Genomic DNA, 72,089 nt, shown 5'->3' on the forward strand with positions numbered 1-72,089 from the left:
ATATAGATGGAGTGGAAAACTAATTTAGTGAGCTGGAAGACCAAGACTAAGAACCAGTCTAGAAGGATTCAGGGATGGATTAACAGAATACATGTGGGATATTATGAGTGTATGTTAGAGATATGAAAATAAAGCATCACTCTCTGCTTAATAATATGATGGGAAAATAAACAGAAGGAAGCAAATATCTGAAGAATTAATGACTGATAGTTTCCCAGAATCAAAGATGAAAAGACTTCAGGTTAAGAAGGCATACAGAGTGCCAAGGGCCAAACGGGAGAGACAAAAGGAGAAGAAAATCCAAAATCCAGATATCAGTGGAGGAAAACCAAAGGACTTCAAAGTCTATGGGAAAATTCTAAAAGCTTCTAGAAAGAAAGAGTAATTCAACTACAAAGAATAAAATTCAGATTATTCATTCTCTCAACAGCTACACTAGAGAAAATGGAAAAATACTTTTAAAGTATTTCAAGAAAAGAACATTAAACTTAATATTTTAAGTCCAGTAAGTCACATTTAAATAGAAGGCAGTAAGAATATCCTTTACATACAAAGCCTCAGATGGTTTTTTTTTTAATTTTTTTTAATGTTTATTTATTTCTGAGACAGAGAGAGACAGACAGAGTATGAGTGGGAGAGGGACAGAGAGAGAGACACACACACAGAATCAGAAGCGGGCTGCAGGCTCTGAGCTGTCAGCACAGAGCCGGACACGGGGCTCGAACTCACAAACCGTGAGATCATGACCTGAGCCAAAGTTAGTCGCTCAACCAACTGAGCCACCCAGGTGCCCCCCCTTTTTAAAATTTTTATTAATGTTTATTTCTGAGACAGAGAGAGATAGACAGAGCATGAGTGGGAGAGGGACAGAAAGAGAGGGAGGCAAAGCCTCAGAAGGTTTACCACACAAAGACCTGCTGTGAAAACATTCTTAGAAAGAATATTTTAACAGAAAGAAAAACTAAATAAAGCCAGATATAAAGGAAATCAGGGTGAGCAAATAACTTAATAAGGTTTATTTTGTCTAAAAAAGGAAGGGGGTATGTATATTATGTATATTAATACATAAAAATCCATAACTAAAACAGGATGATACTAAGTACCTTGCTTCAGAGAAGAGGGAAGTAGAGGTTGTAGTCAGAGAGAAGAAAGATTCCATTTTACAGATGAGGAAATGAGTCACAGAGAGGTTAAGAAACCTATACAAGGACACACAGCCAGTAAGAGGCAGTGCCAATCATTCAAAGTCAGGCCATCTGGGGTGCCTGGGTGGCTCAGTCAGTTGAGTGTCCGACTTCAACTCAGGTCATGATCTCACGACTCGTGAGTTTGAGCTCCATGTCAGGCTCTGTGCTGACAGCTCAGAGCCTGGATCCTGCTTCAGATTCTGTCTCCCTCCCTCTCTGCCTCTCCCCTGCTCATGCTCTGTCTCTCTTGCTCTCAAAAATAAATAAACGCAGGGGCTCCTGGGTGGCTCGGTTGGTTGGGCGACCGACTTCGGCTCAGGTCATGATCTCACGGTCCGTGAGTTCAAGCCCCGCGTCGGGCTCTGTGCTGACAGCTCGGAGCCTGGAGCCTGTTTCAGATTCTGTGTCTCCCTCTCTCTCTCTGCCCCTTCCCCGCTCATGTTCTGTCTCTATCAAAAAATGAATAAACATTAAAAAAAAAAAATAAATAAATAAATAAATAAATAAATAAATAAACGCTACAAAAGCATTTTTTTTTAAGAAGTCAGACCATCTGATTCAGAGTACAGTCTTCAAGGGGGAAGACATAAGTATTGACAAAATCAAGAACTATAAAAGAAAAGATAAACATAAGAGAGGTCTTAGTAAGGTTTAAGTAACCATCAGATAATTAAAAATATAAAATGTAACTGTCTTATGTCCAGGGTAAGAATATTTGATTTACTTATTGGAAGGAAGGAGAAGAGAAATAAATTAACCATATAAAAGTATGATAAAGAAATAATTTTAATTAGATGGCCTCAGTACCTCTGAATATGACCATAACTAAAATAAATGTAAATGGTTAAAACTAATCAAGAGAAATAGAGTGTCAGATTGGCATAAAAATAAACAAAAAGTAATATGCAAAAACAAGTCATCTACAGAGATAAACTTAATACAGACAAGTTGAAAATGAAAAGGAGGAAACAGATATAATAGGCAAGTACGACAAAAAGAAAGCCAGAGAAGAAATTTTCATGTCAGATAAAAGTAAATTCAAGGCCAAAAATGGCAGGGAAAAACATGAATATGATACATGGATTAAAAGATATAAGCCAGGGGCTCCTGGGTGACTCAGTCAGTTAATTTCTGCTCATGTCATGATCTCGTGGTTCGTGGGATAGAGCTCCACACTAGCGCTGATAGTGTGAAGCCTGCTTGGGATTCTCTCTCTCCTTCTCTGCCTCCCCGCCACTCATGCTCTCTCTCTTTCTTGATAGATATATACATACATACATACATACATACATACATACATACATACAAGCCAAAAATGTAAAATGATTATATCCCTTCATTTAGTGCTTATCATATTCCAAGCACTATTCTAAGACCTTTAGATGTATTAATTCAACTAATCCTTAACAACCCCACGGGATAAATATTATTATCATCCCCCATTTTGCAAAGAAGGGAGCTGAGGCACAGAGGGTTAAGACACAGAACATGCTAAGACTGTCTGATTCAGAGTTCACATTCTCAACCTCTATTTTCTGCTAATATTCTAGATTGTAAAGTAACAACTGACAGGTTTTAAAGGAGATATAAAAAGAATAAATGATAAATTTGGAAATTTTAACATACCCTATGGAAATTGATAGGTCAGGTAGATAACAAAGTAATAGAACATGGGTCAGCAAATCATGGCTTACAGGCTGGCCACCTATTTTTGCAAATAAAATTTTATGGGAACACAGCTATGCTATCTATTTGCATATCATATACGACTGTTTTTGCATTACAAAAGCAGAGTTGAGTAGTTATGACAGAAATTGTATAGCGTGCCAAGCCTTAAATACTTACTTTCTGTCCTTTAGGAAAGTTTGCTAGCACTTGCTATAGAAGATTTAAACAAAATTAACCCACTCAACCATTGATATAAAGAGCATTATACCCAAAGAAGAGACTCTGCACACCTTCCAAACAGTGCATTGGTTACCATAAAGTTCTAATTCTACCCTCCTTGCACAATAACACAGGTCTCCAAAATATAACCCTAATCACAATATTATAGAGTAAACAAACATGAAGGCCAAATAAATAAAATGAAAACCACTGCCTTAAGAAAAGGCATTTGAATGTGACAGTGAAATGCACAGATCTTTGGGGCTAATTTAAATGAGTGTAGAGGTATGGACTAGTAAAACATCTCAATGCAACTGTGACTATTAGTCAATGAATTTTTAATAAGCATTTACTATACAGTTACTTGAAGTATCTACTGCACATCTCTTGAAAGAGAAAGCCAGTAAGAGCCTGGCATTGAGGTCAAGCAGCAAGAATTTTCTTCTCAGTTCTGCCCCTTAGCAGTCAGTGTATCTATGGAGAAGTCACTTAACCACTCTGTGCCTCAATTTCCTAATCTATAAGATGAAGCTAATAATAACACCCACCTGATTACAGAGTTATTGGGAGTAATAACAAGATAATGTAAACGAAAGGGGACTAGTATAGTTCCCAACACACAGGAAGTTTTCTATGATACTATTGAATAATATCTACTGATAAATGGGATACCACTCAATTGATAATTGGGAAACCACCATGACTCCAGAAACAATGTGCTGTGAGATTACTTCCTTCTACTTTTTTTTAAATCTTTTTCTTGTTTTAGTCACTGAAGCAGCCATATTTTGAGAGACCAGTTTGCTGCTATCCACTATTTTCTCATTTAGTAAGAATATCCAAGCATAGAAGCAAAGAGGTTGTGGGAGAGGAGGCAGGGAAAGAGCCTGACATGTATAGTAAAGGGAGAATAGATTCAAAATGTAAGGAAATCCAAGTTTAAGAGGCTATCTTTTATTTAGTTCTGTGAATATCTCCTAATAATGACTGTCATAAATGATGGTCAAGGCAGAGATGTTTTTATGATCAATACCATAGAAAGCAAGATGTTTGTGGCAAGGTTCTCTCTGATAGGGAATCAATTTTAAGAACAGAAGTACAAAGAATATATTCTCTTAGCTCTAACCATGATGCTGTTGTTCAAAAAGCTCTAACTCATTCTGATCAGGGGTGAAGAGATATAGAAACAGGGTTATCAGACTTCACCACAATTTAGAGAATCCAATTCTTATTACACAGGCATCAAAAATAAAGGCAAAGCAAGAAAAACTGGCAAAGCTCACAACTCAAAGATCGGGTTTAAGAGCAGAACTTGGACCCAGAATAGGTCATTAAAGACGCTTGGGGGAAAGTTCAACTTTACATACCTCTTGAAAAACACTTTAATTTGTATACTCAAAAAATAACCATAACCTTTGTAATGAAGGAAGCCTAGGGAGGAAGATTAGAGTATGTCTATCATTTCAGATAAAACTTCTTCCAAGATTATGAATCTCTTTTGTAGGAAATTTCTAACTGCGAATATTATCCTTTATATAAATAGAACCAATGGATTCATGGCTGACATTGTGTATCATGGGTTTCATGTGATCTGAGACCCTTTATATAAAATGTGGGACCCTCATAAATGATCACTGGAAACCCTTAAGGCCTTCTTTTTTTCCAAAGCCATTTTTTTTCTCCTATGCCTGTAAGTCCTTGTAGGGCAGTATGCTGATTATCTCATCAAGGCTCAGCCATAAGGACCACAATTGGTCATTTTCATTGAGACTGTTTTTTAGAAATACCCAAAATAAACTCTGAAAAATCAATAGTTTGAGTTGTATCATTGTCATAAGGTTTCACTGGTAGAATTAAAATTTTTTATTTAAATAAATTATAGTATCAACTCCAAAGGAAAAATAACTAGAACAAGTTTATAGACACTCCATCTACTGATGTGCCTCTTCCTAGAGTATATTGAAAAAAGATTTTTTTTTTTGGTTTCTAAATATTTTTATTGAATGATGCCTAACCATACACAAAACATATAGCCTTGCTGATTTTCAAAGTCAAAGCAGCAACACTAAGCAACTTGGAATTTGATTCATTTTTCATTCTGACATTTATCTACTGAACTTGTTGAACAGTAAAAAAAAAAAAAAAAAAAAAGAGAGAGAGGGAGAATAATGTCACTTCATAAAATCTCATTTCTATAGGCAGTGCTAGTGTTAATGCAATCAAATAGCACAAACAGGAAAACACTTATAAAAAATTGTTTCCCGTGATGATTACTACTTTTTAAATTTGTTCCTCAGGTCATATCTTATCACACTTCTGTTTACACTTAATCCAGGATGCACATAGGATGATTTACCTCTGCCAGATATTGAAGCTTGGATAAAATAAACAGTTTTCATTTGGTGCCATAAAACTTGAGACCAGAAACAAAGCCATCACAATAACTCAGGGAGGCAAACAGAACAGCGCAGTCCAAACAGAACGTTGTTTTTCTCCTCTCACTTCATAAAACCGAACTGGGCTAAAACCATGCAGTCACAAGGCATCGGGCAGCCTAGACCACATCTCTTGAAGGCCCTGACCTCTAGAGACTTCTGTTTCTCCTGCAAAACTATTTTATGAGCAAAATTTTATGATTATCGGTTGCCCTAAAGAGAACATGAGGACTCCCATATAGTGCTACAGTTTGGCTAATGGTGAAGCTATCTCCCTTTTCATGGATATTTTTACAAAAAAAAAAAAAAAAAAAAAGGCGCTCTTCCTGGTTTTTAGTGTTTGCTCTATTCCTTATCCCCCAAGTACATTTAAATGAGTACTCTTCTGGGGCGCCTGAATAGCTCAGTTGGTTAAGCGTCTCACTCTTTTTTTTAATTTCTTTAATGTTTATTTATTTTTGAGACAGAATGAGAAAGAGAGAGCGTGAGCAGGGGAGGGGCACAGAGAGAGGGAGACAGAATCTGAAGCAGGCTCCAGGATCCCAGCTGTCAGCACAGAGCCTGATGCGGGGGTCGAACTCACAGACTGTGAAATCATGACCTGAGCCGAAGTTGGACGCTTAAACAACTGAGTCGCCCATGCGCCCCAAGCATCTCACTCTTGATTTCAGCTCAGGTCATATACTCATGGTTCGTGAGATGGGGCCTTAGATCAGGCTCTGTGCTGATAGCACAGAGGTTGCTTGGGATTCTCTCTCTCTTCTCTCTCTTTCTCTCTCTCTCTGTCAAAATAAATAAACATTAAACATTACTTTTCTTTTAAAAAATAAGCCAAGGTGTAGCTAGTGAAGAATTTTCCCCACTGTGATCCCTACAAGAACCTCTATGTTTATTTATTTATTTATTTATTTATTTATTTATTTATTTTTAGAGATGGAGAAGGAGGGAGGCGCAGAGAGAGAGAGAAAGAGAGATGCATGAAGTTTGACGCAGGGCTCAATCCCATGACCCTGGCATCACGACCTGAGCCTAAAGCAAGAGTCAGATGCTTAACGGAGTCACCCAGGCACCCCAGCCTCTTCTAGAACTTCCCACCTTCTGATACACTACATAGCTTCTTTATTATGATAATGGTTTCTTTGCTTGCCTCCCTCACCCCCTAACTAGAATGTAAGTGCCACAGAGGTATTTTTAAAGACAAAGACACTTGTTTTGTTCATTGGTGTTTCCTTCCCATGTGCTTAGCTAAAATCATGCCTGGCACAGGGCTGACTGATGCTCAGGAAGATTTTTTTTGTTCAATGAATGGATATTATTTTTTAAAAGTAGATATGCCATTCTACCACGCTTATGTTAATGACTAGAAATATAAAAACATAAATGTTAAACTGAGTAAGAATTATACCAGCCATGGTCTGTTTTTGATCATTTTATCCCAATATATTTTGTGGGAAATATCATGAGCTTTTGTGATAGCTGTTACACATTTAGACAAATTGTTTTAGAGTTTTAGCCAGGTTTTCTGAAAATCATTTCATCCTGGGGATTTATTTGCATGTAGTTTGAGTTTGGTCTAGGATACCCTTTGTTTCAGTTCAGGATGCTTTTGTAAGCAGATAATTAAGGAGAGAGCCACTGTTAGGGAGATTGAACCATAAAGGCATTTATTGTTTACTTAACAAGAAAAGTAGGTAGTCCAAGAGTTCAACAATGTTATTCCGGATCCAGATTCTTTCCAACGTTCTGCTTCCCCATGATTAACTTGTTGGGTTTTTGTTCTTAATACTTGCCTCGTGGTTGCAAGATGGCTACCAAAGCATGAGGCATCATATCTGCATTCAAGACAGAAAAGGGAAAGAGGCTACACCATTGAGTTCTCTGGTATCTGTTTCTTTTATCAGGAAGGCAACAAGTTTTCCAGAAGACCCAGCAGAATTCTACTGGCCAGAACTAGGTCACATGGCCATCCTCAGGGAATAAAAAGCTGGGAAAAGCAAATAGCTAGCAAAGAAGAACAGGATAGCCTTATAATGGTTCTCTATCCTAGGAGACTTTTAAACTCCTAGTGCCTCGGCCCCACTTCAAACCAATTAAATCAGGATCACCGAGCGGGGGGGAGCAGGAACCTGTATACGCAGGTAGGGATGAGAGCCACATACTGGATCATTCAAGGGTCTAGGATGAGGCAGCTAGTCATCACAAGGGAAATCTGGGTTTTGTCAAAAAGAGAAGAAATAAAGAGGATAGGTTAGGAAAGGAAATAACAGTGCCAGCCACAACCTTTTACTATTAGTCCCATAACTCTACTTGAAAAGACTCATTCTGATGTTCTTTCTGACCTTCATTAGCAGACATTTATTAAGCTCCTCCTAAGTGATGGCCCCTGGAAACAAAATATGAATAAGTTCCATAATTTAGAGACTAGTGAAGGGGGCAACCATGTAAGGAAAAAAATAATCTATCAAAACCCAACATGCCAGGGGCTGGGGGAAGAAGGAAATGGGAAGTTGTTCAGTTTTGCAAGATGAAAAAGTTCTAGAGATCTGTTGCACAACAATGTGACTACAGTCAACACGGCTGAACCACACAGTTAAAAATGGTAAATTTTATGCGAGGTGGTTTTTACCACAATTAAAAAAACAGAAACGTAGCAAAAAAAGCCATTCTGGTAAATAAATCCAAATAGAGGGATAAAGCTAAAGAGCTAATGGGAGAAGAATGACTTTTTTTCATTCATCAACATCTTTGCAAGTGGGTAATGATCCAGCTACCTTTTTCAGCAACTGTCTCTACCCTGTGATTTCAGGCTTTGTGATCTGATCTGACACCTACCTTGCTTAGAAAGGGATCAACAGAGATAAACGTCAGTCGCTGCCCTCTGGGACACCCAGAAACACCATAATGGGAAAGGAATCGGCAGGCCAGACAGCCAGAACATCAGACCATGGCATGTACGAGTTCCAAAAATCTTTAAAGGATTGAGCCTGCACCATTTTTCAGTCCTCTTTATAAATAGGCCAGTATCTCACTGATGATTCCATTCATATATTTGAAGATACTGAAGGCTTTTCTTAACCTTCCTTCATTTCAGCAAGCTAAACAATTTCAATTCCTTTTAACCTTTCATGTAAGATTTATTTTCCTTAGCTCCTTCTTTAATTTTTCTCCCTGAACTTCTCCACTTTCATATCCATGTCAAAACGAAATGATTATAATAGTCTGAAAACTACCATGCTAAATCATAGTTAACAAATATAAAATTTGTGGTTAGCTTATAGTCTACTTTAGCAGTTAGGCTTATAACAGCTAGATTTGGATTAAACTTGTGCCTACTCTTTCTCCATATTTTTTCCTTGAATTTGCTCCCATCAGATTTATCTTATTATAAAGACATTCTTTTCTCAAATATTTGAATATCACTGAGAGTACCTGGGTACAAGGCGAACCATAATTTTTGGGACACCTGGTTGGCTCAGTCAGTTAAGCATCCAACTCTTGATTTCAGTTGGGGTCATGATCTCATGGTCGTGAGATCGAGCCCTGCATTGGGCGTTGTGCTGAGCATGGAGCCTGCTTGGTCTTCCCTCTCTTCCTCGCCCCACCCCCCATTCTCTCTCTTTCCCTCTCGCTCTCAAAATAAACAAATAAACTTTTTTAAAAAGAGATTTCTTGGGGCACCTGGGTGGCTCAGTCAGTTAAGCATCTACTTCGCCTCAGGTCATGATCTCACAGTTCATGGGTTCAAGCCCCACATCCGGCTCTGTGCTGACAGAGGGTGGGGGGGGGAAGGCTAACCATAATTTAAAGAAGAGAGAAGAGCAAGAAATTTCTAAATCAAGTTATCACCTAATGCAGTTTTCAACAAAAGTTATGTGTAGGAATATTTTTAATTCTGTGTATGGCCAGTCTGAAAGAGCAAATGTGTATCACATTGCTCCGGAATTATTTGGATTAATGATGGTTTTGAATTATTTGTTATAAGTGCTCTACCTTCTGAGGAAATCAAACCCTTTAGAAATGTCACTGCTATTCTTAGTCCACAGACAAAGAGCCTCTAAGTTTGTAACAGCGTTTCCCCCCCTCCTCCAACACACACACTCTTTCACAACTTTAGAAACTCATCATTTAAAAGAAGCCAAACTCACTACCACAGCGAGGAGAATGCTGCCAACTTAGAGAGCATGTGTGTTCAGCCTAAAGTCTGGGAAATCCACACTAGCATCTAACATCCAATGCAGACAACCAATATAACATCCAGTACAAACTATGTACAAGGTCCGGATAACGGCTTTACACAAGTCTGATTAATGTGATTAATCTATGTGCTAGTGCAAAGCTAGTACTATTTGAAATTTTATAGAAAAACTAGCAGAGAGTGAAAATCCAAAAATATAAAATTGAGAATGTTAGGCTCAACCCCTGATCATAATCCCCCTTAGTTAACCTGCCCTGGGTTGCCCCAAGATTGCAATGTCTACCCATGCTTAAATATTAGACACTTGGGTTTATATCAAATTTATTGTTCCAGGTGAGGGACAAATTCAGCTGCACCCAGCTGTCAACGGCATTCTCATTATTTGCCATTGGCCTGCAGCACCCCTCTCTGCACATTCCTTGTTAATAGACCCACACACTTAGGTTTCTCTTGGCAGCTCTGCTCTGAGTTTCTGATTCTGCTGAATTTTCTGACCAAAGTCAACCAGGGTCCATGTAAAGGGTGCTGCCTCTTTTCCATATCACAACACCCTGACACTATGAATCCTAAAATACCTCAGGCAAAAAGCTATGTTTTGTCTATTTGTTTTACTGAAATTTGGGGTCACTGAAGACAGTTCATGGCAGCACCAGAAACAAATTTCAATTGAGTATTGAACATCCTTAGAAGTCCTTCAGGTACCATACTATAGGCCATCTCTCATTGGTTGTTTAACCCCACCAGCCTCAGTTTCCCACACTGTTGCCCCATATGTCCCCTTTCCTTATCAGGTCTTTCCCCCTCAGGACATTCCCTATCTTCTGTTGACTTTAATGCAGAACAGTTTGATAATTTCTATATTTCTCCGCTTGGTGACTTGAAGCCTTGCTGAATTCCATCAAGGATATTTCTTAAAGATGATTTGGTACCTAAGATGAATTCTGAGGCCAGCTTTTAATATTTTTCCCAACTTGGCTACATTTAGATCTTTTGAACTGTGTGAGGCAGATAATCTGTATCGTTTAAGTTGACCAAAGTGACATGGCAATAAAACAACACGTCTTGATTAAAGATGTGAGTATTACCTGCCTATAGTCTAGGCGCTCAGCTAGTACCAAATAATTTCCAGCATCATGCCCTACTCTGAAGGTATTTCATGGAGGAACCAAATGATAGCCTAACCCTATATTGCAGGTTGCATGCTTTTATATTGTATCTATACTGTTTTTCTGGTTAGCCAAGTAATTCATATTATAAAAAATTATAACATTAAATATTAATATATTCTTAATTATTAAATTTCAAACTTTTTTTTTTATTTTAGAGAAAGAGAGTGCACGAGAGGGGGAGAGGGGCAGAGGGAGAGAGAAGTAATCGTAAGCAGGCTCCACACTCAGCATGGAGCCCAACGTGGGGCCCGATACCACAACCCTGGGATCATGACCTGAGCCTGTATCAAAAGTCAGATAGATGCTCAACGGACTAAGCCACCCAGGCACCCCATAATCAAACATTTTGAGAGACAATTGTTGAAAGGCAAGCCTGATTATATTTTTCTGATATGTATCAGAAAAAAATTTTCAAGGGTGCTAAAATCTATTTTTCAAAATAGCACAAAATGTTCACGGGCAGTGAAAAATTATTGCCCCTCAACAACAACAACAACAAAAATACAGAGTTGAAAACATAATAAGCTTGCTTGCTCCACAGTCCATTCTCAACAATCATGCCAACAATAGAAGGAAAGTTGACTGAATTAGGCCAAAATTCTAATAAAATCTTCAGATTCTATTCTGCCAAATACCATTCACATTAAAACAAGGTACTCTGTCTGTATTTCTGAAGAAATAGAATCTGTACCTTGGTTGTTTTTGTTTATTTGTAGATCACATTTGCTTGAGTTTTAAGGTGATTCTGTTTAAATTGCACTGATAAAACAGGCAAAATAAATGACCATCTACTAGAAAGGAGGGAGTCTTACCAGAAAATGAGAGAAATTTCAAAATATGGGAATCCTAGCTGGTTTGGGATATTTGAGGGGCTTTCCTCATACTAAGAAATAGGATGATTGTTAATAACAAGCCTCTAATGGAAAAGAATCCATAGTAAATATACACATAAATGCAGTACAAGAAAAGGAATATTAAAACAACAGTCTGAGTGAGGTGAACATAACTGCAAGAAAATGGCTTTATTTTATTTAGGCAATATAGTTCATCCAAGTAAATTAAAGAAAATTGTATATTCAGTCATTTGTTCAGTCAGAAAATGTATCAAAGAAATAACTTCCATACCCCCTTCCAGATGGGATGTTATAAAGGTCTATCAGATGTGAATACAGTTTTATGAGCTCAAAATATATTTAAACAAATAAAATCACATCAAAACCCCTAGTGTTTTGAAATATGCGTTAAACGCATGTCGCATTTTTCCAAAAAAGCACTGGATACCTAGACTCTATTTGTACATCAAAATAATAATGAAATAATAAGTTCATGCACTGCATAACTAAAGCAAGATAATACATATAAAGGAATTTTCCCTCTAGATCACAACACGGAGATTACACTTTTTGAATTTTGATGTTACATTAAAACTACAGTGACGTAAAGCTAATGAATAAATAATGCTCCACAGGCAGTATTGATATACACAAGGCATTAATGTTCTGCTAAATTTTCTCTTTTCTGACTATGTATCTCAAGGAAGCACCACTCCAGGTGGTTACCGTGTACACGTAAGTGACTACTCTACGGCCCATAGCTTGTTCTCAAACTGCGTTTGCAGTTGCAGCCGTAAAAATATGTTGTTTCCTTCTTTCACAATCCGCACTGACTTGGTTGGAATGTGTGTGTCCAACAGACTTCTGTGCCTGTACCTGAGGTTTTGCCACAATGCCACAACTCCATTGACTTCTAAAAAAATTGTAAGATCCTAAAGTTACTACGCTGGGTTGTGTGAGCAAAATCCACTGTATCTCCACCGTATGCACAAACCTTGGGCCTCGGGAGCTTCAGAAGACAGAGAATGTCCTGATTTGGCAAAGATGCTCAGAGGGAGATGAGAAACCACAAACATAACAAATGTTCACTGGTCTTCAGGATAAGTTCACTTATTCAACTTCATTTACTTACTAAGTACCTACCATGTGCCAGGCTCAGCTGCTTTCTTTTCCTCACCATATATCACATTTTATTGTCATTCTTTGTATGTCTCTCTCAGCAATCCAGCACCATCACCATTACCACCCATTAAACCGAACATTTCTCACAGGCTGGAACCTTGTCGTATTAACAGACATACTAACATGGAATCAATAAATATTTATGAATGAATAAATAATAAAGGTATAAAATATTATGTAAATGGAAGCATGCTAGAAAGGCAGGAGAGAGCATTCTGGAAGAAGTGGCATTCTGCCTCAGCCTTAAAGAAAATAAATGGAAGAGAGAATTCTAGACAAAGGGAGCAGTGGAAGCAAAAGCCTGGGAGGAGGGAAAGAGTGGGTGTTTCAAAGAAGTTGGCAATCGAATCCATTTGGGATACAGCAATGGTTCCTGTTCTCCTTAGGAGAGGGGCCTGGCTCAACACCAACCCCACTCAACCGTACCAGAATACAGGGTGGGGGGCAAACATGACATCGAAAAGACCCCTAAGGTCATTCTGACAAGTATTCCTTGTTAAGTGATATTATTTATAAATTGTGTGGGGAGGGATAGAGAGAACGGGGTCCCTCTATTCCCTCAGTGCCCTCCATTGGCCTTCGTCCTCCACCCTTATCCTCATATTGCACGCACAAAGGCCCCTGCTGGTGTGGTGGTTATTGCAATCCCTGCCGGCTGAAGAGGACGTCTTTAGTGAGTGGGTTTCCAACTAGTTACATTCCATCCAATTCAGCACACATTGATGGAGAGCCTACCATAGGCAAGCCAGTGTGCTCTTTATGGATGCCTAGATCAATGAGATCATCCCATCCTCAAGGATCTCACAACCTAAAGCATTTGCATTTTAATACCTAAGTACACGCATCAAACGCTTTTAAGAATGAAAGGAAATGCCAATTGCACCAAAACATGGAGATCTTGAAGCAAATAATCAAGCCCTAAATTCCTTAAACACTCCCACTTAAAAGTATATCTGTTGTAAAATTGTTTCTGCCAACCACCAGCTTCCTACCCGTTGAATATGTGATATTGAAACTGCAAAGCTCAGCTGGATATGCAAAGCGTCTATAGGGATCAGTGGTTCTTTTCCAGTAGAGACATTTTTTTAATGAGAAGCAGAAATGATGGAGGAAAGAGTATTTGAGTCACACAGAGAGAATTCCAGGCAACTCTCCTCTCAGGGAACCAATTATTTTCTCCCTAAAGAGGCAAAACTCCACCTATTTCCTCTCATCTCCAATACTGTATGATGAAAGGCATTCCCAGAAGCGCTGTGCTATATAGCAAGGCCCAAAGATGAGCAAATGCACTTGACTCCCCGACCCCAACTGAAACAAGAGTAGCTCCAGACTGATAGTGCTGACCAAAGGTTCTGGGTGGCGGAAAGACCACAGAAGAAGAGAAAAGAGGATATAAGGGGAAGATTGGCTCTGCAGGACTGAGCCTCAGCTCAGCAGTGGTTTGGCAGGAGAGCATGTTGCTAGCCAGCCCTACACTGGAGAAGTCATTTCTTCATCCACCATGGGCAGTGTTACCATAACATTAGCCCTACCACCTGTATACCTTGATCTCCATCAACTTCCCAACTCATGTAATTATGCTCTAATAGCACCTAACTGCTGATGAGGCCTTCCTGTCTGCCCCACCCCGCCCCCCCCACACACACTCAAATAATCACTCACATTTGCATCTGAGTCTGGCAGAGAGTGGGTATCCAGTATTTGTTGAACTATATGTCTGGGTGCTTACTATCTTGGGTACAGAATGTAGGAAGTACTAAGGAGGTTTCCTGGGTGTCCCCAGACATACTAGAGTACCAGGAATCACAAAGCATAAAGCTAAGTCAACTGCCAAAAGAATGAAAACATAAATATGGAGGCAAAAAAAAAGAATGAAGGAAACTAAAGAATTTGCCAACATGAAAGGTTCTGAAAAGAAGTTTTAGGACTGAAACTTTGATACAGTCATGTTACATGATTCCATAAGAATTTTCATAATACTGTCCAAGTAGACCATGAGCTGGGGTGAGGTGGGGAGGAAGAGAGGTAGTATCTGCCATTCACCTAGGTATCCCATTGAACCACATGAGAGGCACTTGCCAGAAAGATAGCCAGCCATTCATTTAATAGTTTCTATATACTGTCTCTTCATATAACTACATGTCGACTTCTATACAACAACAGAGCTTATGTAATGCTGTCCACTTTGTCATATGGATTCTATTCCTCCCAAGTAATATTTTCATTGCCAATTCAAAATTCAAAATTGGGCACCTGGGTGGCTTAGTTGGTTAAGCATCCCAATCTTGACTTGGGCTCAGGTCATGATCTTGTGGTTTGTGAGACTGAGCCCCAAATAGGGCTCTTTGCTGCCAGGGCAGAATCTACTTTGGATTCTTTCTCCCTCTCTCTCTCTCTCTCTGCCCCTCCCCTGCTCTTTCTATCAAAATAAATAAACATTAAAAAGAAAGAAAGAAAATTCAAAATTAGAGTAGTCCCTTCAAATACTGTTAAGACAGCCAATTAAACCAGGTGGCCCAAACTAGACAGTGCATTCATCATTACCTTCATGGTGAATGAACTTAGAAGTGCAAGAAATGTGAACATAAAAGCATTCCACTGGAGAGTGAGAATTTCTGCTCTTGGTCCTGAGGATTCCCAACTTTGGCCCAATTCTTGGTGAAGACAGAATAGGGCTCCTTATGTCAGGAGAGTAATGGCGAGTGATAAAGAAGAGGGGAGGAGAAATTTGGGAGAAATAGAAGCTCGTTATACTGGCTATCAAGACCAACCTCAGCTCTATGCCACCTGTCCCTTGGCCTGTTTAGGGATCAGCTTCCTCAATCTCAAAAATAAGGCAAATGGATTAGATGATATATACCGTTTATATAGATTCCAATTACAGATCCCAACTGTATGCCTTCCATATGTGACTCCAAATAGTTCCAAATACCTAATCAGGGAAATTCCGAGCAGTTAACCAAGGAGCCCCACAGCCACCCCTCCGAGCTGACCCGCTCCCCCGCCCCCCCACCGGCCCCACCGGCTCCCACCGGCCCCCACCGTCACCCCGGGTCTCCCTGACAACCCTAGCCTCTGACTCCACCCTGCCCCGCGGCCCCAGTGCCCGCCTCCGGGAGAGCCGGGACTCGCCGCGCGCGCCCCAGGCCACGTGACCCCGAGCGGCGGGCCCGCGCCCGAGCCGCAATGGCGGCGGTTCCTACAGATTCCGGTTCGCTGCCTGCAGCGGGCGCCCGGTTTTTCTGCACCGCGGGCCGCGGCCTGGAGCCCTTCCTGATGCGGGAGGTGCGGGCGCGGCTGGCGGCCACGCAGGTGAGTCGGCCTCGCTGCGCGCCCGGGCGGGAAGGAGGGCGGCCCTGCCCCCGTCCGCGCCGGGTCTCCCTCCCCGCCAGGGTCCGTGTAGACTCTGGAAAGCAAGAGCCTCGAGCCCCCCAGCTCTCAAGCCCCAGACCTCGGAGTTCTGACACGTCCTTTAATTACTGCAGGAAAGAATCGCCAGTCGTTCTCCCTTCCACATTACCGCGTATCTCTCATGCCTGTATTTTTTTTTAAGGCGGGAAGGAGTTTGAGGCAAGGTATTTCCTAGATTCTTTACAAGAAGGTACTTGATAGTGCCAATAGTTAGACCCGTCACAGAAGCCTTTCTCCAGCCTTTAAATACAAGTACAGCCTTCAGGTTGTTACTGGACTTGTCTGTTTCCTGACAATGATGGTATTTACCCCATGGGATTGATACAAGGTGCGTAAAGTACACCTTAAACACTGAGTAAATAGTAGCTAAAAAAATAATAGTCTTGGAGGCTTCGCAGTCCAGCTTCTGGAGGGAAATAACAATTGCTGGTGTTAATTTCAATGACATGAACAAGGTTTTAAACTTGAGTTTAGGTTCTAGAACATGCTGAGCTGGCTTCTTGAAAGCAGAGGGAAAAGATGTAATAGAAACAGACTCCACTGACTTGATGGGCTGTATATGACAGTGTGAATCATGTGTTTTTGGAAAAGGAAAGCTTACTAAATGAAATTGACCAGTCAGTCTTGCAGCCCCTATAGTGTTAGAAGCCACAAAAGGATTTTCTGCAATGAGGGAGTTGGGGGCATGGGGGATAGAGGGGGTCACGAAAAATGACATCAGCTTTATTAGATTACCAGCCACTTGTGGTTTTGGTCGCAGAATTTAATAGAGCGCTGAATACGGCTAATCTAAAAAAGCAACAATGTAAGAATTGCCCACATTGATTAAGCATGTTCTTAGGTCCTCAATCTGTACTCACCTGCTTAATTTTCACAACACTGTGAGGTAGGCTCTACATGTAACAGAAAAGGAAAATGAAGCACAGGTTAAGTCCAAGAAATTATTCAAGTCATGTAAAACGGCAGACCTGGGATTCAAACCCAAGCTGTGAAATCAGGCATGAGTATATAATCATGTTTAACCCAGGCAGGCCAGTACCCAGGTCCAGTTCCTTCCATTACATCATGCTGCACTGTTTTTTTGTTTTTGTTTTTGTTTTTTAATATTAACTTAGAGCTCTTAGTATGAAAAATAGAAGCCTTCACCCAACTGCAATACGTCGAATTACCAAAATTATCTTCTCTGCTTGTCCTCCATCTTCTCTAAAGACAAAATGAGATGTGAGGGGAGGGGGTCTCCTCACAGCAAAAAAGTTCAATTAATTATAGGGACAAACTTCTTGGCAATGAGAGGAATCAACCATAAGATTTGGGGATTCCCATATTTTGATTGTGCCTGTTTTAAGGACAGATATGCTTGGAAATGGGATCTGAACAAATAACTTCTGAAATGTCATCTCTAGTTCGCTAACTCTCAAAGTTAAAGCAATCCCGAAAGAACAATGATAGCATCTAACATTTATAAAGCACTTAAAACGTGTCCGACACTTTTATGTACATGATATGATTTAATCCACAGAAGAAACCTATGGGAGACGTCATTTCCCCCCTCTGTTTTACGAAGAAATAAAGAGAAAACTGATGCTCTGTGGTGGAGCTGGGACTTGTATCTGGATCTTTATTGCTTTGAAGCCCAGGTGCTTTACTAGTACACTAAATTATAGTGGGAAACTTCCCCGAAGCTTGTAAGTTATTTCTGTGACAGCGTGGAAAAGAGTATATGTAGGGGCGCCTGGGTGGCTTGGTCGGCTAAGCGTCCGACTTCGGCTCAGGTCATGATCTCACGGTCCGTGAGTTCGAGCCCCGCGTCGGGCTCTGTGCTAACTGCTCAGAGCCTGGAGCCTGTTTCAGATTCTGTGTCTCCCTCTCTCTCTGCCCTTCCCCTGTTCACCCTCTCTCTCTGTCTCAAAAATAAATAAAAACGTTAAAAAAAAATAAAAAGTATATGTAGATCTCAGAGGCAAAAAAACATGTGTTCAAATTTTAATCTTCCTTTCATAGATTTTTGAATTTGGGGTAAATACTCAAATTTCTGAGCCTCACTTTCCTTGGATAGAAAATGGAGAAGATTATACCTACTTTAAAGGATTAGAGCAAACCTTGAGATAAAAATTGATAGCACGTGTAGCACAATGTCTTGCAATTAGTAGGTGATCAATGAATGTTCCCAAAGAATGAGTTGCACAGGAATACTTAAAACCATTCGTGCAGTAATAAGAGTGTTAGAAACTTTGATTTGCTTCAAGAAAAGTAATATTGTGAAGTCCGCGTTTATAAAATGAATTTAGAAGTGATTGTTTCCTTTTACAGATTAGTCACGCCTTTCTAATCGGTGTTTTAGTGGACCTAAGAATCACGCAGGGAGCTTGTTGAAAATGTGTGTCCCTAGTTGCCACCCCCCAAAACTTTTCTTTTGGTAGGAATGTACATAGCTCAATCATTTGCATTTTAACTTGCAAACTCTCCCTCCTTGGAGGACTGATGCAGGTGCTTCCTCCAACATGCAGCTTGCAAGAGAAAGTGTCCTGTGTATTCTGTTCAGCTTTTTATCACGGAGAATTTCAAACATACACGAAGTAGAATAGTGTGGTGAATCTCACGTGCTCACCGACCCGCTGCAACACCGATCCCACGGTGAATTCTGCTCCATTAATGCCCCTCCCGCTCCACCCATGTTATTTTGAGGCAAGGCCAAGATATCACTTCATCTGTAAATGTTTGCCTATATAGTAGTCGTCCTTATCCATGGGAGATACATATTCCAGGACCCCCAGTGGATGCCTGAGAGCATGGATAGTACCAACCCTATATATACTGTGTTTTGCTATATATACATACCCATAATAAAGTTTAATTTTTAAATTAAGCACAGTAAGAGGTTAACAATAACTGAATAGGACATTATAAAAATATACGGTCATAAAACTTACGTGAACAAACATGTTTTCTTGCTCACTCTCCCTCTGCCCCTCCCTCCCTCTCAAAATATCTTATTTGTACTGTACTCACCCTTCTTGTGATGATGTGAGATGACAAAATGATGAGACGAAGCGTGGCGCATGACGTTAGGCTACTATTGACTTTCTGACGATACTTGATACTTCGGAAGGAGAATTGTGCTTGACGTAGCCTTAGGCTGTTGATCTTACGTCAGAGTGGGGGGGGGGGGCGGGGTCATCTGCTTGGGAACCACGCAGTTAAATGCAGTGACTGGTTAAACGCAGTGACGGCAGGAGGCTATACTGTGGATAAGGGGACTACTGTATATCTATAATGAGAGGACGCACAGCATAATATATATAGTATAATATAGAAGACATCATACAATGGCTCTTTTTAAAAATATAGACCACAGGGGCGCCTGGGTGGCTCAGGCTCACAGCGCGCCGAGCCTGCTTCAGATCCTCTGTCTCCCTCTCTGTGCCTCTCTCCCGCGCTTGCGCGCGCGCGTGTGGATGCGTGTGCGCGCGCTTGCGCGCTCTCTCCCTCTCTCAAAAAAATTTAAATTAAAAAAAATATAAACCACAATATGATCACATCTAAAAATAATTCCTTATCAAATATCTAGTAAGTGTTTAAATCTCAACTTTCTCATAAATGTCACTTTTCTTTTTAAGTTTGTGTATTTGAATGAGGATTCAAATAAGGACCATGTATTGTGATTGATATTCTTTTAAATCTCGTTTGTTATAAAAAAAATTTTAAGTCTCTTTTAATCTGTAGATTTCCCCTCCATCTCTCCCCCGCCGCCCCACCACCACCACCAGCAATTTATTATTTGTTAAAGAAGCAGGGTTGTTTGTTTATCCCATAGTCTAGAGCAGGGGTTGGCCAATTTTTTCTCTAAAGATCCAGATTGGGGTGCCTAGGTGGCTCAGTCGGTTAAGCTTCCGACTCTTAATCTCGGCTCCACTCTTGATCTCAAGGTGTGAGTTTGAGTCCCATGTTGGGCTCTGCACTGTGCATGGAGTCTTCGTGTAAAATAAAGGCCAGATAATAAATATTTTATGCTTTGTAGTTCACATATGTGGATCACTTGTTGTTCTTCTTTATTGTTATTGTTTGTTTTTACATCCCTTTAAAAATGTAAAAACCATTCTTAGCTCACCAGGCCTCATTTTCTGAGCCCTAGTCTAGAGCTGTGGTGTCCAATAGGGTATGGTGGCTATTTTAATTAAAATATATGACAAAAAAATTCACTTTCTTAGGCACATTAGTCACATTTCAAGTGCTCAGAAGCCGTATGTGCTAGTGGTGACTGCATTGGACAGCACAGGTTATGGAATATTCTCATCATCACTGAAAGTTGTTGGACAGCACTGCTAGAAGTTCCCCTGATCTAAATATTGCTAATTGCATCTCCATGGTGTAGTTTAACATGTTTCTCTGTCCTCTCTATCTCCTATCAGTTGGAATCTTGTAAGTTGTATCTAGAGTTTGGTCAGAGTCAGATTAGATTTTTTTTCCACTTGGTGGTAGGGCAAACTTATTTATAGGTTCCTGGGTATTTTTAAATATTCAGTTTATATTGTATAATTACGTATTTTTATATGTATAAAATATTTTATATACATATGTTTATTTTACCTAGATTACTTTAAAATTAAGAAAAATTAAGCTATAACAATGTATAATGTATTAAATACTGCTATTATAAACAATAATAGCAAAAACAGTTATTTTTAAGATAAAATTCAGTATAATAGAGGTGTGCCTAATACCAGCTAGCCAGAAAGGCCCTGTCAATGGATTAATTGGTCTTTATAAACCCACATAGCAAAGACTTTTAACCCAGGACCTGAACTTGAATAAGCCAACCAATTTTTAATTTTTTAGTAGGGTCATGGTGATAGAAGGTAGTGGGGTAGAGCTAACCAGATAATTGGATTATTTCATAATTATTTTATTTAAAGGAGTAATTGTGTAGGTTGATATTTTTTAATATCCTATGCATTTCTTGCAGATTGAATGCTTTTTTAAAAATTAATTAAAATATATTTTGAATCCTTTCTTCTAAAATGAACCAAAAAACCTCATGTACCACCTCAGCTCTTCACTTAGCAATGTATAATTAATTCTAAAACTAAATGGCATTTGTAGAATTAGGAGAACTTTGGTATCTCCGTATCTTCCTATGCATTTTGCCAAGACTTAAACTTTTAATTTTTGGGTTAGACTTGAATGCCTGAATTTTAAAAGAAAGGCAAAAATGCTAACTGCTTAGATATTCTAGCTGATAACAGAAGTGTTTTTACTTTAATAAAGGCTGTTATTTCATCTTCGAAAGTGTTAGACATAAAACCAGCTGGTTTTAGACACTTCGTTAGATTTCATTCCAAATGGAAAAAACAGATTGTATATATAAATAAATTTTCAAGTAACAAATATTAGGGTGAAGTATTCTAAAATGCCACATTTCTCCCCTAAGTATTATAATTGAATATTATCAGGTACAAGCAACAAAGAAAAAGGTTAACACCAGCTTCAGCAGTTTTTGAAGTCATAAGCACCAAAATTCATTCTCCCCACTGCTTTAAGATATCATACTTCATCTTCACAAAGGGTACAACATTATAGTGCTTTCGTGTATATGATTATTTGATTCTCATAGTGACTGTTTAGCAATTTAGTAAACTACTTTTGATTACATGCTTATTACTTGTAAAAGGAATGTAGGCCTTACATTACTTTTTAAAGAAAGAAAATAATGTTGCTTTTGGTTTTGAGAATATATTTAGCATTTTAATGCTTCAAGACATTATTCTTATGATTTGATTCCCCCAATAAATTAAACCTTTTAGGCCCTCTCAATTAACTTGATTTTCAATCATGTTCTTTATTTGTTCTTCCCACCACCCCAAAACGATGATATTTTTAAAGGAAGTTTGCTGTGTAAATTGTTTCCCTTCATATTTCAAATAAGTAAGAAAAGATCTTTGTACAGTTAAATAACTATAAATTAATATCTAGATCACTGACTACTTAGACTAAAATCACTGGTCCAGATGTTTGCATCAGTTTGTTTATAGGACTTGAATCTTAAAACCATACATCTTCAGTAAAATACTTATTTCAATTACCCCATAATCTTGGCAACGTATTTCATGTCTGTTAACTTGTTTTGTGATGACTTTAATATCAGCTATATTTTTATGTCAGGTAACATAAAATCTAAATTTTTTAAAAGTTACTTTTTAAGGGGAGCCTGGGTGGCTCAGTTGGGTAAGTGGCCAGCTTCGGCCCAGGTCATGATCTTGCGGTTCACAAGTTCAAGCCCCATGTCAGGCTCTGTGCTGTCAGCTCAGAGCCTGGAGCCTGCTTCAAAATCTGTCTCCCTCTCTCTCTGCCTGCTCTCATTCTGTCTGTCTATCTGTCTGCCTGTCTCTCTCTCTCTCTCAGAGTAAACATTGAAAAAAAAATTTTTAATAAAAGTTACTTTTGAATATTTTGTTTTCAAGTTCTAAGCATTTTGAGGTATATACTTAGTTTTGACTTCATGGGAAAACATCACCTTTGTAATGAGAAAGAAGTAAATTCTAGAAGCCAAAAGTTCTTATTTTAGTTACTTCCTTATGACCTTAAATATTGATTCCTAAACATTCTTCTCATTCCCTGCTTTCTCCATCTATCTTGGTCAGATGCATTGCTGGGGTTTTTATTTTTATTTGTTTCTCTGGCGTTACTGAGATATAATTGACATATACCATTATGTAAGTTTAAGGTGTACAACATGTTGATTTCATACATTTATAAATTGCAAATGCTTACCACCAGAGCATTAACTAACACCCCTATCCAGTCACGTAATTACCATTTACTTTTTTGTGGTAAAAACATTTAAGATCTATTAGTAGCTTTCAATTATATAATATAGTATGAGCTATAATCACCATGCTGTACATTAGATCCCCAAAACTTGTTACTTATAATGAAGTATTTGGGCTTTAATTGGTGTCAACCTAGGGCTTCCTGTGCAGATTCTTCTTCATCAAGCTAGAATGGTAACCCCAGAAATTACCATCCCCAGAGCTTAATTAGACCATGTCAGATCAAAAGTACAAAAACACTTGGAGCTCAAGTTCCCATTGGACGGGAGCTGCCTAAACACATGGGAAACCCCAAATTCCCCATTACCTCAGTTCTAGGAGATAACTTAGAACCATATTAATCAGCTGATGGCCACTGCTAAAAGGAAAACTTTAAGGCATTCCACATCCATCCTGAGCTTGAGAGGGTTGGGTTGACTCCAAAAGTTTTAGGACTCCATTGGTATTGAGATCCATTTCCCATACCTCACTAGACTCTATAGTTAGTGCATTTTTCATTTTCTTTCTTCTCTGGCTTTTACCACATATCCATCTTGCCTCCAAAACCTCTTTCTGGTGATGCATATTTCTTGCTGTTATCCCTTTTCCAGTTCCACAGCCAAGTTTCATTATTTCTACCTTGGTAGTCTCCTTCTTCCTCTGACATCACATTCTACACTCAGTACTTTATGCCTCTTCCAAAGTAATTTTTTCTGCTAGCTAATTCAGTGCTGTCATAGCTTTCATCAAAAGTCTATAATGGTTGACCATTACCATCTGGGGTACTCAAATTTTCACGACCATTTATCAAGCTGGTCTGAGCTACACCATCCATCCACCTGACACTATCAATCAGTGTAAACAGCAAATTTTGCCATGCTGACTTACACTTTACTTCAGCCAGGCTGTCACTCCCACCTCTGCGTCTTGCCCTTTGTTCTTCTGTTAGAATCTCTCTTCTCAAATCTTGCAGAGTTCTTTCCCAAGACTTTTACTAATGATGGTTCCATATTCAGTGCTACTGATTGTACATACAGCTTATCAATGCATTTACATATTAACTTTTTTATTTGGGGTTTAATTCAAGTTATTTGCTTGTAAATATTATATTTTAATTTGTATGTCAATATGTACGTGTTACATTATTATTCATCTTTAGGATTTATGTTGCATGTTTCCTGGTAGACCACAAGGTAGGTGTTTAATAAATCCCTACTGATGATGTTAACCTTGGACTAGACGCCTGATTTGTCCTAGAAGTGTACTTTACAAATGGTAACATGGCACAGATTATGATCTTGGTCACTGTGTGACTTCATACCGGTTTTTTAACCTATCCAAGCCTCAGTTTCATAATCTGAGAAGTGGGGGTGATAAAATCTACCATAGAAGTTTGTTATAAGGATGAGGGGGAAAATGTATTCTGAGTGCCTAGGAGCATGTCTGACAAGTAGTACATCTTTCAGAAATGATTGTTTATTGTTAATCTAGATGCTATGTTTTAATTCGTTTAGAGGGGAAAAGGGAAATGATTCTTACTCTGACACAGGACTACATTAATCTTTTCTGTCTCTAGGTTGAATATATTGCAGGAAAAGTTTTCTTCACCACCTGTTCTGACTTAAATATGCTGAAAAAATTAAAATCTGCAGAAAGATTATTTTTGCTGATTAAAAAGCAGTTTCCACTTAATGTTTCTTCTGTAAGTAAAGGTACAGTATATGCCTATTGCTTTTACCCACATGATATATTGTACTCCAAAGTTTCCTGCTTGATAATTAATTTGTATCCATTTCATATTTTTAAGATTCATTCATAGCTGTGGAATCACCAATTATGTATTTTTCTGTATTTCCTGAATACTATCACCATATTAATCATATTATCACCTAATTGTGTCTCTTTGCAACCTGCTACCTATTTTCTGAGTCACATTTCTTCTGTTTTAATTATGATCAGACACCTTCTCTAAAGATACATGTGATCAGTTGCTTCTGTTTAGATTTAGAAGTGTATAATAACCCGGAATGCATGGTTTTAATAAGTTGATCAAAACTATCACTTTGTACTTTTTAACTGATGAATTATATAATTGGAAAAAATACTATGTTATAAAATTTCCTATTTGGGTGACCTTAAATTTAAAGTTTTGAATAAACTTACGCCCATTAATAAAGCATTACAGCTAAAGGGAGTTAAGAGATTCCCTCTTCGCTCTCTAATTTTACACACATGCTGCTAAAATAATTTAAGGATCTTAATAGAAGCACCAAAAATAGTCAGATACTGCTAGACTAAACATTGCCTTAAACTTCATTTTAATTGCTGATCGTGCACAAGAGATCATGTAATATTACAGTCTGCACTAAACTGTGTCAGTAAAGATATAAATGGCAAGAAATCAAGACAGGGCAGAAATGTGGTTTTAAAGCAAATCCTAAGGTGTTATACCATGGGGTCGATATAATTTCATCCCAACATTCTACATTCTCATCTTTAGAGAACACTGTAATTATTGTTGGGTCATCTCGATGACCCTTCTTCATCGAAAAAAGATTACATTGTGTTGCGCATGCTGACAGTCCCTAACTTATGAATGGGTTGTGTATCTGAAGTGTTGCTTTATGAAAACTCATTTTATGATGTATGCTAGTAGTGTATGGTTTAAGATAGTCTCAAGATTCATTTGCTCTTGTTTCAAAGCTTTGTTGTGCAATTTATTGTTTTTTAACTTAGTTTTTATAGGCAAGATCTGCATTATTTCAAAGATCAATACATACTCTAGGCCTATGCTTATATTGAAGATATAGATATATATTATCATAGGACAAATGATCTTGCTAAAATACATGATAATTCTATAGGATTTTAAAATAATTTGATATTAATTATGAAATATAAGAATGAACTTTAGTGCCGCCTGGGTGGCTTGGTCGGTTAAGCGTCCGACTCTTGGTTTCGGCTCAGGTCATGATCTCACAGTTTGTGATTTGGAGCCCCACGTCGGGCTCTGTGCTGCCAGTGCTGGGCTCTGTGCTGCTGGTGTGGAGTCTGCTTGTGATTCTCTCTCTCCCCCTCTCTCTCTGCCCCTCCCCCCTCACGCGCTGACTTGTTCTCTCTCAAAATAATAAACTTTGTTTAAAAATAAAGAATGAACTTTATCCTGCACAATATTTTTATGTTAAATTATATAAACTCCAGGTGAAGGTGAATTCACTATTCATGTAGCAGTTTAATAAAACTGATTTTAAAGAAATAAAGGTAATGGAATTTGGGGGTGATGGATGTAATAGACTGTCTTTAAAGCTTCAATAGAGGATTAACTGACATCTTACTTATTTAGGAAAAATATTAAGTGAGATACAGAGACTTATAAATGATGATCCAGAAAGTTGGTTGAATGCCATCTCAACTTGGAAAAATCTTCTTGAACTTGATGCAAAAAAGGACAAACTTTTTCAAAGAGCTGCTAACCCGCCAAAAAGAAAAGTGGAGGAAAATGACATCATCAGTGCTAAGAAATTAAAAACAGAACAATCACAAGAGTTACAAGAGAGTGGGGAATGCCTGCTGGAAAAGCAAACGGAAGAAGAAACACAGGAGCAAGGAGATTTTTTCACTGAAAGAGAAAAATCTCAAGAAGCATTTCAGAACGATGTAGTAAAAGCAGCTGATGCCAAAAACCAGAAGGACTTGACGTTCAGAGTTTCCTGTCGCTGCAGTGGAGCTATTGCAAAGACCTTTACTGCACAGGTACACTTACCTCCCAAGGTGGGGTTCCATTTTCTCAAAGAATTAACTACTCCTTAGCTTTAAAATGAGATGACAGCCTTTCACGGAACAGTTAAGTAGGCCGAGGCACATCACTAGGCCTAATGTCATATAATTAAATCTCTTTAAAAAATGCATTCTTTTTTTTTTAATTTTTAATGTTTATTTATTTATTTTGAGAGCGCGGGAAAGGGGCAGAGAGAGAGAGACAGGGAGAATGCTAAGCAGGCTCTACGCTGCCAACACAGAACCCGGTGCAGCGTTCAAGCTCACAGAAGGTGAAGTCGTGACCTGAGCCGAGATCACGAGTCAGACACTTAACTGACTGAGCCACCCAGGCGCCTCTAAAAATGCATTTGCCTTTTTAACTTCACCTCAGATGCTTTAAGAGTAATAGTATGCCGGGGCGCCTGGGTGGCGTAGTCGGTTAAGCGTCCGACTTCAGCCAGGTCACGATCTCGCACTCCGTGAGTTCGAGCCCCGCGTCAGGCTCTGGGCTGATGGCTCGGAGCCTGGAGCCTGTTTCCGATTCTGTGCCTCCCTCTCTCTTTGCCCCTCCCCGTTCATGCTCTGTCTCTCTCTGTCCCAAAAATAAATAAAAAACGTTGAAAAAAATTAAAAAAAAAAAAAAAAAAAAAAAGAGTAATAGTATGCCATTCCATGTAATCACCTCCGTTTTTTCCTTTCTCACTCAAAGTTTCCCTTAAACTCATAGGTATTCTTGACGTTTGGAAATCCCGTGTTATTGTCCTAACCTTTTGGGTTTTCTCTTCAGTTCAGTCCTGTGTTTATTAAATGGCTGCTCTGCGCTCTGCCTTGTGTGCATGATTGTCACCAGGACCCAGACTGCAAATACACAAATGCACAAGACACTCGAGGTCTCCGTGGGAGCGAATACCACGGTTTCCTTCAAAACGCTTTATTACTCGGCCCTTACAAAGTTCAGTGATGTCAGGGGGCAAAGGTCTGAGTCCTTTCACCAGCCTTAAAATCAGATAAACCCTAAAGTTTGAGTCTAATGCTACTGTTCTGGTAATTTGTAAACATATAGGATTGTAGTTGCTAAAATAGTTCATCTTTCACTTTGCATTTGTTTGCTAAAACCCACAATGACCATTTTTATCGATTCACGATCTGGTTATTTCAGCTCTCTCAAGTTACAAGAAGACAGATTACACATGAGGAAGCATCAGTGCCATAAGATATTTTGGGGGGTTGAAAAGGTCAAATGCAGCCTGTTTGCCTTGAACAGAAAATGCTTTAGTGTCATATTCTTATATTGCAGCCCTAAGTTACCATCAAATAGTCTGACCTGATTTTTCTGCATGCTCTCTTAGTTTTTGCTTACATTTAAACATAAAATTTTCAGTTTTAGTGCTCCTTTCTGTAACTTTCTGCTTTTCCAGGAGGTAGGAAGAATAACTGGAATTGCTCTTATGAAACAGTTTGGATGGAAAGCAGATTTGAGGAATCCAAATTTAGAGGTACTGAATGTTCATTTTATCCTCTGTGCCTATAACCTAATTGTTTAAAGACCACGTCAGCTATCCTTATTGTACTTTTCAGTTTTGCTTCAGAGTTTTTAAAAAGCATGTCTGCATGGATCCAGCAGTCTCTTTTCTCTTTAATAGTGGAATAGTGCAGATAATTTTCCTAGTATTTTTCACTGTAAAAATGTCTTATCCAAATAAGATGTTTGGGGGTGGAATTATTTTGCCACAGTTGAATTTTAGAGATGACCTCTACAATCACTAGAATATGTAACAAATCTCTAAAATAGAAAATTCTATAAATAAATAAATAAATAAATAAATAAATAAATAAATAAATCTAGCTAATGTTAAAAAAAAAGGAAAATGAATAGAAAACAAAAATGCCCACTCAAAATTCAATAGTATGTTAATATGGCTTTGTTAGGATTCTGGGATTATGTTTTTCTTTTTTTTCTCTATTTTCAAAATTAATTTAATTAGGTTTCACTGTTTTTCATTGGAACAAAGTAAAACACTTATATGGGCAAACCAATGCTAGCCATAGAAAATATTCTTCACTTTTTTGAAAGCCATCTGATAAATTTGACAGGTGGTTTAGTCCTTTTCATAATTCATTGATTCATAAATTTATTCTTATATAGCTTTAAATAGAATAATAGCTGGCCATATTAGAACATTTTGTGTTATTTCATTTTTTAATGTTTCTATTTGGTATTTTCACTTTTACAAAGTAATGCCTGGTGTATGTCCTTCATTACTGTCATGAAAAATATTTTGACCCCAAGAATGTTGTAACATGAGGGGGTCCTCCTCCCAGTTCCCCTCTCCAGTTCCCTTATCTTGTGCTTTGCCAGTTTCAGTCTCCCCATTTCCCCTTGGCCCCATCTCACTGTCTGAGAATTAGTTTCCTCATAGTTTTAGCTCCTAAATAAATATAGCTAATTTAATTCCTATCAGTATTTAATGTAATTAATAATAGCTATTATTGGTAGAAATAACACAGAGCAAAATTGACAACAGTAAAATCACACAGTAAAATTTGTGAACAAAATTAACAGAAGAATCAAATCTTAACAGATTTTATCTGATAAAATTAATAGAAAAATTATAGTGGGAGAAGCTATTCTCAATAATATTTGATATATAAAAATATTAGTGTATCTTATCTTTAGAATCAATTTTAAATAGAAAAGAATCCTAATAAATACCTTTGCTAAAATGAATAATGCAAAACATTGGAAAGTTTACTTTGCTGATCAAGGATTTAATGGACTAACTGGAGTCCATTCCAGATCATTCGGTATGTAATAAAAATTTGTCAATATTGGAGTAATTCTGATTAAACTATAGAGTAAAAATAACTTTAGGGTGAAAGTATCAGGGATCAAATGCTCTTGAGATCAAACAACGAAGTTAGAATATTCCATAAACTTCATCAAACTATACAAAAGTAAGATTCTAACTTTTAAAATTTAATTGGGCTACTAATTATAACTTGAGACATTTAAATCCTCTTTGTGGCCTAACAGAAGAAGGGTAATGGAGAGAAAGAAACTCACCCATGGATAACGGAGAGAGAAAACATTACCCTTGCTATAATATCTTTGGCCTGAAGAAAATTTTGTTACCCTGGAAATATGTGTAGCCTATGATGATCCTGTGTGACCTCAACTCTCAATTTGAAGTTAAAATTAAGGTGGGAAGAATTAAGGTTAGAAAGTCTTCTCTAACCCCAAATGCTGAAAAGTCTGACCCAGTCATAATTCAGAGAACCCCAGGGAGGAAAGAACCCAAGATGTCTTCAGAACATGATTCTCCATATATAATACCTCGTATAATGAACTATCCTCAGAATCTTCCTATGGAATGTACTGAAAATTTACTTTGCCTCTGCCCAAGAAAAAATATTATAGTGGGGCACCTGGGTGGCTCAGTTGGTTAAGGATCTGACTTCGGCTCAGGTCACGATCTCACAGTTTGTGAGTTTGAGCCCCGCATCAGTCTCTGCATTGGCAATGCGGAGCCTGCTTGGAATTCTCTCTCCCTCTTTCTCTCTGCCCGTCCCCGACTTGTGCTCTCTCTCTTAGAATGAATGAAAAAATTAAAAAATTAAAAAATAAAATAAAATAAAATAAAATAAAATAAAATAAAATAAAATAAAATAAATATATATATATTTGGACATTTTTTATTTATTTTATTTATTTTTTATTTATTTATTTTTTACATTTATTTGTTTATTACATTTTATTTATTTACATATGGACATTTTTCCATATATTTAAACAAGGCCTTAGAATTTTTTTAATATAGATTATTTAAAAAATTAAAAGTAAAATAAAAGATAAAATTTAGATTATATACAGCTTCAGAATAGAAGTTTTCAAATTGTCAGTGCATTAGGTAATGCATTTCCTGTTCTGTTCTAACTTCTCTATTTGTTCTTTCAGATCTTCATACATCTAAATGACATTTACTCTGTGGTGGGAATCCCTGTGTTCAGGTAGATACTGTTCTGTAAGCTTCTGGTTTGTCCCTTAGAGTTTGTGAAAGTAAGAATTTTATGCTCTTATTTATAGTATAAGACATCGATGTAACAGAGCGAGGCTAAGGACAAAGCATCGGAGTTCTCTACTTGAGCCAGTGAAGTGTTTTTTTAGTACATAACACATATGATTTAATCTGGCCAGTTAGAGCTCTAAAAGATTACATGATTCGTACTGAAAAATTATATCTAATTATTTCTATTATTAAATGATTTTCACAGGCCCTTAGTCTGTTGGCATCTGGAATTTTTATTAAAATAGGAAATACAGCACATTTCTTAAAATTCACGTTTACACATTCTACAAATTTTATTGCCATTATTCTTTTATCATGGGAGAGTATTTCCAACTTTTATTTTTATTTTTTAATTATTTTTTTAATGTTTATTTTTGAGAGAGAGAGAGAGAGAGACAGTGTGAGCGGGGGAGGGGCAGAGAGAGAGGGAGACACAGAATCTGAAGCAGGCTCCAGGCTCCGAGCTGTCAGCACAGAGCCCGATGTGGGGCTCGAACTCATGAACTGTCAGATCGTGACCTGAGCAAAGTCAGATGCTTAACCAGCTGAGCCACCCAGGCACCCCTATTTCCAGTTTTTAAAATCTACTTCAGGTATCTCTCTAATCTTGCAGGGTACTATATAATAATAAATGCAAATGATTCATTTCCTTATTTCAAAATATCTGTTGAACACTTACATAACAGGTATTTTTCTAGATGCTTTAGGAAGAGAGAGCTAGTTGGATGAAAACAGTGATTTCCAGTTCCTTGGAAGCATGTAGGTATTGTTGGCATCTTAATGAAAAACATTTTGTATGCACATCCCTGTTTACGTAGTATAATGTGATTTAGATACCCTTTTTCTAGATTCTAGGCATGGAATATTTTCAAAGATTATAAAAATTCTATAGGAATACCCCATTTTCCCTAAGCTCACATTTATGCATCTGTAAGCCCAAAGCAGGGTGTAAAAAAAGAATGCTTAAGGTTATTGTAATAGCTTTTATCAAGCTTGCTTTTTCATTACATTGGAAAGATAGAAATAATATTTTGAAAACCTCCATCAAATCTGGAAACATTGATAGTAGCAGTAATGAAGCAAAGGATAAAGTATGCGGTGGTTCATAATGGAGGCCAGTGAACTCATCTGGGAGATGTCTGCTTCAGCCCTTCATTCCATAAATTATTTTAGACAATGCAATGTCATGCTTCATTTCATCTTTTGAGAAAAGATGCAAATGAGCAAAAAGCAAACTTACAAAAGGGATTTTTTTCTAGAAAACAGATTTCAAGGGTTAGCATCCATTCAGCCCTACTTGCCATACCGCATCTCTATCACAGTATGTTCCTCTTGATGACTCCAGCAAGAAAAGGTCTATTCCACATGGGAAGACAGGGAAGTATATTAACACTTGAGAAATACTTCCCTCATATGTGATTAGATTTTTCTAAGTTAAATACCTAAGAGTTTAAATTTCAGTTGTCTTACAAATGTACCTTTCTGAAATACCACACTGGCTGGTCAGACGAGGTGCCAATGAAAAAAGGGATTTTTGTCATAAGGTTAAAATATTCTGTAACTTAGGGGAACTTAGTGTATGTTAGATGAATATATAAAGAGGAGGTCACAGATACGACAGGTTAATCAGTTTGTTTATATCACACTTTTCTTTAACATACAGTAATGTTGGGTACGTCATCAGGTTCTTTTCTTTGTAGGATTCCTTTGGCCAGCCGAGCTTACATCAAGACAGCAGGCCTGAGGTCTACCATAGCATGGGCACTGGCCTCTCTGGCTGAAATTCAGGTGAGGAAGTGTTTTCATCTTACGATAGCAAGGTCCTTTCCGTAATCAACTGATTGATGGGCATCTTGGTTGCTTGTTTGTTTTTCCCTTCTTTTCATTTCTCTTTTTCTTCTACCCTTCTCTTTCTCTTGCCATTACACTTCTGAACTGCTACAGCGATATTTTTATATATCGTTGAACTTCTGAGAGTGTTCTGGCTATGAAAATGCTGAGTCCAAAGATAGCTGCGTTTTTATGATTTCTAATCTTTCATGGCACAATCATGTGATCTGTAAATCCTCCACTTCTTAAAATTTAAGTTTTTCTCTGTGACCAAGATCTTGATAATTTTTGTGAATGTTCTGTGGACATAAGAAAGTAATTTTATTTTTTAGTCAACAAATGTCTGCTATATTAATGTTTTACTATCTGCACAATTCTGAAAGAGGTATTTCAAAATCTCATCATGTTACCGTATTTGCATTTTTGCTAGTCGTCAGCTGTGGTCTAGTTTGGTATATGCACATTTATGACTTACTGCTTCATCAGGAATGGTGCCTTTTCATTGTCACATAAAGTTCTCTTTATCTTGATTAGTGAGTTTAAACTTAAATTTCATTGTGTCTTATTAGTGGTTTTTTAGTCCTTTCTTTTTCTTTGCATTTGCTGCATTTCTTTGCCGTTGCTTTATTTTCAGCTTTGCTGTCAGTATGTTTTTTTATTTGTTTGTTTGTTTTTTGTTTTGTTTTTTATACGAATACCCAGCTCTGTTTTTATCCCATTCGATGGTCCTTGTCCTCCAGGGAGGGAATTCAGTGTTTATGACACACACTTGATTGTGTTCCTCCTATTTTACTCTGTTTACAACTTCTGACACTGTTTGTTTTTACTGGTTTGATCAAGTTACTTGATAATCACTTCATTGCTCTCCTTGAGGTTGGAAATTATACTTTATTGTTCTGTTCCACTAATGGTTCAGGTTGCCAGCTCTCTTAATTAGACACGTGGGACTCTGCTGTTGCTTTAAAACAAGATATCAACTCTTTCCTGTGTCAGGACACTGTTTTTACCACCCAAATACTCTAAGCTTACCCTCTTCCCTAGCACAGTATGAGGCCTCTCGAGTACTTTTCTTCTCTTCTCCTGACCCCCCTTTACTCCTCCCTACAATGAGACCTTTGAAACGTTTTTGCACCCTTCCACTATCAGCCCCCAACTACTAGATTGTAGTAAATTATTTATCACATGTAAGAATTTCCCTTGCAATACACCCCTTGTGTTTCAAAAGTTCTTATTTAGCACTTACATTACACAGCCTGTCCTTAGTCATTAAGGTATCACTGTGCACACACACACACACACACACACTTTTTCGTATAAGCAAAGACGTGTTCCAAGGTGTATCATTCTTCCCCACTGTTCTTCCCTGTTTGAGGTCTCTGCTCTGGTTTATTTGTCACTTGGTCAAAGTCTTTTCTTAGGCAATTTCTTCAAGTGTGGTGTCCAAGTAATACATAGTCAGAAATTCCTATACAGCCTCAAATTTGTTTTTCATCCTGGGGTACAGACCCATCTTGGCTGGCTTTAAGAGTTGTGTCAGTCCCCTGCCCTCAGAGGTCTGTAGACGCTGTCCCCTTGTCATTTAGTTTCCTGTGTTCCAGGTGAGTGGTATGTGCCAGTAGGATTTCCTTTTCCTTTAGAGCTGCTTAGGGGCTTGTAAGACTTTTCTCTTTAATCCTCCAAAGTTTGGGAATATTAGCAGGATATACTTAACATATGTGTGTTTTCTATTCAGCCCAAGCTGAGTTCTAATTCTGGTTACACCACTTCCTAGAAAACTTTGGGCAAGATATTTATATTTAACATCTGCGTGCCTCAGTTTCTCATTTGCGAGATGAAAATAACAACCTCCTAGGATCATGTGAGGATTAAGTGAATTAGCATGGATTAAATGGTTAGAACAGTGTGTGACATATAGGAGGTGTTTAAGTATTCGCTGCTGCTATGCCAGTAGTAACTGTAATAATTACAAAAGTTATTGTTACTATTTCTCTGGCTCAGGCACTCTTTCTTTCATTATTTAATTATTATTGTCCCGGCTGTTTTGCTTTAGTGGCTTTTACCTTAAACTACTTTCTTTTCCTGCTTCCGAGATTATAAACACGTTAAGCCTCCTGGAGCTAGTCTCCCAAGTTGCCTATCCTCTCTCCAGAACATGGTTTCCGTCTTTCCGTAGTTTGAGTCTACGTTTTGACTTATTCTTGAATGTTATCTTCCAGGCTATAACAGGAGTCATAGAATCATGTTCTCCTTTATTCATTGGAATGTTTTAGCTTAGAAATCATTGTTTTTTAGCTTTGAAAAGTTGTGTGTGTACTACATCTGAATATCTCCAGAAGCCCTTACCTCTTTTCTTCAGATACTTCCTGTCTCCTCCAGGAGTTCTGTTTCATTAGATGTATGTTCAGATTGTTCTGCCCGTTTACTCTCTCACTACTGGTGGACCCCTACCCTTTAGATTTACCTTTTTTTTTTTTTTTTTTTTTTGGCTCACTGGGAGTCAATTGTGGTTACTAAAATATTTGAAATGGCTAAAATCCTAAAAGTGCTACAAGGCAAGTGGATCTGTGGCACTACCGGGCTTGGCAGTGGAAGGAGAATCTGTCAGCCGTGCTGAAAACTTTTTCTAGGTGAACACTTTTCTGTTCACTGGTCTCCCGGCACATCTGTAGATCTCTGAAGACCGGATTCTCCCCGGTTGCAGTGACTTCCCCGTCTGGGCTCCAGTGCTCGTCTCTAATCCCCCATCCAGCCTTGGCAAAGAGGCCCCATGGAGTTCCTTCTTCCAGGACCCAAACCAAGCCCAGGGCTTCTCTTGGCATTAGTTGCCTCCAGGTCTGAGCATCACTTGGGCTCAGGGGAAGTAAAGAGCTTGGAGGTGAGAGAAAAGAAGAAAGCTGCTTTAAGATTATCATGTTCCCAGAATCCATGATTTTCTTTGTTATTTGATTTTAATCTTTAGTCCAAATCTCTTTTAGTCTAAGGAGAGAGTTACCAAAACGCCAGTGATCTCACCACAGTTTATATAACAACATGTATATATGTGTGTGTGTGTGTATTATATAAATGTAAATTTATATAACCACGTACAAATTTGAAATGTTACCTTTATCTTGATATAAACATCCATTTGTCCGAAAAGTAGAAAAGTAAATTAAATATATCCAAAGATGATGCTTGTTAAAATTTTCCCTTACTGTCAGTTTGCCTTGCCAGAACCGAGAGTAAGGAATGTTTCTCTAAATGTGACCACCAGCATCGGAATGTTAAAGCATGTAAGAAGTAGCACAGCACAGTTGTTTTGGAGGAGTTTAGTAAAGACCCACAGTGTGAACGATCCCAGTACTCAGCCTTGATCCAGTCCCCTCTAGGGAGCATGGTACCCAGAGCAGTGCGTAGACAGTTCAACCTTGGGTAAGCCAATGCTATTAGCACTGACATCTAAACATGAGCATGTTAGATATTTTTCATGTTTACCACACACTGTTCTCCTTCCTACATATCCTCAAAAGGAAGGGGCCCCTGGGTGGCTCAGTCAATTAAGCGTCCAACTCTTGATTTCAGCTCAGGTCATGATCTCGTGGTTTGTGGGTTTAAGCCCCACATCAGGCTCTGAGCTGGCAGTGTAGAGCCTGCTTGGGATTCCCTCTCTCTCGCTGCCCCTTCCCCACTTGTGCTTTCTCTCTCTAAATAAATAAATAAAACAAAAAAAAAATCCTAATAAGGGAAACCAAGTTCTGTAAGTTTTAGTTATTAATATAAGCATACAGAAATACTTGTCTGTTTCTGCCTGTGTACCCAAATGTCACAGCAAGACAAGGTCCTATGATAACGTAAAGACATTTATAGATACTAAGGTCAGGTTACCTCATTCAGCGAGGACCATGTTGGAGAGAGGAAGAGCACAGTGTTTGACACATATCAAGATCTTCATAAAAATTAGTTCTCATACCATTGTTATTTTTGACTAAATTTTAACTAAATTCTTTCTACTTGCCGCCCCTTCGTGGGGGCATCCGTAGGATACTCTCCTTAGAATTTCCTGCTGGAGCTTTCCCTCTCCTGAAGGACATTGTGTTTCTTTCCATTAGGTGTCCTCTGGCTCTGACCGAAACCTGGCTGTCCATTGAGGGCTCTGCTTCCTCTATAGACCTATCAAGGGACCAAGGGCCTGGAGGTGGTAGGTGTCAGCTTGAGCCTCTCTGCTCTTCTGCCCAGAACCTCTCTGTGCCTTTGAAGCACGTGCCGGGAAGTTATCCCAGTCGTAGGCAAACCTCTCTTCTATCATTTCTAACAGAGTATAGGCCACTATGCCTGTCATAGTTCTTTATGATGTCAGAATCCGCTCTGTAACCTGACCCTTTAGTGTCTTGGCTTCCCTACCTCTGACGATCTGCCCTGCTCAGATCCTGTACCTCATCGTGCCCAGAGGCTGAATCTCAATTTCAAGAACCCTGCTCTTAGCCCCTTCCTCCTTCCCGTTCAGCTCCTCTGGCGTCCTGCCACACAGTTCCTTAGCCCCCGCAGGGGGTTAGTCATTTGCCCTCACCACCCTCCATCGCTCCTCACCCGTCCTCATCGCTGCTTCACGGCTTGGATTCTACGTTCTACCATGACAGTCATTTCCTTGCCCACGCTTTTCACTCTCCTGCTCCTTATTTGACTTAAATACTGGAATCAGCAGAGAACGTCAGCGGGTTCTCCTCACCGAATCTACCAGCATGCTGGAACCTGCACCCACATGCTTTGCCTCATCGCCATCACAACAAGGGAGCTGTCCTTGTTTCACTCCAGTGCTTGGGGACCGGACTCCATCGCCTCGTGCCCACTCGAGGACTTTCTCTCTGCTGCCCATGCCCATCAGCACATATACTTGATTTAGTATCTTGTAATTTAAGAAAATAGCCCTTTCCTGAACCCACATGCTCCTTCTCTGCTTCCCCTTACAGAAAAACTCTTAAAAATAGTTGTCCATATTTGGTGTCGCCACTTCCTCCCGTCCCCTGTCTCCTGTGCCCGCTTCCGTCAGGCTGTCATCACCAACACGCCACTGACACTGCTCATCGCACTTACCTGTTAGCACTTTGATACTGTCATCACTCTCCTTGTTGAAACATGTTTCTCCACTTTTTTTGGAACACTGCTCTGGTTCTCCTCCTACATCAGTATGTGCTGCTGTCAGTATGCAAGGCTGAATCTTCATCTACCAACATCTATACTTAGGAGATCACCAGGGTCCAACCCATAGACTTTTCTTTTTTAACTTCTCTCACTTCTCGATGACTCATGCAGTTCTGATGCTTTAAATATCGTTTATGACTAACACTGAGTGTTCCCAACTTCATGTCTGTAGCCTGAACCTCTCCCCTGAACTCCAGACCCATATGTTCAACAAATCACTTGACATCCATACTTGCTCTAAGAGGCGTCTCAAAATTTAACCTGTCCAGAACCGTACTCCCGTCTCCTTCAAAGCTTCTCCTCCCCATCTCTTCCCATCTCAGTAACAGGGAAGTCCATTCTTCCCGTTGCTCAGGTCAAAACCTTTAGTCATTTCCAACTATTGTCATTCTTTAACATTCCACATCCAGTCCATCCCATTGGCTCCACCTTTAAAATATATCTAGAATGTAACCACTTCTCATCACTTATACCAATACCACTCTTAATTCAAGTCACCATCATCTCTTGCCGGTGTCCCCTAACTAGCCTCCCTTTTAACACTCTTACCCTTCTCTGGTCCATTCTCAGCAGAGCAGCCAGAGTGAGACCTTTGAAGTGTAATGTCCTGTTACTCCTCTGCTCAGATCCTTCCAGTCGTTTCCCATTCTTCAGAAGGCAACCAGAATCCTTACTGTACCTACAAGATGTGATGTAATGAGACATCCCTCCCCCATAACGGGAAAAATTAGTTTTTTCTCCAAATTTCCTGTTTTCCCAGGCACAAGTAGGATTACACTTTCTTTGCCCCTTCAAACTGCGTGTGTCATGTGACTGACATGCTTTAGCCAGTTAAATGTTGGTGGAAGTAATGTGTCTCATTTCTAGATGGCACCTTTAGGAAAGTATACGATTTGTCATGCTTCTTTTTCCCCTCTGATGGCAGGGCTCTGGATGGTGACCACTTCATGAGTTTGGCTTCCAGAAGCCCCAGATGTCCTTCTGTGGAGATGTAGCATTAGCTATGTGTTGTTTTCAACCTCTGAGATTTGGGGATTGTTACTACATGCAGCATAACCCAGTCCATCTTTTTTTTATATATATATTTATTTATTTATTTTTGAGAGAGAGAGAGACAGAATGTGAGTGGGGCAGGGGCAGAGAGAGAGACACACACAGAATCCGAATCAGGCTCCAGTCTCTGAGCCTTCTGCACAGAGCCTGACACAGGGCTCAAACCTACAGACCGCAAGATCATGACCTGAGCTGAAGTCGGAACGCTTAAACGACTGAGCCACCCGGGCGCCCCATAACCCAGTGCATCTTGACGGAATAGCCTATCTCTAATGTGAACACCACATTTTCCATCTCAGTCACTGTGCTTTGGCCACACCAGTGACCTTCCTAATCTTCATACATGTGGAGCATACACTTATCTTGTGGCTTTGACCACCTGAAATTCCTAATAAAGTGTAAAAAGGAATCTCTGCTCTTGAAATGTTGATTCCTCAAGTTTTAGGTTTCTTTTATAATATATATTATGATAGACTGAATAATAACAAATCAGTATTTCTGTCTGCAGGCTGGTGCATTTGTTTTAGATCCAATGTGTGGACTCGGAACAATACTTTTGGAAGCTGCTAAAGAATGGCCCGTAAGTACTCACGTTTGGTAAATCAAGCAGTATGTTTAATCATTATATGTATTTTCACTGACCAGTTATTTAGAAGTAGATTGTCTATTCAGGAGTATTAGTTTTGACTACATGAGTTGCTATGTACTGTTGTCAAAATGGATTATGAAGGGTTAATTAAATCACTGTTTCATTTCTTAAACAACTATTTAGGAAATTGTATTTTAGGGAATTTAGGAAAATGTGAGCAATTTCAATAACTAGTCATGGCAGATTATGATAATCCCCAAATTCTTTAGGCATTTGTTACTGGAAAATATACTAATAGTTTCTAAAAATTAACAAAAACTTCTAATTTTTTACTATTGAATATCATTTTAAAGAAATACTACAAATTTGTTTTAACCTGAATTAAGAAATCTATTAAATTCATTTTCATTTATTTGAGAAAAAGCAAGTAGGTTTTCTTAACTATGTAAAATGTCTGATAGTCTTATTTATACTTAAAATATGAATTTCTTTCCTCATAGGATGTATATTATGTGGGTGCTGATGTCAGTGACTCACAGTTACTAGGTGCATATGACAATCTGAAAGCTGCAGGCCTTAAGAATAAAATTGAGTTACTTCAAGTTTCTGTTATAGGTAAGATATAAAAAATGCAAACATTTGGGAAAATGAACATATGTAAGTATACTTAGAATCATAATATTAAACAAAATTCACTTTCCGTATGTAAATGTTTCCATATGTTGAATTCTTTGGAGCTAATACTTGGTTAATTTCCAATACTATAATTATAACTTATTTTTCAAAAGGTTATTAGTACCAACATTTATATAGTATCCCTAAGCATTTAAGTGAAAGGCCCATTTTTTTTTTAATGTTTAGTTGATTTTGAGAGAAAGAGAGACAGAGTGTGATCAGAGGAAGGGCAGAGAGAGAGGGAGACACAGAATCCAAAGCAGGCTCCAGGCTCTGAGCCATCAGCACAGAGCCCAATGCAGGGATTCAAACCACAAACCACAAGATCATGACCTGAGCCAGAGTTGGACACTTAACCAGGTGGCCCACAAGTGCCTTTTTAAGATGTGTTTGTTGTATGTGAACTGTTCTCATATCATAACCACAGACCACTTAATATAGGGATAAAATAAAGAGGACAGAATCATCATCATCATCATCACCTTCTTTGGATTTCTTTCAGATAAACTGAAATGTTCTGAATTATCTTATCTTTCTCTTGCCTCACATTGGACAGTAGTCCTGTGGTATATAGGAATGAGGTTACCAGCCATCCCTGTCTGCTAAACCAATACTTCCAGGGCTAAAACTAGGCAAGTCTGGGGCAAACCAGGATAGTTGGTCACCCTGTGAGGTAGAGGGAAACCTGTTGGGGAATCAGCAGTGACAAACAGACTAGGAATCAACTCTACTGAGTCCAATCAAAATAATATTTCCCTAAGACCCATCCATCTAAAATGGTGTTTAGACCATTTTAGACAAGTCTTACATTCCTTAGTTTCTCTCCTTCCCCTAGTACATCTTTCTCCCTTAGAAATGAGCATATTTAATTCCCAACTAAGAAAATGGCATTCTCTTAGTAGATGGTCCCAGTGTTAAACCTATAATCTGGAGGAACAAAATAATTGTTTAGAAATTTTTTAACGTGGGGGTGCCTGGGTGGCTCAGTCGCTTGAGCGTCCGACTTCGGCTCAGGTCATGATCTTGTGTTCTGTGAGTTCAAGCTGCACGTCAGGCTCTGTGATGACGGCTCAGAGCCTGGAGCCTGCTTCTGATTCTGTGTCTCCCTCTCTCTCTGCCCCTCCCCCACTCATGCTCTCTCTCTGTCTCAGAAATAAATAAACATTAAAAAAATTTTTTTAAAGAAATTTTTTAATGTAGTGGAGGAATAATAGAGTATCAAGAAGAAGATATTAGGGTAACTATGGGTAAAAACATAGTAAAGCAGCCCCAGAGGAGAAGGTGTATTGGGGTTTTTTTTTTTTTTTTTTTTTTTAATTTTTTAAAATATAATTTATTGTCAAATTGGCTGACATACAATGTGTACAGTGTGCTCTTGGTTTTGGGGGTGGATTCCGGTGATTCATTGCTTACATACAACACCCAGTGCTCATCCCAACAAGATGGTATATTGTCGATTGAGATCTCAGAGTCGTTTGCTGCCAACGACTGTTTTTTCAACCTTTCTGTCGAGGTTTTTAATGGGATAAGACGCAGGTTTCCAGAGGAAACTAAGGGGTGATGAGGCCGAAATCAGCTTTCATAAACTCTAATTTCTTTCAGAAAGCTATTTGGGGGAGGGGGCTACTTGCAAGAGGACTGGACTGGCTTCATCAGCTGTTGCAGCGCGGTGGTTTTTCAAAGCCTTTACTATCTCCTGAGCCTCGGGCGCGTTGGGAAGGAAGTACTGAGCTGTCCGTCTGACCTCCGCCACAACTCCATTTTTATCTGTTTTCATGTGGGGGGCTTTTCCCACAAGATTTCACTTTAAAAACAAGCAAAAGGCACAGTTGTCTTAAAAATAATAATAATAAAAGTGTTAAAAACAACGTTCTCTATGGCACCAAGGAGTCAAATAAATTGTAGTTTTTGGAAGGATCAGTCTAACTGCCATGTCAAGAATAGACTACAGCAGGGAGGATGGAAAACGGGAAACAAAGAAACTAAGTACAGGATGGAAACAGGAAACAAAGAAACTAAGTACAGGCTAGTGTGATAATCTGGTAAGAAATGATGGTGGTTTGGCCCAAAGTGCTATTCGTGGGGGTGTTGAGAAGAGGTCAGGTACATAATTTTTGAAGGTGAAGTGAGCAGGATGTGTTGTTGGATTGAATGTGGCATGTGAAAGAACAAGAGTGACGACCTAAGCAGCTGGAGGGTGGGGTGGCCACCCTCGGAGTTGGGGCAAACTGCTGGGGAACCAGTTGGAGTTTTGGAACCTGTTAAATTCCACGTGATCAGTAGGCACCTAGTGGAAAAGATGTCAGGTTAGTAGCCCCACCCCCAGATCTGGAGTTTAGGGGAGAGGTGAGGCATCAGCAGCATAGATAACGTTTAAATCCAGGAGATCACCTCGGGAATGAGGATAAATAGAGAAGGGAAAGCACTTGGGAATAGAAGTCGGGCGTGGTTTCTCCACGCCAGCTGCTGCTGTAAGTGCACGTTTCCCTAAACCATTGTCAAGACGAGATATTATCATTTTATTGCAGTTTTTTTAAACTGCAAATTTGATACATTTTTCAGACTTACTTTTCCTTAATTACTAGTGAGATAAAACATTTTTCACATTACGTCATTTGTAGATTTTTCTTTTGCAAATTAATTGTTTTCAGGGTAACACTCTGGAGGAAAGAATAAACCATCTATTTTAAATTGTTTCATCATCCTAACCTTTTAATGTTAAATTTCAGTCTAGAGGGAACCATATATATCTTGTGTGCAAAGGGGCCGATATGAACTAATAATTCGCCCTTCATGACACATCTCTCTGCTTGAGAGGTGGAATTGTAGCTGGATCCAAGTGTTTATTTTTCTTCGCTCATTTGGTTTTACGTTTCAAAGCTTTAATCATAAACACAACTTAGAGGGGGGAGACCCATGAATTGCTCGACATTCACAGGTGTGAGGATTTCACATCTTTTTACTATAGTAAGTAAGAGCATGTAAAGACTTCAGAATCAAACAGACCAAGTATAAATCCTGGCTCCACCATCGTTTCATTACTCTGTGGCCTTCAGCAATACCCTGGACCTCTGTATTTTATCATCTAGAGTCTGAAGGTAATCCCTGCTTCATAGAGCCTGTGCTGAGGATTTATCACATAAGCACACAGAGCACATTGCCTAACACGCAGCATGATTAAGGACCTCTGTAAACATGGAGATGTCTGGGAAGTTAGTAATATTCCCGTTGTGATTTGTTTCTGCAGAATCACCATCTTTGTTCTCTTTGTGAGCTTTAATGACTATATCTTTTCTACCTTTTTAGTAACTTTCACCTTACAACTTTCTACTAGTATAAAAAGAGATGATCCTTTAATATGCAGGAATTGCATGTGTTTATTCCTAAGTTTTACTTAAGAAAATTTGGAACCAAATGAGTATTATGTTACAGGCTATCTTAGGAACTAATTAGTCATTGGCTAGGCTTTGTTTTCTGTTAATCTACAGATACATATACATTCCTAGGATAAGATGGAGAGCTGTAATATATACAAATTTGAGCAAAAGAAACACATATATAAATTAATTAAAATGACAAAATTGTTGACAGGTGAGAAAAGGAATGTTTTCACTCCTTTCAATTAGACATTCTATAGCCTGTCACACATTACTTCAGTGAGAATTTATAACAAGCTTATTGCCAACAACTGTGCTTTGTTCTTAGGTGTTATTCATTTCCACCCTTGTAGGAATAAGGCGTGCTTTTTCAGTACACCCACAAGCTGCCCGTAATGTAGTGGCTGCATTTTCTTTCGTATCAGTGTGTTTTTCTCTAATTCCTATCCTGCCCTTGCTGGCCTGGGCCCTGGTGTTCCATCCACATGTCTTGTGACCTGTGCCGAATTTTGCAAGATTCATGAGGCTGCCAGGCTCCGTGTTTGGGAAATCAGAAGGAAATGTGGGAAGTGATGGGTTAGGTGTATGTAAAGTATGTGGAAATAGGGGATAAGAAGCCTACCATATTGAGAGTTTTCTTTGGTACAGTGGCCTTACAGTTTATTGTATGGTATCCTTTCTTATTGTTTGGCAACACTTGTATTCTGAAACAAACTTTTTCAGCATTAATAAGTTCTTAAAAGCATACATCTAATGAAAAAGTGAATACAGAGTTGCCATTTTGTAAGAAAGCTGATGAACACATATCTTAAGTAAAATGTTTGTTGACATTTATCATCCGCTGGGAGGGCCATGGTGGTATCACTGACCAAATGAAATAGATCTGTGTATAGAAGTGTGTAGCATTTATTTCAAAACACTGCAGGTATTTTAAGGGGACAGAGCCCAAAGACAGCCATTTATCAAATGCAGCTAAAGAAAACGCATTTAACTATCACTCTGTAAAGCATGACTTTTCATTTAGATCAAATGACTATTCTAAATTAATTTTGCTCATCTTCAATACCAAGTATTCTTATGTACATAAACAAAATGAAGCTATAGCTATTAATTTGTTGGTTCCATTAGTAGAAGACCTTTGCAGACAGTTAAACGTTGCCAGTTTTGTTTCAGGGTTATCAGATGCTTCGAAAAGATGCTTCCATAGGGGTACCTGGGTGGCTCAGTTGGTTAAGCATCCGACTTTGGCTCGGATCGGGCTCTCTGCTGTCAGCGCAGAGCCTGCTTTGGATCCTCTGTCTCCCTGCCTCTCTCTCTGCCCCTTCTCTGTGCACGTTTGCTGTCTCTCAAAATAAACATTTAAAGATAAATAAATAGGGGCACCTGGGTGGCTCAGTCGGTTAAGCATCCAGCTCTTGGTTTCGGCTCAGGTCACAATCTCATGGTCTCATGAGTTCAGGCCTCATGTCGGGCTCCACATAAGGCTTTGCACTGGCTGTGTATAGCCTGCTTGGGATTCTCTCTCTCCCTCTCTTTTAGCCCCTCTCCCATTCACACTGTCTTTGTCTTTCTCAAAACAAATAAATAAATAAACTTTAAAATAAATGAATGCACAAAAAGATATCCTGAAGGCTCTTAAAACCTATTGGAAGAAAATATATTAGAGCCATAATTCTGAGTTTTAAGCAGTTCTTACCCATTTTTCTTCTGGCAAGAGGGAGAAATAGAGCAGTTCTTTTGTTCAAGATACACCAGTATATTACATTTTTTTCATGTTCTTGAGTCATCCTGCAGAGTCGTACAAAAGGGATGAGTTTTATATATTTGTTTTGAGCTATGTTTCTATTTCAGAATCTTATCTCCTTAGCTACAAGCAAACTCTTTGTTCACAGGCCGTTCAAGGCATTTAATAATTGAAAAGATTTAATGTGTTGAAAATTATGGATCAGGTGTTCATGATTTCAGGAGTTTCCTCATCAGAAACTCAGGAGGTAGGGCCAACGGTCTGTGTTCTACCAACCCTCCGGTCAGTTCTGATATGCACTACATAGTAGGTTTGGGATGAAGGGAGCGAGACTTTGCACTTATGGTTCCCAGGAGATTCTGATGCTGCCGGTGTCTCCTGGGGATGCTGCACAGGAGGGATGGCTGCAGCCTTGAGAACCGCTGCTGGAGGAAGAGCAGGAAAGAGGCCCACCTGGAAGCGGTGGCCCTGCTGGGCATTTGAGGAGCCGTGAAAAGGATTCTGCAGAGCTGCTTTGAAGGATTCTGGCCTGCCGGTCTCCACCTGGCCGTCATCTGCCTGTACACCCAGAGAGGACATTGTACATAATCACCACAGTCATCGAGTGCTCACTGGGTGCCAGGCACTGTCCTGAGTGCTTTCCATAAGTGACCTCACTTGTTAGGACCCTGAGATAGGTACCCTTACCTCACTTTACAGACGAGGAAACTAAAGCAGTCATTTCCCGAAGTCCCACTGCTGGTTAGTGGCAGAGCCAGATGCAAGCCGTCTAATAGCAGGGCCTGCCCGCGCTCTCAGACACATCAGCAAAAACTTGTTTCATGCTCTGTTGTAAGATAGCATTGCTTAGTTCTAGAACTTTTTGAAAAAAAAAATTATTCCATTTAAGTTTATTCCTTCAACTTCTAAAATTATTTAAAGCAGTTTAGCAAATTATATAATACAGAGTAGGAAAGTTGCAAATAAAAATAGAGACTGACAAGAAAAAAAAAATGTTACCAAACCTGACCAAACTGGGCAGCTTGTGTGTGTGTGTGTGTGTGTGTGTGTGTGTGTGTATGAATGCAAAAGAAAGATGTGGACTCAAACTCTAGAGTCAACTACTGCATGGTTTCTCCGGTATAAAACATCTGATAACCATGATTGCCTTCACGGTACATTTACCTTGAGTAGCCCTGCATAAAGTATAGAAACGGTATTTAAATGTACGTGTCCTGTAGCAACATCCTAAAACTAAGTGCATGAAGCTAAAATGTGACCTGGAAAAAAAAAAGAATTCATGTCTAGCTTTAAAAGAATATTATCCTGAGCCTTTTTTTCTGACAACCTATTATTTTTTTCTACTAATCTCAAGTAAGGCTTAGAACTAGGAAAGATCTTCAAGTGTTCCTTAGACTTTCCCCGATAATGGGATTTTTTGTTTTGTTTTCAAATTTCCAGCCAACAAAAATGTATGTGGTATTTAGAAGAGCAGAGGTTATTTAAATTGTATTCTGTTCTTACAGAGTTAAATGCTATTCAAAAAACGAAAATTGGGACATCTACCTTATGAATATACAACTAATTTACATGATGGGTGGGAAGTAAAATAAGTAGAAAGTGAAAAGTACACTCAGAAAGTGTGGAAGTTAAGATTATGTGTATGACCTTCTGGGAAGCTAATTTCTGAGAAATGTAAAGATGAGAAAAAAATTCAGATTCAGTAATCAAATACTACATTTAATTTTGTTTAGTAATGATGTTCATTTTGTTGATTCGTTTTTTAGCCTTTTCTCTAGCCTTAGGATTTATGTCAATGTTCTTAACCTTTGGGTCTCCTTTAAAATTTCAGTGAAAGCTAAGATCATCTCCCTTTTAAAAACACATAGATATACACATGCAAAATTTTATATGTAAGTATGAAGAAGGAAATGAAAGAGCATATAATTTGTAAAAGTTTTTTCTAGACAATTTAATGTGTTTCTTCTTGGGTCTGGCAACTTTGTATTCATGTAATATGTTTAGAGAATTCAATTTTCTGATTAAGATTTTGCTTAACTTATGTCATATTTTATCATAACAGAAAAACCAATTTTCAAAGAACAGAATCTAATAACTTTATCATTTATTTTTTAGTTGAAAAGCCTTTCAGGAACTTATAATTTCTTGGAGACAATGTTAGCAACCCTAAATTGTACTTAATATGCAAAAATAATTCTCCATACTTCAGTTTTCTCATAGTTAGGTTGTAAATATTTGAACTTAATGTAATGGGTTTCTCTGGTTTTTGTGTTTCAGACTTGCCATTGCCTTCAGAGAGTGTCGATATTATTATTTCTGACATTCCATTTGGGAAAAAGTTTAAGTTAGGGGAAGACATCAAAAGCATTCTACAAGAAATGGAGAGGTAAGTTTTGAGTTTATTTTCATGATTTTTGAGTTATTGGTCATTTAACTGAAATATATCCTAGTTCTTCAGCTAAGATTTGATTGCATTTTAGTAACTTCCCAGAGTTTTTATACTTAAATTTTCTAAGGTTTCAAATCAGAGGGTTATCATTGAAATAGTTATTCCGTATCATCTTACACTATATTACGTTTTTTTCCAAGAAAGGTACTGAGTTTTCATTATTGGCTAAAATTTGAGTATCTGGATTAGTGACCTATATTTTAATCACTGAGGTAGGTAATTTACATATTATAAACCTCACCAAAACCCTGCCTCCTAATGTGTTAATCGGCCACATTTTACAGATGAGAAACTGGACCCGGAAAGATGAACTTTCTCAAGATCACAGCTACTAAGCCCCACAACAAAATTCACATAAGGAGCATTCAGTATCCTAGAGAGGCTACAACACTGCTGATTGTAAAATGAAAATTTAGAGGTGTTATTCATGTCAGGGTGTCTAAGGTTGGCCTCAGGGAATATAATTCAGGGAAAGTATTTCTTTGAGAAGTTCAAACAGTGAAGCCTGAATATATATTTTTCTGATCATTTAAGCTGATAAAGGAGAGAACCTAGAACACATGGAGGAATAAATAGATATGACCAAGAAGTCAGTTCATTAAATTGTCTCAGTTGGACATTTGATAGAGCAAGACAACGTAAATGGTCAAGAACCTGTATATAAATAATGCCACCGATAGAAAAAATGAGCCATGGGTTTTGGATGGAGAAAATTCAGTGTCAAGGCTGACATTCTGTAGGGAAAATTAAAGACTTAACTTTATATGAAGACTTGACATGAAGTCTAAGTCCAACTAAGAACCGTCTCACCTCCATCTTGTGAACTGGATGCTCCACACTTTTTTTGGATTATCTTATTTCTAAGCAACTTCCCCTGTCACACAGTTACCTAACCTGAGATCTCTTTCTGGGCACCACCTATAATTCAGGCCTGCACTCCCTTCTGCCTGATAACACCTTCCCCTCAAGCAGATTTTGCAACCCTGACTTCATATTAAAATCATTTCAGGGGCTTTTGAAAAACAGTGATGCTCATTCTCCACCCCTCCAGTTTAATGGGTCTAGAGTAGAACGTGGGTGTATTTCTTAACAACTCCCAAGGTGATTCTGTCCTGCAGCCTGTGTTAATACCCACAGCCTTTGTGCCCAGTAGGTAATTCACCAGCCACACTATTAAGCCAACTCATAGTGAAATACTAATATGTGTGAGCAGTGACTTATATTTAACCTGAAACTTCCCAGAAGATATTCAAGATTCCCCCCATAATTTCAATGCCTCGGTAGGATCAGTTGAAAAGTGTATGTATTTGAACATAAGGAACTCCTATGACCGCGCTTCCTTGACACCTGCCCACAGCCTTTATGGTTTGATTTTTCACTTTTTATAGTTGGAGGTTTTATATAGGCAGTGGAGCCTGATATAGTGGAGTTCGGAGACAAACTTGTCTTGATTCACTGATTTTTTAGATGAGGGAAAGCTACTTAAGCTCCTGATATCTTTGTTGGGTGTGGGGGAGATTCCCTTTAACTCTTGACCCTCTAGCTGTCACCTTGTCTCCGTACCTATACAACCAAACTTACTGAAAGAAGAGTCTACACTTGACATCTCTGCTTCCTCACCTTCCAGTCCCCCTTCGATTCTGGCAGACCAGCATTTTCTCGTGTCCTCAACTAGGATTGCTGTCCCCAGGTTCACTGAGGACCTCTTGTAATCCTAGTCACCTGTTCGTCCTGTAGCATTAGACACTGTGGAGACCATTCCTGTCCTGAAAGTGTGCACCTTTCGCTTCCATGCCATCACTGTTGTCCAGACTTTCTCCCGGGATTTTGTTCCATGGCCCGTCCCTCCTCTCTCCTTCCTTAACTGTGAAACCTCTGTTCCTGGGCCCTTTTTCTCTTCTCACGCTAACCTGCCTCCCCAGGTGATGTCATTCACCATCACAGCTATATCTACCGTGTGCTATTGACAGCTCCGAAATCTCTACCTGGAGCCCTGGTCTCTTCGCCTCCAGGCTGTATATCCAACTGTGGATTGGAGCTCACGTTGGCCTGTCCCTGAGGTCCCTCAGCATATTCCAGACAGCCCTCTTTTCCTCCCTCCTCCTCCCACCCCTCTGATTCACCCTCACGCTGAATTTCTTTCAGTGCCTCCTCCTCCTCACTTCTTCCTTTCTGCTGCTTTTCTGCCTCCAGCTCCCTGCCTCGCTCCAGCCCCTCTCTGTCACTTGGCCTGACTTGGTCCCGCTTGTCCTTAACTCATGGTGCACGTTTGGGACCCAGCTCATGTGTTCCCAGGGGACCTCGTACTTGCCTGGAGGGTGGCATCGCCAGCCTCTGTAACTCTCCACTCGCCTCTCTCCCGCTTTCAGTAATCTCTTTAGCAACTCCGAGGACTGTGGTTGGGCATCACTTTTTCCACACAGAAGTGCTCTGCAGAATTTGGTCAAGTGATTGAGCAATTCTCCTCAACAGGCTGACATTCCGAGGCCTCCCCTTTTCCCTTTCTGAGCTTCCCCGTTGTCATTCCTTTGTCCACGTCCTCACTCTTTCTGGTGCTTTTCTTCTGCCATCAGCCTAGTGTATGCTGATTCTATAGGATTCTTTCATCCGCCTTTTCCTTTGTACAATCACTTATTAGAATGTGACTATGAATTACTTTGAGGCTTGCCTTTTAAGTAGAGTAAAAATAGATAATTAAAGCAGATTTGTGCTCATGATTCCATAATTACTATAATGAATATGCATTATGGAAGATACTACCTAATTATCAAAATCCTTGTGTTTAAATAGATAAAATTAAATTTCAAATTAAAAACCCCAAATATTTTAAATAAAGTGGGATTGTTTGTTGTCTAAAAAGAAAGAAGTACTCATACCAATTACCATTTTTTTTTGTCACAGGGTGCTTCACGTTGGCGGAGCCATTGTATTGTTGCTTAGCGAAGAGCACCACAGGCGCCTTAAAGATGGCGAACAGAGCAGCATCCCTTTGAATTCCAAGGACAGCCACACAGGTGAACCTTCAATCAAAAAGTGCTTGAAGCCTGGAGGAAAAACTGGCACATCAGAGACAGTGTCATCTTCATTCGAAGCCAGTAGCCAGGAGTGCTTAGACAAAACACCACCCTTTGGCTCTTTAGTGCCAGTGGAATGCCACAAAGTTAGCCTTGGGAGAACAGATGCATTCATATGCAAATATAGGAAGTTGCACTCTTTGGGACTCTAGCAGCCTCGCTACTGCAAGCCGGTTCGAGTCCTTGCCGCAGTGTCAGCCAGCCGTACAGCCGCGAAGGTAGTTGTCATAGGATCTTGATGGGGCCACAGAGTTCCAGGGAAGCAGACTCCCCTGGGGTCAGGAGGCATGGCTGCTGGACGAGTTCCAGCTTCATCCTGGAAAGAGCTGAAAGTTGCCAAAGACCAGTGAATGAATATTCCTACTAAAGAACTCTCAAACTTTGAATTCTGTTGGAATGTGAGGAGTTGTGCCCCGCCTGCAGTTTCTGAGAAGGAGCTGCAACTCGGAACACAAATTTTCAGAGGTTCACATAAAGTATATTGCACTCATCACAAGGTTGATGATATTTTAACTATCAGAGTTTTTAAAAAAAATTTTTTTTTTAACATTTCTATTTATTTTTGAGGGACAGAGAGCGAGGGAGACACAGAATCCAAAGCAGGCTCCAGGCTCTGAGCTGACAGCACGGAGCCCGATGCGGGGCACTCACCAACTGTGAGATCATGACCTGAGCCGAAGTCGGATGCCTAACTGCCTGAGCCACTCAGGCGCCCCCAACTATCAAAGTTTTTTAAATGTGGAAACTTTGATGTGTTACTTCTTTTGATATTAAACTTGATTTTTAAGCCGATAATTTTCTTCTCCATTGGAATGAAAATAATTTTTATTTGCAATACCTTTTATATGTCCCATATGTCCCTTTTATATGTCCCATTTTATAATGTAAAACATTAATGGGAATAATAGCAATAAGAATCCAGCCAGTATCCTCCAACATGATAGAAAATAAAGTTTGCTCTTTTTCTAAAAACATTAATAAATGTTTTTAAATGTCACCTCTCTCTTATTTAAATGAAATGCATTCCTTGTGTTTACAACTTGAGAAGAAAATCTTCTTAATAGAAAGTTGATGCAAATATGGTTTTCATTTTTTTTTTTTTTTTCAATAAAGTAGTGACTTGGGTTCTTGGCTGCTTTAGTACTGTGTGAACAACCTTTCCATGTTTAGGCAATTTCTCACCTTGTGAATCCCACCTCTCCAAAGCAGAAGCAGAAAACTTATTTTCCAGCTAGGGTGTGGCATGTAACCTTGGCCCAGTATCAAGCTAGGCCCACCAATCAGTCTGGGGCTAGTGGAGCACCTGTGATAAATGAAATTTACTTAGTTACTACCTTACTGATCTGAAAGCAATTCACAGTAACCCCAGCAGGACCTAGCCTATCACATACTCATACAACAAATATTTATTGCACAGCTATTATCTGCCAAGGCATTGTTCACATCTGTCAACCAGAGATACTTGCCCTCAGAGGACAACACTCTAGTAGGGGAGACAGGTAAGAAACAGTAGACATAATGAATAATTTATTTGATGGCTTAGAAGGTGATATGTGTGGGTTTGGGGGAATGAAAGTAGAGCAAAGGTTTGGGAAACACAGGAGGATGGGGATAGAAGTGCCTTCCATTTTTAAATAGATCAAGCCTCGTTGAGAATATGGGAGTTGAGCAAATACTTGAAGGACGTGGAAGAGTGTACCAGGCACATGGAACAGCCAGTTGCAAAGGCCGTAAAACAAGAGCCTGCCTGATGTATTTGAGGAGCGGCAGAGAGGAAATTTAGCCCGAGCAGAGTGAATGAGGGGGAGAAGGAGAGGTTGGAGATACGTGAGTGGCAGGTGGTGGTGGCTGGTTAGACCAAAGGGGGTCTTAAAGGCTTCTAGGAGGACTGACTTTGACTTAAAACTATTGGAGGGGTTTGAACAAGTAGAAATCTAACCTACATTTTACAGAATCACTGTGACAACTGTATTGTGGACAGGCAAAGGTGAAAGTAGACCCATTGGGAGTTTTTTGCAATAATCCAGACAAGAGAAAATGGTCACTTGCCCCAGGGCAGTGGCAGTAGACGCGGTAAGAGGCAGCTAGATACTGAATATATTTTGGTTCTTAACGTTTTTTTGTTTTTTTGTTTTTTTTTTTTTGTTTTTTTTTATTTTTGGGACAGAGAGAGACAGAGCATGAACGGGGGAGGGGCAGAGAGAGAGGGAGACACAGAATCGGAAACAGGCTCCAGGCTCCGAGCCATCAGCCCAGAGCCTGACGCGGGGCTCGAACTCACGGACCGCGAGATCGTGACCTGGCTGAAGTCGGACGCTTAACCGACTGCGCCACCCAGGCGCCCCTATTTTGGTTCTTAAACCAGCAGGATCTGCGGATGTGTTTGATGTGTGGTGTGATAGGTGGAGAGGAGACAGGAGTGGCTCTAAGATATTTGGCCAAGCAACCTGAACAGTGCAGTTTCCATCAACTGATGGGGAAAGGCTGCAGAGGGGGCAGGTTGGGTGTGAGAAGGCAGAAGCTCATTTTTAGACTTGCTGACTTTTGAGATGCGCATTAAATATCCCAGTGGGGGTGTTGAGTAGGCAATTGAATACAAGAGTCCAAAGTTCTTAAAGTTCTGCCCTGGAGATATAAATTTGGGGATTTTCAGCATATTGGTGCCATGAAACTGGATGGGATCGCTGAAGGACTAAATGGAGGAGAAGGAAGAACAGGGTTTCCTCCAACACTAAGAGGTCAGGAGAAGGGAAGGGGTCTGCAAGGGAGACTGACAAGGAATAACCAGTGAGGCAGGAGGAAAAGGAGTGGTTGCCTGGAAGGCAAATGAGCAAAGGGTCTGGAGGAGGAAGTGACCTATTAAGTACTGCTAGATAAGATACTGGAAATCGACCCTTGGATTTAGCAATGGGAGTTTTGGTGGAGTGTGGAAGGAGCAAAGTCACCCTGGGTTGGAATTAAGAGAAAATAGGGGAAGAGCTGAAGGTAATGAGTACAAACAACTCTTGCAACTAGTTTGCTGAAAAGGGAGCGAAGAATGGAGTTAGTAGGTGGGTTAGGGATGTGGAATCAAGACTTTTTTTTTTTTTTTCTTTTTAAGATGGGAGAAGCAGCAACATGTTTTTCATATTGAAGAAACTGCTCCGAGAAAGGCAAAAAATTCATGAGGTAGGAAAAGGATAAATGCTGGAGCAGTGTCCTTGAAAAGGGGGTTGAAATACATTCCACACATGGGGGAATTAGCGTTCGATAAGAGCATGAATAATTTCTCCATGGTTACGAGTGGGAAGGCGGCACACAGGCATTTCTGCAATAACGTGATAAATGTGCTCCTGAAAATTTCTTATTCTCAAATTCATGCACTAAAAATAACAGAATTCACGGAAGAAATATGGGGCAGACCATTTCAAACCTGTCCGACTTTGGAAATTGCATACCAACAAAAACACCAATTAACATAGTTTAAAAGAACATGTTGCATTCCTAATAAAGTTGACCCTTGAACAACACAGGGGTTAGGGGGCCCTGACCCACACCCAGTCAAAAATCCACATATAATTTCTTCCAAGTCCTCCACAACTTAACTACTAATAGTCTACTGTTGAACTGAAGCCTTACCGAAAACATAAATAACTGATTACCATATATTTTTTTGGTGTGCATTTTACACTGGATTCGTATATGAATGTAAGCTAGAGAGAAGAAACGTTATTCAGAAAGTCATAAGAGAAAACGCATTTGCAGCACTGTAGGTGTGTTTATTGAAAACAAAAGTATAGGCTGGTTGGGTGAGCAGGTCAAGTGCAGTGGCAGCAGAGGGTCGAAGCCTGGTGGCCTTGGCTCAGCAGCAGCAGCCAGAGGGCAGACCTGTGGGTAGCGACATTGGCCAAGTACGGTACAGCTGCCCCGTCTCCCTGCAGGTGTCCTCCACCCTGTGACCGTCCCGCAGGGAGGGGTCTGCACCTGGCCCAGCAGAGGCCCCAGTCCTGGAGCCAGGAGCCAGGAGGACCAAGGCGAGACTTCCCAGGCTAAGCTCCTGCAGCATTCTCCCCGCCTTCCGGGAATGGTCTTCTGCTTCAGCCCAGCCTCCTGCCCACCAGCCGGGGCCCTTTGCCCAGCCACCCTGTCAGCACACGGGGGACGGCAGCCTTGCCTGGTCCTGGGCCCCTGGGGTCTGCCGATGGCCTCGATGGCCTCACCAAATACTCAGAGGGCAGCAGCCATGACCTCTGTACTCTTCGCTTTTGATTTGCTCCCAAGGAGACCAAGGTGGGCAGTTGTAAATAAATGCCTTGTGGCTTTTGCCGTCACGTAAAAGTGGACCCCTGCTGTTCGAACCCCTGTTGTTCAAGGGTCAACTGTACATCAGTAAATAAAGGATTTCGCCTTTCCAAGAAGAAGGCAAAGGCAGCTTGATAGAATTTGGCAGAAGGAAGGGTAGAAGCAGATATGTACACAGTAAGCACTTCCAAGACGGAACCTGTAGCCCAACGGCCCCAATAAGAAGATGCAGTGAAAAGGGCTCACGTAAAGTACCTGATTTCTTCGGCAGTTTGCTCATTCAGCTCATTCCACTGGTGTCTCCACATTCAGCTGCTCTTATCTGATGGCACAAAATATTAATGGGGGAAACATCAATTAGGAACCGACCCAATTTCCCCATTATAGTGACATCATCCCCCACCTAGCAATAATATTTGAGTTAATGCCTATTACAGAAGCACGCATTGTAGAACAGACTGTAAGTGGGAGCAGATGCTGGGAGGGGGGCGGATGTGGCGGTGGTAGGGCTGTGGAAGTTCTCTTCTGCCTGCTTCAGTTTTCCCAGTGAGAAATTATGTGGTAATTTCCTCAGATCCTGCCTCTGTACCTGGAACGGTGCCCTCAGCAAATGCAGCAACCCCACAATGGCTTCCACAGCATGGGGGTAAGCATGGCGTCTGTTAATGGAGGGCCAAGATGCCATCCTCCCGGGGCTCCCCCTTCCTGCCAAAATGGCCAAACAAAAGCAATAGTTCTTCCTTTGTAGGAACTGCAACGATTCGTGCCATTAAGGACAAAGAAGCACGGAGGCCTCGCGGAATTCCTTGGCAACAGAAGGCAATCGATGTCACCCTCGGGTTTGCTGCTCTGACTCATTTACTTTTAATGGAGCCTCGCACAAGGGAGGGAGCTCTCCAGCTGGCCCAGGCCCCCTGCGAGCAGCTCTGCATACTTGTCCTTATGACCCCGTGCTCAGAAAGCCTGTGACCCACCTGGCCGCTGTGCAGAGCCTGCAGCAAGTCCTAATAGGGGAAGCATAGCTGTCGCCTCTTAGCTTTTGGAGCAAAGCCAAGCTCTCCCGTGCAAGTAATTATTCTCCTTTCAGAAAGAACTCTTGGCTGGCCCCTGAGGGCTTGACCACGGGGCACTAGGTGACCCTGGGACCTAAACTGCCCATGTTGAACTCAGAGTAATTTTTTTTTTTAATGTGTATTTTGATTTGGGGGAGAGAGAGTGAGAGAGCATGGGTGGGGGAGGGGCAGAGAGAGAGGAGACAGAGGACCCGAAGCGGGCTCTGGGCCAACAGCAGAGAGCCCAACGTGGGGCCTCGAACTCACGAACCGTGAGGTCATGACCCGAGCCAAAGTCGGACGCTTACCCGACGGAGCCACCCAGGCGCCTCTAACTGAGAGTGATTTGACCCGCCACACCAGAGTTCGGTGAGCCCAGCCCACCAGCACGTTTGCATCAGATGGAAGGGGTGTATACGAGCACCATGGCTGATGGGCCTCATGAGCCACAGGAACAGTCGGCGCCTTATCCTGCCATGTGCCTCCTGACTTCTGCGCCGCTCCCCTCCCTCACCGCCGTGTTCCCGTGGGGGAATCCACACCGAGCCGTTCGCCAAAGAGGAAAAAAGTCACATCTGGTTTGCGGACGGTCCTGCAAATTTTGCTGGAACCTACTGGAATTTAACTGCGGGGGCTCTCCAGCCCCACTGGGGCTGAGAGACAATGGGGAAAGGAAATGTTCTCAGGGAGCCGAACTTGGAGCAGTCCACCTGGTACACTTTTCCTGAAAAGGAGAGAGAGCCTGAGAGGCAGATGCTAACCATGTCGTGGTAGTGACTCCCAGGTTGAAAGGACGGTCAGCATCACGAAAGAAGGTCTGGGAAAAAAGAACAGGATGGATGTCTCCGAGCTGGGCCCGGTCTATGGGAGAATATTTGTGTCACACTGGAATGGCCACAAAAGCTACCACCGTGGAGGAGGTTCTGAGTACACAGGTGGGAGATCGCCTGTCCTGTGCCTTCCCTTTTTCCCTGGCCACCCACCCTTGCTCAGCGGCTTCATGGACAAAGTAGCTGTGGTTTCAGGCATAGAGAGAGTTCAGTGGCCCACCAAGGACTTCTCCTCACCAAGCGTCTGCTGCCCACTGCTGATTCACTTTCAGGAGCAGTGACCAGCCCTGAGATTTGCTGTAATACCACACTCAGCAGGAAGATTACAGTGGAGACCCCTTCCATTGTGGAGAGGGCAATAACTTGTCCTCACTGGAATAACGATGCATTCGGGGTTTAGATTCTCCAGGCCGGCAGCACGTCGCATGGACTTAGCCAAACTATCTTCTTCAGCATCGTTTATTTCCGGGCAGAAATGTTCTCACCAGAGTTCAGTTACAGCGATGGGAGGGAGACGATAAGCCTATGCTCAGAGGATTTCTCACCGTGTCCCCCACCACCTAAAACAGAAGGTCTCATGGCATGGTGGTACAGCCTACCGAACGCTCCATTACTGTGCTGGCAGAGATTATTCCTTGAGAGGGGGCAATGCCTCCCTGCAGGATGCTGTGTGTGCTCTGATCCAGTGACCAATAGATGGTGCTCTTTCTCCCAAAATCAGAAGACAGAGACCAATGGGTGAAAGTGGGAGGGGTGCCTGTTACCATATCACCTCTTACTAAGCAAGCACCAAAATGGAGCCCACTTTCTGGAAGGGTGGTAGAATAAGCATCTGGTCCCAAGGGTCAGCAGGGACAGAGGGCAGCATTCAGGGCCCAACATCGGTGGTGCAAGCCATGGTGTGGGTGCTCAGCGGAGGTGTCAGCGGTAACAATCCCATCATACAGTTTGGATGGTGTTCCCAGTTGTAGAGCCAGCCGGACAGGTTTTCTGGCCCTCTTAAACACCTTAATATATTTTAAAATAAACTCCTTTTCTTCTAAGTCACCTAACGTAGACTCTGTTGATGGCAGCGGGGAGCTCTGTCCCACACACCTCGGTCACTAAGCACATTCCTGTCGTGCGGGCGCGGCCTGTCCCAGTCTCACTGGAGTGCTTCCGTATGGTTTGCGTTTGCCCTGTGGCCATATTTTCCAGGTCTCGATTTTCTGTTTTGCGGCCCCTCCCCAAATTACTTTCATAATGTTTTGGCCTCCTAAAGATTTTGAAAAATACAGTCTTTTTTATTCTGTGTCTAAGCCTTATTTTCATCTTGAGGAGAAAAAAAAAATACATGTGGGGGTGGACATCTTTGTGTGTGTAACCAAGAGGCAGCAAATGACAGAGAGAAAAATGTGTTTCTTCATTGACTTGAATGACAGCAGCGGAGATCATTGGAGGCAGTGGTTCTAATGACCTTAGTGTATTTCACAGAATTAAATCATGGTTTCAGGTTCTGCTAAAGCATCTTTAATATCAAATGCATAAGGTAATAAAGCCTTTTGAGGATTTTCCAAAATTTGAAAATTATCTTCTAGTTGGGAATATTCTGTAGTATTTTTTCCCCTTTGGCACAGGGCATAGCACATAAGAACACTTAATATTTCTTGGAACTACATTGCACTGGCTCCTGTTAGAGGGGAACAGATAAATACTCATGGATCTGAGGACAGTGAAGGGACATTCAGAAAGCCATGCAAGAGATAGACAGCTGTCAGGGGGATACCTACTTCCTATAGAATCTAGGAAGCTAAGTCTCATCAGGGATTCAAGATATATTGATTTTCAAGAGGAACCACTCACTTAGATATAAGGTAAATATGATTGTTCAAACCACTGTGCAAGAAAGCCTTTGGACTAAAATTAGGTGAGATGTAAACTCTTCACAGAGAAATCCTGGTCATTATGAAATCTCAAGTGTGGGGCACCTGGGTGGCTCAGTCAGTTAAGCATCTGACTCTTGATTTCGGCTCAGGTCTGATCTCACGGTTCATGGGCTTGAACCCCAAGTTGGGTTCTGTGCTTCTGGTGTGGAGCCTGCTTGGGATCCTCTCCTTCTTTCTGCCCCTCCCCAGTTCCCTCTCTCTCTCTCTCTCTCTCTCCTTTTCTCTCTCTCAAAATAAATACATTTTTTTTAAAAAGAAAGAAATCTCAAGTGAGTATTTTTATACATGTTATACCAACACTATTTCCTACAGTGTATGTAGCTTCTTCTATTCTCCTATTCTTTTCTCACTTATTTACTCCTTTTTTCACTGAGCTATCAAGCATTTACTGAGTACTTGCTATGTGTCAAGCTCCAGGGATGCTCCTTGGTAGACTGGCCTTGCCTGAAATGCTGCCATGACAGCTCTGTAGAAAGAAAGGCAGGTGGGGAGGGAGGTGGGGTGCCAGCTGGAAGTCTGAGTATATAAGAGAAAAGATTATCCCCAACTTCTGGAAATGGAGGGATGAAACCACTCAGAAAAAGCTTGACCAAGAAAGAGGAACAAAGTCCAGGAAATGTTTGAATGACAAGCAATGGATTTGTTGGGAGTTTAAAGAAACAACTGAAAACATGCCTAGATATAAGAAGAGCTTAGCTTTCTTTGTCTTTCAGTTAATTTCCATGAATCCATTATGTTCAAAAGAATCCGGAGATTTGAAGTATAATTTTGCCATCTGAATGCGACAATCATTTAATATTGTCAGTTTTCATCAAGTTCCTTCAACGAGTAACTGCCTTCTCGAGGGTGTAACAAAGGAAAGTAATTACTCCAGGTCCCCTCCCTGCCCACCCTCCTCTCTCTTACTAATTATTTCTACCACTTCGTGGTCATTCTTCCACCTGCCATTTTGTACTCTGCCCGTGATACCTCCACACTATTTGAGATTGAGTTCATCTTGGAAGAGCGGATACATTAACCATGTGTTCTGCCTGTGTGCTCCAAATACCCAGTACTGGCCTCTGGATATTAACATGGAAACCAAGGAAAATTAATTCACTGAGCCAGAAGTTTTTTGTTTTTATTTTTGTGTGAGTCAGACATATCACTCTCCTGCTCAAAACCCTCCAATGACATTTCATTTTACTCAGAATAAAACTTGGCGTCCTGATGTGGCCTCTAATTTCATCTCTAACACTCGTTCGTTCTGTCCTCTTGCTGGCCATGGAATATGCAAAGCTTCGTCCCATTTCAGGCCTTTGTCCTTCCTGATCCCTCTCCCGGGACATTTCCTCCCACACCTGCCTTGCTCAGCCTCTCTGCTCAAATGTCCCCTTATCAGCGAGGCCATCCCTGATCTCCCTATCTAAACAAACCACCACCTCACCCTTCACACTATTCTCCTCACCATCTCTATTTCTTTTCCTAGCCCCTAGCCCCAGCACAAGGGACATGTTTGTTTGTTGTCTGTCTCTCTGGCTATTACTGCGACAGCTCCTGAGGGGAGTGGCTTTGTCGATAGGCTCACTGATGATTCCCCACACTGAAGTCAGTCACTGGCATATACTAGTCACTCAGTATAGATCCGATAAATAAATGACCACACACAGGTTACTTTTCAAGGTCATCTGCCCATCCAAGCGAACAAACCAGAAAGTTCCAGGATGATAGACCAAGTCCCCCCTTGCCCGAACCAAATCCTCACATTCCAATGTCACAAAGGGAAAAGGAAAACGTTTTTCAACTGTTATTCCCTGAGGGAAGATTTTTTTTTTCCTTTTTTCCCTTTGTGACATTGGGATGTATGGAATCATGCAACACAGAACCAATCGTTCCTAGGTAAAAGCTTGACATTTTCTGTGACACCCTTCTTGATTATGTAGGCGTATCACAGACCCACAGGCTGATTGCTTTAAAAATAATGAAATTGCACTAAATTCCATCTTAACCCGTTGCATTCTTCACTCCTCTGGCTCCCTGCCGGAACTGGTATTTTTCACAAGGTGGAGAGAGGGGTGCATCCACATGTCCTGCGTGGCATGGCTGCCTGTGGCTTTCGAGGCTCTGTCCCTCAACCCACCTCTCCTCACTCCGCCTCCGACCTTCCTCCCTCACTTTGCTCCAATTCTCTTGAAAACCATTCCCCATTCCTGTGAACACTCTTTAAACTGTTACTTTATTTGGAAAACTCTTTGTTTAAGAACTGGCTCATCCTTTGAATCAATACTGCGTTAATCACTCATGGTATCTCCCCCAGATTACCTTTCACAGTTGGTTTAGTTTCAATTCCCACGTCCATTTTATTTGGGAAACGTGTTGGCATGAGAGCGATTTACTGTAGTCACCGCAGAGGCATTTCAAGCAGAGGCTAGTGGTTTATCTACGTGTTTGCAGGAATACAGATACTTAGCTATGTGAACTTCAAAACCTACTTAGCTCACTTGCTAGGGAGTTCGACACCTTGCCAGAGACTGGCCAAAAGACTTTAGGTTACTGTTCAGTGTCTCAGTTTCCTCTATTTTTGACAGGAATGGCATTCAGAGCCTCCATATACTCCCAAGGCTGTCTTAAGGTTTGGTTTTGAAGTCAATGCACAGGGACGAACCTCTCAAAGAGAAACAGAAAATGAAGTACCTTTCTTGATGTGTAATAAGAAATGTGGAAGATATCCTTGTATTGACTCAACATTGGATAGCTTCATGCCATTGTTTCTGTAATTTACACTGTAGGTTTTCATTTATTTTTTAATGTATGTTTGTTTATTTATTTATTTATTTATTTATTTATTTATTTATTTATGTTTTATTTATTTTTGAGAGAGAGAGGAAGACAGAGTGCGAGCAGGGGAGGGGCAGAGAGAGAGGGACGCACAGAATTCGAAGGAGGCTCCAGCCTCTGTCAGCACGGAGTCCAATGCAGGGCTCGAATTCATGAACCATGAGATCATGATCTGAGCCAAAGTCAGACACTTAACTTACTGAGCCACCCAGGCACTCCTATTTATTTATTTTTTACGATTTAAATTTTTTTAATTTTTCACAGTGAAAACATTCACTTTATTTTTTTAATTATTTAATTTTTTTTTTAATTTTGGAAAAGTATTCATGTCTTTTGCCCATTTCTTCATGGGATTATTTGTTTTTTGGGCGTTGAGTTTAATAAGTTCTTTATAGATTTTAGATACTAATCCTTTATCTGATATGTCATTTGCAAATATCTTCTCCCATGCCACTGGTTGCCTTTTAGTTTTGCTGATTGTTACCTTCACTGTGCAGAAGCTTTTTATCTTGATGAGGTCCCAAGTGTTCATTTTTGTTTTTGTTTCCCTTACCTCCAGGACGTGTCAATTGAGAAGTTGCTGCCTGCCAGTTCAAAGAGGTCGTTGCCTGTTTTCTCCATGAGGATTTTGATGGCTTCCTGTCTTACGTTTAAGTCTTTCATCCGTTTTGAGTTTATTTTTGTGTATAGTGTAAGAAAATGATCCAGGTTCATTCTTCTGCATTTTGTGTCCAGTTTTCCCAACATCATTTGCTGAAGAGAGTATCTTTATTCCATTGGATATTCTTTCCTGCTTTGTCAAAGATTAGTTGGCCATACGTTTGTGGGTCCATTTCTGGGTTCTCTATTCTGTTCCGTTGATCTGTGTGTCTGTTCTTGTGCCAGTACCATACTGACTTGATGATTACAGCTTTGTAATACAGCTTAAAGTCCGGCATCGTGATGTCTCCAGCTTTGGTTTTCTTTTTCAGGATTTCTTTGGCTATTCGGGGTCTTTTCTGGTTCCATACAAATTTTAGGATTTTTTTGTTCTAGCTCTGTGAAGAATGCTGTTGTTAATCTGATAGAGATTATATTGAATATGTAGATTGTTTTGGGTAGTATTGACATTTTAACAATATTTGTTCTTTCAATCCATGAGCGTGGAATGTTTTTCCATTTGTGTGTGTGGGTTTGTCTTTTTCAATTTCCTTCATAAGCTTTCTATAGTATTCAGTGTATAGATTTTTCACCTCTTTGGTTACGTTTATTCCTAGGTATTTTATGGTTTTCCGAGCAACTGTAAATGGGATCAATTCCTTGATTTCTATTTCTGCCGCTTCATTATTAATGTATAGAAATGCAACCGCTTTCTGTATATTGATTTTATATCCTGCGACCTTGCTGAATTCATGGATCAGTCCTAGCAGTTTTTTGGTGGAGTCTTTGGGTTTTCCACTTAAGTTTTATGTCATCTGCAAAGAATGAAAGGTTGACTTCCTTCTTGCTGATCTGGATGCCTTTTACTTCTTTGTGCTGTCTGATGGCTGAGGCTAGGACTTCCAACACTATGTTGGATAACAGTGGTGAGAGTAGACATCCTTGCTGTGTTCCTGACCTTAGGGGGAAACTCAGGTTTTCCCCATTGAGGATGATATTAGCGGTGGGTCTTTCATATATGGCTTTTATGATCTTGAGGTACCATCCTTCTATCCATACATTCTTGAGAGTTTTTATCAAGAAAGGATGTTGTATTTTGTCAAATGCTTTTCTCTGCATCTATTGAGAGGATCATGTTGTTCTTGTCCTTTCTTTTATTGATGTGATGTATCACATTGATTGTTTTGCAGATATTGAACCAGCCTGCATCCTGGATATAAATCCCACGTGGTCATGGTGAATAATTCTTTTAACGTATTGTTGGATCCAGTTGGCTAGCATCATGTTGAAGATTTTTGCATCCATGCTCATCAGGGAAATTGGTCTGTAGTTCTCCTTTTTAGTGAAGTCTTTGTCTGGTTTTGGAATCGAGGTACTGCTGGATACATAGAGTGAGTTTGGAAATTTTCCTTCCATTTCTATTTTTTGGAACAGCTTCAAAAAAATAGGTGTTAACTCTTCTTGAAATGTTTGGTAGAATTCCCCTGGAAAGCCATCTGGCCCTGGACTCTTGTTTTCTTGGGAGACTTTGATTACTAGTTCAATTTCTTTACTAGTTATGGGTCGGTTCAAATCTTCTGTTTCTTCTTGTTTCAGTTTTGGTAGTTTGTATGTTTCTAGGAATTTGTCCATTTCTTCCAGATTGCCCATTTTATTGACGTATAATCGCTCATAATATTCTCTTATTATTGTTTGTATCTCTGCTGTGTTGGCTGTGATCTCTCCTCTTTCATTCTTGATTTTATTTATTTGGGTCCTTTCCTTTTTCTTTTTAATCAGATTGGCTAGGGGTTTATCAATTTTGCTAATTCTTTCAAAGAACCAGCTTCTGGTTTCATTGATCTGTTCTACTGTTTTTTTGTTTTGTTTTGTTTTTTGGTATAATTGATTTCTGCTCTAACCTTATTTTTTCCCTTCTTATGCTGGTTTTGGGCTTTATTTGCTGTTCTTTTTCCAGTTATTTTGGGTGTAAGGTTAGGCTGTGTATTTGAGACCTTTCTTCCGTCTTTAGGAAGGCCTGGATTGCTATATACTTCCTTCTTATGACCACCCAGAGGTTTGGGGCTGTCATGTTTTCATTTTCATTGGCTTCCATGTGCTTTTTGATTTCCTCTTTAATTTCTTGGTTAAGCCATTCATTCTGTAGTAGTATGTTCTTTAATCCCCAAGTATTCACGGTCTTTCCAAATTTTTTCTTGTAGTTGATTTCAAGTTTCGTAGTTTTGTGGTCTGAAAATACGCAAGGTATGATCTCAATCTTTTTGTACTTGTTGAGGGCTGATTTGTGACCCAGTATGTGATCTATTCTGGAGAATGTTCCATGTGCACTCCATGTGTATTCTGCTGCTTTTGGATGAAATGTTCTGAATATCTCTGTTAAGTCCAACCAGTCCAGTGGGTCATTCAAAGCCACTGTTTCCTTGTTGATTTTCTGCTTACACGATCTGTCCATTGCTATAAATGGGGCGTTGAAGTCCCTTGCTATTATGGTGTTATTATCAATGAGTTTCTTTATGTTTGTGGTTAATTGGTTTATATATTTGGGTATTTTCACATTTGGAGCATAAATATTTACAATGGTTAGATCTTCTTGGTGGATAGACCCCTTAATTATGATGTAATGCCCTTCTTCATCTCTTATTACAGTCTTTATTTTAAAATCTAGTTTGTCTGACATAAGTATGGCTACTCTGGCTTACTTTTGATGACCACTAGCATGATAGATCGTTCTCCATCCCCTTACTTTCAATCTACAGGTGTCTTTAAGTCTAAAATGAGACTCGTGTAAGCAGCATATAGATGGGTCTTGTTTTCTTATCTATTTCTGATACCCTATGTCTTTTGATTGGAGCATTTAGCCCATCGACATTTAGAGTGAGTACTGGAAGATATGAATTGAGTGTCATCGTGTTGCCTGTAGAGTTGGTGTTTCTGGTGACGTTCTCTGGTCCTTTCTCATCTTTGTTGCTTTTGGTCTTTTTTGTTTTGTTTTTTCTTTTCTCCACTTAAAGAGTTCCCCTTAAAATTTCTTGCGGGGCTGGTTTAGTGGTCACCTCTGCCTGTGGGGAGGCTGTATGGCCTCTGCCAATTGCTCTCCAAGCAGGAGAACTGCTTCTCCTTGTGTGCACACAGACCCCTCAGACCCAGCTGTCTGCTCTTGGGGATTCGTTCTGCTTCCTCACCAGAGCACCACCAGGCATTGAGCTCTGGAACTTCAGACTCTCACTCCACTGTTTATAGAATCCTGGTGGTATTGAAACCCTCTCCTTTCTTCCCATCAGTGGTTTTGGGGCACAGATTTCTTGTTCAGTTGCCTGCGAGTGTTTTCACTCTGTCTCTCCAGCTACTTTCAGGGGAGTGTTTTTCCTGCACTCTCCCGAAGTGCTGCACTCTCCCCCTTTCTCTGTCCTTCCTCTGCAAAAACAGCTCCCTACCCTCCATGGCTTTTCTCTCCCCCAGTTCACCTCTCCCCCAGTACACCTGCACCGTGTACCTGCCAAGTTCTCTGTCTCAAGTTATACAGATTGTTGTGTTAATAGTCAGATCAATTTCCTGGGTATGCGAAATGTTTTGGGGCTTATCTAGGTGCGTTTCAGGGATGAGAAAAGCAGAGGGTCTCCATGCTGCTCCGCCATCTTGATCACAATCCAGTGTTTATTTATTTTTAAGAGAGAGAGCATGAGTGGGGGAGGAGCAGAGACAGAAAGAGGAAGAGAGAGAATCCCAAGCAGACTCCACAATGCCAGGGCAGAGCCTGACGAGAGAGTCAAATTCACACACTGTGAGATCATGACCTGAGCCAAAGTTGGATGCTTAACCAACTGAGCCACCCAGGTGCCCCTACATGCTGTATTTTTAAAATTCGTTCACATTACAAAAGATTAGTTCGCATTCAACTTGGAAAAGAATATAAAAGTTTATAGAGGTGTTCAAAGTATTTCATGGGCTTCTTAAACGGGTGGTATTGCCAGAGTCCCTGGAAAGCCCATGAGCTCCTGAAAGTCTCCAGAGGTGCATGAGAGATGATTGACTTTGTGGAACATGGTCACAAAACAAAGACTAAAAGTCATGTGTCTCTGAGTTCCTATCCTATCTCTAACCACAAGACTATATAGCCTCCTTTTTTGAGTAATTGCTTTCATTGAATAATTTTTAAAAAGCCACCAGGGATGCTTTCACAGGACAAAGTAAGGAGGATCTACCCATTTAAATATTAATCTTTGAGCAGTCCTGGTGACATGGGAATTTCTCAAAATGTTCTGTGGGAACAGTGCCAAGAAGGTAATTAAAATTGCTGTCATACCTTTAGGCTACTGCAGAGGACAGGGGCTCCTGAAGGTCAATCAGTAAGGAGAGGTTCTGTGCTTATAAAAATAGGTCTGGCATTCTTTACAGAATTACAAAGGGTAGTGTGTGCTCTGGTTTAGAAATGCAGCTGCCTGATTAAAAACTGTAGAGCAGGGGTGCCTGGCTGGCTCAGTCAGCAAAGCATGCGACTCTTGATCTCAGGGTCAGGGTCCAAGCCCCATGTTGGGTGTAGAGATTACTAAAACACAAATGGATAAACTTAAAAAACTGCAGAACTGTAACTTCCAAGGGGAACCACGAAAACCATGGGGGAATGTGAATCTATCTAGATGTGTATAATCGGGGGAAATAAGCTCGGATATGGTTAAAGATGCACTGTTGCTGCTTGTGCTGGGCCTCAGGTAGGATGCTATGTGGGAAAGCAGAAAAATTCACCACCAAACCTTGGCTCTGCCACTTAGGATCTTAGGGAAGGTTCTTTAACCTCTATGAAGCCTTGGTTGTGCCATCCATAATGTAGAGGCGATAATAACAAGATAGAGTTTGGCACTGAGGAAATGCTGAATCAGTCCTACATGTAGCATCTCCTCAATGCCAAAAGACGGGTCTGGAGAGGATTTTGAAAATCAGAGCTTTCTTTTCCACTTCTCGTTTACGTCCAACATTTACATGAACGTAGGAGACATCCGGATTGGGGGGAATGGAACTCCAGCACCATCCGTTTAGAATCAGGGACTTCAAAGCGAGAGAGGTGGGGTTTTTTTGAGCACCCAGTAGAATCCAGGAGTAATGAAAGGAAGCCCAGGGCTTCAAGAGAAATGAGAAAGCCTCAACAATCTCTGCAGCTTTCTGGGTTCCTTTTGTCCTCTTAGGCTCAACAGTTTCAACCCGTGTGATGAGACAGGATTGTGTGTCACGGGCAGGGAATGAGTTTGAAGCCCGCTGAAGCCACTGTTGAGTGAAGTTCGGTTCAGGCAAGTTTGTAAAGCAAGTACTCATGTGCTCATCACAGTCAACTTGACTGGCAGGCAAAACCATGAGGATAAAAATGAAAGGTGTTATATGATTCAAGAACTAAGCACCCTGATTTTGACATCTGGCTGGGATTGATGGGTACCTATTGTGTTCTGGGGATGTAGTCAATGGAGTCCCAGTCCAGATTCTTGTCCGGATCTAGTAGACCCTCCAGGAACCCCCGTTCTAGCAAGGCTTCCGTGTACTTTCCAGAACTCCCAGAGGATGTCACTCCACATCTATGCAGATATTGGGGGAATTTACCTCTAAGGTCCTTTGTAGATTGAGGACATTCCCGAAGAGCCTGAGGTACAGTTCATCCATCCGCACAACCTGCACTCGAGGCCGTGGTGTCATCAGAGCCTCGGTCATCCAAAATGAGCAGATCATGGGGCAGCGGTCTGTGCATCTTGCGCACGTTGGCAATGCCAGTCTTAAGACATGATAGAAACGTAATAAAAGCGGACCAATAGTCTATCAGGTATGATGTACGCTGGGGAGGCCCGTGTATGACCTGTGTCTTTTCCATTTGCTTCCAATCACTACATGCTTTCCCCTTGTGCCTGGACTGAAATCTTCACAGTCACCGCGAATTTCTCAAGTTCACACTCAAACTGATTAGTGCCTTGGGCATAGGCAGCTCCTGGAGAATAACTAGAAATCAAAGAAGATGAGGCTGGTAGTTGGATCAATTAGGGAGAAGGTGCATTGGGGTCATTGGACCATACTCTCACCTGTAGCTTTTCAGTCCTGGGTTCTACTCAGTTAAGGATAAATGCCATCCCAGGTGACACTGGGTTCACCATGAAACTTAGTATCTTTTCCCTCTTTTTCAAATCCGTATCACTTTTTTAATACAAGAATCATAATTTCCTTAGTAAATAACCTCACTCTAAAAATTGCTTAGTTGTCATCCTTGATAATGTCCCTTTATTTCCCCCTCTCCATCCACCCAGCAAGTCTTGTCAGACCCATCGCTGAAATATATCCACGCTCACCTTCTTGGTCCGGGCCACCATCATGTCTCCCGGACTCCTGCAACACTCTCCTCCTCAACTGGCTTCTTCACCTCCACTGGCTTCTTCCAATCCATGTTTCACCCAGTGGCCACACCAACATTGGAAAACAACAATCAGATCACATCACTGTGCTTCCTTAAACACTCTCATGGCTTACCGCAGCCAGAATGAAACCCAGCTTCCTTTGGGCAGCCAACATACCTTTTATCTCTGCAATCTCACTTGCTCCTCTGCCCCTTTATTCTCACCTTTCCAGCCCCGTGGTCTTCTCACAGTTCCGGTCTGCAGAGAAGCCCGAGCACAGCCCCAGACAGCAGACAGCAGGCAGTATTTTACAGTACATGCCACGGGGAGGAAAAAAAAAAAAAAAAGAAAAGAAGGACAGAAAAGTATCTTATAGCCGACCAGTTTGTTTTCCTTTTATGGAAGCTACCAGAAGACATATGCTAATAGGTTTTAGAATAAGTAGAAATCTTGCTTTGAAGGTTGGAAAAATATAGATTGCATATGGGGGGAAATACATGGGACAGCCATGTTCCCAGTCTCCAATGGGGGTGCCCTGAGCATCTTCAAGCTTTTGTGGCTGTCCTCATCTCCTTTGAATCTAAGGACAGGGTCCTGGAGAAACTCAACCAACACAATTTAAAAGGGTTCTTGGTCAGTATAGCTATTTGCATTCAAAGGAAGTCATTTTTGAAGTGTTCCTTTCGGAATTCCAATTAGAGATTTAAAACATACCCGCACATAAATGGGAAAGCTTTAAATTGAGGTGTAGAATCATATTGAGGTTACTAACTTAATAGTATTTGAGCCATCAAGTAAATGTTCCATAGTACTTAGTTCATAACACATTTCAAGTTACATCTGGGCTAGTTTGGGTTAATAGTCCCTTTAATTATTCTAATGAGGCTTACTTGCTTGCCAAGCTATATTCTCATTCCATTTAGCCGATTATACTACCGTATATATTTTGATGAGCTCCCTACAAGTGGTACAAAGGGAGTCACTTCCGTCCAGGGGAGATGAAAGTTTATCTTTGTGACTCGGAATTCATGCATTTATTCCACAAAGATTGACGAACACCGACTGTGTTCCTCGGCTGAGCACCGGAGACAAAACAGAAACAAGACACAGTTTATACCCAGTTAGCATGCAGAGCGTAACTGGCAAAAGGCAGGCTCCAGGAGCATTGCACGGAAGCTGAGACACAAGGAAAAGTCAGCGTGAGCCAGGCAAAGTTTGAGTCTCCAGCGGAGGAAACAGCCTGAGCAGAGACCTGGAGGCAGTGACCATGTGGCATTAGCATCCCAGATGGACTGGCTTTTATTGGGTAGTTCATCTTGACCTTGCAGATTTCTGAGTCTCCAGGATCCTAGATTCCTCTTCATCTTTAGCTTAGGTAACCTTAAATGCCCAAGAACCCGGGTTCCTTAGCTCAGGTAAATTGAGGTTTACCTGTGCCAAACATCTTTGTTGCTCTCAGGTTTAAATTTCAAATGGGAAATCCTGGAGAGCCCATGCCCCAGCACCCCCAGAAAGTTAATAATGTACTTTTTGTGTAACTGAGGATAGATTCAAATAAGAATGATATGAAGTGCATAGCCAATGAAAGTGTAATTCAAAAGAAACTTATTTTAATAACTGTGTTGAATTACTTTAATCCTGGATTTATGAAATCATTTGGGGCTTAAAAGGGCGACTTTAATTTTTACTTGTACTTTGCCGCATTTTACTAGAATAAGGTTCACAAGGGCAAGAACCTTTGTTTTGCTTCATTGATGTTTTCCAAATGCCTGGAATAGTACTTGGCACACAGTAGGCACTCAATAAATAACTGTTGAAAGATATAGTGCTCTTATAGAGGAATCACATTCTGTGTAAGTTTCCTACATCCTGGACTCTTGACTATCAAGGGTCCATAATACTCCAATGAAAGAGGGGTTGGGGTTCTCTCAGAGTGGGCTGCAATAGTCCCAATGTTGCAAAGAAACCAAGGACAACATTGGTAAAAGGAGAGGCCTGTGGGGCTTATGATTACCTCATCAAGGTTTAGGATAAAGCTCTCTTTTTTGGTAAATGTTGTCTATATATGGCATATGGACATGACTCTTAATCTAGTCAATCCCAAGTGTTCTGTAAATCCACTTACTTTCTATTCAAAGCTCTATCTTGCAGGAGTGGGGGAGGAAGGCAGGAATTAGCCCTCAGTCTTTATTGGGGAAACACACACACATACACGGTTGTGCCAATATCCCTGGGTCAGGGGTCAGACTGGCTACGACTGAGAAGCCCATTGTTCCAAGGGCTTCAGTTTCCCTGAACACCCTGGTTTCCCTGGACGCTCCACACAGCCATCTTCTCTGTGGTCCTGATACCTTTTGGGGAGGGTACAGTCCAGCCAGTCATGTGGTTGTCATGATTGTCTATTTCAGTCTCTGAGATGCCCTTGAGCACTTTGAGCCCACAAAGTCAGCCTGCTAGCCTGTCCTCCTTTCTGGATCCATTGCATCATTTCAATGAACTCAGCCACCTCTGCTTTGTGCCCAGCAGAAAAATCCCCAAGGCAAAAGAATATAGTCCGGCTACCAGCATGCAGACAGAAGCGGGACAGAGAGGACGTGAAGAGAACAAATAGATCGTCTCCATAAATTATTCTGTTCCATGCAGGACCGAGCGGCCATTTCAATCATTCTTCATTGATAAGCCAATTAAGAAAACACTCCTAAGAGAAGTCCAAGGACTGGGGACCCAGTGCCTGACGTTGGCAACATTTGCTCACGGTAAATAGAAAGCAAGGAACCGTTGGGCACATCACTCCTTGCTCTGAGCTCACTTTGGCTGGAAGGCAGGGGCGGCTCTGTTTTTGCCAGCACACGTTTGAATGTAACTGAACCCCCCTGGCTTCTGGGCATCTTTGTGGTGTGTGAACCCTTCAACCTTCTGTCACTCGAGGCTTTTTTCCATTCTCACCTCGAATCCCTAGGAAGCTTCTCAGAAACTTCAAAAGTCACTCACTCAGACACTGCTTTGGTGGTTGGAATATAAATGTTGAAGTGTCTTGACATCTTCTATGGGGATCTTTAAAGAAGACTTCAAAGAAACAGCTCTCCTGCTTTGAGCATTTCCCACATAAGTAATAAATGAAAATAATTCCCCTTGCTATATGTCTCTGATCTCATTCAGAGGGATGGGTTTATTAAACAGACCTGAGAGATTGCTGAGGAATCTCTCCACAGGCCCTGAGAGCCTGTGTGGTCACTGGAATCATTTAACCTCTTCCAAAAGGCTTATGTGACAATAGGTG

The 72,089-nt window shown here is 40.4% G+C and overlaps 1 protein-coding gene and 2 long non-coding RNA genes across 4 annotated transcripts; 1 reads left to right on the plus strand and 2 right to left on the minus strand.

Annotated features, from left to right (window-relative positions):
* Window positions 1-7,212: 7,212 nt before the first annotated feature.
* LOC122216389 lies at window positions 7,213-15,817 on the minus strand. Its single transcript, XR_006200871.1, has 3 exons — window positions 15,749-15,817; window positions 7,636-7,718; window positions 7,213-7,341 (listed from the first exon to the last, which is right to left on the minus strand). It is a non-coding gene; the product is annotated as an uncharacterized LOC122216389 (long non-coding RNA).
* A 247-nt stretch (window positions 15,818-16,064) lies between these two features.
* THUMPD2 (THUMP domain containing 2) lies at window positions 16,065-51,486 on the plus strand. 2 transcript variants are annotated; one of them, XM_042933178.1, is made up of 10 exons: window positions 16,065-16,200; window positions 24,682-24,817; window positions 26,449-26,858; window positions 28,283-28,360; window positions 30,820-30,872; window positions 32,632-32,719; window positions 39,501-39,572; window positions 40,082-40,196; window positions 47,655-47,763; window positions 50,728-51,486. In XM_042933178.1, the coding sequence occupies exons 1-10, from the start codon at window positions 16,075-16,077 to the stop codon at window positions 51,050-51,052; spliced, it is 1,512 nt and encodes a 503-aa protein (XP_042789112.1). In that variant the 5' UTR covers window positions 16,065-16,074; the 3' UTR covers window positions 51,053-51,486. The 2 variants fall into 2 exon arrangements, with proteins under 2 accessions (XP_042789112.1, XP_042789113.1); XM_042933179.1 differs by lacking the exon at window positions 28,283-28,360.
* A 3,206-nt stretch (window positions 51,487-54,692) lies between these two features.
* On the minus strand, window positions 54,693-55,955 carry LOC122215107. Its single transcript, XR_006200242.1, has 3 exons — window positions 55,771-55,955; window positions 55,437-55,503; window positions 54,693-54,767 (listed from the first exon to the last, which is right to left on the minus strand). It is a non-coding gene; the product is annotated as an uncharacterized LOC122215107 (long non-coding RNA).
* Window positions 55,956-72,089: the final 16,134 nt, after the last annotated feature.

The sequence above is a fragment of the Panthera leo genome, chromosome A3, assembly GCF_018350215.1.
Source record: "Panthera leo isolate Ple1 chromosome A3, P.leo_Ple1_pat1.1, whole genome shotgun sequence".
NCBI classification, from domain to species: Eukaryota; Metazoa; Chordata; class Mammalia; order Carnivora; family Felidae; genus Panthera; species Panthera leo.

Excerpts from the sequence above, each read along its gene's own strand:
- THUMPD2 (XM_042933178.1), top strand. The coding sequence starts at position 16,075 with ATGGCGGCGGTTCCTACAGATTCCGGTTCGCTGCCTGCAGCGGGCGCC. Across the intron at positions 26,859-28,282 it reads CAAAGACCTTTACTGCACAG|GAGGTAGGAAGAATAACTGG; the intron begins GTACACTTACCT and ends CTGCTTTTCCAG. Across the intron at positions 47,764-50,727 it reads ATTCTACAAGAAATGGAGAG|GGTGCTTCACGTTGGCGGAG; the intron begins GTAAGTTTTGAG and ends TTTTTGTCACAG.